The 72,089-nt window shown below is 39.8% G+C and overlaps 2 protein-coding genes across 2 annotated transcripts; both read left to right on the top strand.

Annotated features, from left to right (window-relative positions):
- Positions 1-39,191: 39,191 nt before the first annotated feature.
- Positions 39,192-63,904, top strand: TMEM185A (transmembrane protein 185A). The gene is made up of 7 exons (XM_036740339.1): positions 39,192-39,470; positions 50,341-50,517; positions 52,015-52,222; positions 58,437-58,520; positions 60,244-60,420; positions 61,205-61,328; positions 62,928-63,904. Exons 1-7 carry the CDS (start codon positions 39,433-39,435, stop codon positions 63,170-63,172), a joined length of 1,053 nt encoding a protein of 350 aa, XP_036596234.1. The 5' UTR covers positions 39,192-39,432; the 3' UTR covers positions 63,173-63,904.
- Positions 63,905-68,244: 4,340 nt separating this feature from the next.
- Positions 68,245-70,465, top strand: LOC118832591 (heat shock transcription factor, Y-linked-like). Its single transcript, XM_036739881.1, is given in 3 exon segments — positions 68,245-68,778; positions 69,555-69,890; positions 69,893-70,465. Coding segments are annotated over 3 exon segments (1,443 nt in total).
- The last annotated feature ends 1,624 nt before the right edge of the window (positions 70,466-72,089 follow it).

Raw genomic sequence — 72,089 nt, 5'->3', positions numbered from 1 at the left:
TTTGTTACAAAGGTTTAATGAATGGATATAGTGAGTACTAGTGAGGAACGCGATGCCATGGTCTCAGAAATTCTTGTTTGGGAAAAGTAGGGGTCCTGACATCTGATGGCACAGCATACTTTTAAAATAACTTATTAATGACTTAAAAATATATACATATATATAGCAACTGTTTCCCTATATCCCTTATCCTGTCTTTCTTTAGACAATTAAGCAAAACCAGACAATGTAGTTGTCTGACCTCTGGATTCAATACTAGTCAATGCAGTTATTCTGAATTCAATTCTATCATAGATTTTAAGAATATAGAATGATGAGGCTTTGGGGGAAATCTGGTGGTGAATTCTAAAATGCATATGCTTAGGGGTTAGTAAGCCACTTACAACTATCCAAGATCTGCCAAGTGTAGCTTGTGTTCCTTTTTGAAATAAGTAAAATCTTTTAAAATTTTCTCAGTTTAAAAGAAATTTAAGATACCCTTCCTGAACTGAAACAAGAGAATGTGAATCTGATTTAATTGAGTAATCAAAACAGACCAATTCCAAAGATTAGTTTTTCAAGCAGATGCTATTCAGGGAATATCTGACATAAATACACTCAGCATGTGAGAGATAAGGACCAGGCAGGATAGTCGAGGACTTTAAAGGGAAAAAAGGGAGACATGTGACAACAGCATCAAGAAGTAAGTCACCTTTCTTTGAAAGGCAATGCCTGAATGGCAAGGTGACAAGGTTGCTTTACAGAAGTAGAAGTTCAGAAGAGGCCCAGTCAAATGAAAAAACGCTTCCAGTCCCCAAAGGAAAAACACTGAATAGATGATAAGCCCTAATAAAAGTTACCTAGGAGATCAAAGGTAGAAATGAATAATTCAAATATTGAATATATGAAATGTAAAATATTCATTAACCAATTAATAGTTAAACTTTTCTTTAAAAGGAAAGCTAGTAATGACAATACATACTACATGGTGTGAATGTGAATCATCAAAGAGTCGACCACCTTCAGGGGTTACAGGGAGTCTCTTTAAAGAAAATGATGTGTTTTATATTGCTAAATCCTTTTCAAAAATGGATGGAAGAGAACCTGTAGGATCTCTAAAGAATGGTCCATTTAAAAATCTGGAAATAAAGCAGGTACCCATCAATTGGCGAATGGATTTGAAACCATCAAAAATGAGCAATTCAGAGAAACACAGGAAGACAAAAGTCTGAACTGACACACAATGAAGTAAGCAGGAACAGGAGAACAGTGTAAACAATTACAATAATGCAAATGAAAAGAACACTAATATGAAATTTCAGATTGAGAGATTATAAAACACCAATCCTGGCCTAGAGAAAAGATAATGTAAGCATCTAAAGCATGGTGGAGAGATGAAGAAGAAAAGTCAGAGGAGTATAGGAATGGGTTATTGTGGTGGGGAGGTGGAATCCCAGGTCTCTCATTTTCTATCTTTGTGATCTTGAGCAGGTCACAAAAACTCTCCGGGCCTTGGTTTCTTCTTTTGTAAAATGAGGGGCTTGTACCAGATGACCTCTACAGGCCTGGCCAGCTCTAAACTGGCAATGCTGTGATCCTTCCACAGGTAACCTGCATAGTCTGAGTTACTTACAGTCATACACTAGGTGAGGTCCACAGCAGAGGTGGCCTCTCATCTTTCCTCAGCATTTGGCTCCTCCTAGTAGGTGGCCAATGCTCCATCACCATCACATCTGGATGTTCGCCACAGCTCCCAGATGATAATGCTAGCCTGCCATTTTAGCTGTTCGTTTGGTTATGTTGACATTGTAGGTTACTTTCAAGCACACCTATATATGCACAACACAGAATTTCTTTCTGCATTAAAAATCCAATATGCCTTCCCACTCTGATGACTTTCCTTTATGCTATGGTTCCCAGTACCCTCTCATCTCAGCAAACTTCACCCAGGAGCCAAGAATATAACTCAACCCTTCTGAATCCAAGAAGGTCTCTAGAACGACCAGAAGATTAGGATACAATTGTTGTTCAGTCGTTTCTGACTCTTTGTGACCCACTTTGGGGTATTCTTGGCAAAGATACCAGAGTGATTTGCCATTTCCTTCTTGAGCTCATTTTACAGATAAGTAAACTGAGGCAAACAGGGTTAAGTCACACAGCTAAGAAGTGTCTGAGACCAGATTTGAACTCAGGGAGATGAGTCTTCCTGACTCCAGGCCTGGAGTCACTATACCACTATACCACTTAGCTGCCCTAGAATACAGTGGCTTTAGTCGAATGTCTTCCTTCCCCTAAGAACTTTGTGCTTAGTCTTCCACCAAAGGAAACCTACTTCCCACAGGTCTCAACTGTAGACCACCTAATTTTTTTCACCTCATTGGTCCCTTCTCCCACATTTTTGCCACCACTTATCTGCAGCACCCCAAATCTGTTCTGACTTTTCTGTGTCGCTGGCTAGCACAGCAGATCACAATCATTCTCTAGGTAGAATTGGCTCTGGGAATTGTTAAAGCTAAAAAGAGCACCACCTTGTGGCCAACATGTGGATGGCCTCTCCTAACTTGGCCAGGCTGGTCCTAGCGTAACAGCATGTAGTCCATCGCACCACAGATCAAACACTAACGTTTCTCTAGCTTGCAGGAACTGGTAAGAGTTTTCCCTCTGCTGACTCAGCCTTTCCCGAACCAGGGGGCACCTATAACCCATGGACCTGGAACCACAAATTCAGATAGAGCTGGTAGGGACCTTAGAAGTCACCAAGGCCACTGTCTGACGAAGTAGGAAACTGAGGTATACAGAAAGGTTCACAAGCAGGCAAAATCAAGGGCAGAGGAATAAGCGAATATATATTAGGGCTTTCCCCATCTATCCTATATTTGCTACGGAGAAATAATGCTGTCCATCTTCATGGGACACCCCAGAATGGGGCAAAATGCCTCTCACAATTTTTCCATGTGCACTGGAAGGAATTTCTCACTCTTTGCAGGGGAAAAAAGATCCTAATTTATAAGGAGCCCTGTAAGAAAAATAGTTCCAAAGGATTTTTCATGTAAACAGTCCAATTTTCTTATTGACTGAGAATATGAAATCAAAACATCTAGAAAATGGAAAATATGGAGCAGTCACTAGTCCATTTTCTCACTAAGTAGAGAAACCCTTCCTGCAGCATTTAGGTCTGAGAGGCACTCTCTCTGTGTTTGAGTATCTCACCTGTCTCATTGGGGCCCCACTGCATTGTTTAGACAGCTTTATAGCTGTTAGATATGTTGGACTGAAATCTTCTCATTGGGCCTACGTCTGCCCCATGGAGTGTTGATGAGACTGTCCTATTTTCTCTACCAGCGATCTGTTAAACACAACATTTGAGAGAGGGAGTGTCCTCCTGTCAGAAATTATATGGGATGAGCATGAGAGAACATACAGACTTCGGGGGAAAGAGAATCTATTAAAGACAAAGGAAGAAGGGTGAATAGTTAATAAATTCTATACCCACACATAGCCTGCTACAAGATGTGCCTTTCATAAGGAGATCCGAACACCAAGAACATGCTAAAGGACAGGACTCTTTGTAGTGAGCGACCAATTTGGGCAACAGCCTAACAAGTCAGAAGCCTACTAGGCTTTCCTCATTTAGGTATTTCTAAATGTACTAGAAATAAATAATGCCTAGATAACATGGTACCAAAGGAATGTGCTGAATTTGAAATATGATATCCTTTTTTTATTCTAGATTTCTCATTTATTACCTATTTGAACCATCTTAAGTCTCTCAATCTATTTGTGCTTTAATTTCTTCTTTTTTAAAAAAACTGCAGCATGCTTAAATTATTGTAGAAATGGTGGGTGGTGTTTAGAAAAGGTTGGCTTGGATAGTGAAATGATTCAAATAATTCTAAAGAAGCAGCAGATGAAAAAAATATGGATATATTTACCTTGATAAAGTGTAGGCTCAGACAAGCATTAGAAGTTTCTTCATATCTTTGGTATTTCCTAGGACTAGTAGTAGTGTGGAAGTTTCAAAGAGACAAATTTAGTCTTTATGCCAGAAAAAAACTTCCTAATATTGTAGTTATTTAGATTGACCTGGTTGAGTACAGAAATACATTTCACTTAACAAGGAAATAAGAGGGAAAGGAGAGATGGGAAAGGGGGGAATATTAAAGGGAGGGTAGTAGGATTAAGGGAGAAACTAGTTCTAAATAAAAAAAATCTAATGATGTACAAAAATATTTATAGCTTTTTTTGAAGCAAAAAAGGATGGGAAACTGAGCGGATATACATCAAATGAGGAATAGCTTAACAAGTTAGAGTACTTAGATGTGATAGAATACTATTGTGCTTTAAGAAATTATGAAAGGGATGGTTTTAGATGTGTATTTACCTGGACTTGTGTGGTGCTCACTTGACTTCATCACTGTCTCCAGGAACTCATCTTCCTGCAAGATCAAATCAACTCTGAAACTCAAACCTCCTTAGCATCTCCTGCCCCATGAGCCTGGGCCTCTCCCTCTCACTGAAGGTGGAGAGAAAAGGAAAAAGGAACCTATAAAAGAATGGGAGTGGAGCCAAAGAGAGGGAGCAAAAAAAGGGGAAAAGGAGTCTCTGGTTTCATTGATGGGAAGGGGTACCACTGATGAATGTTCCTATAAGAGAAGATAGATTCTATAAAGGAGAGGGGGACCTTACGATGGGTTTTGTCTGCAGGGATTTGGTATATAGAGATACCACATACCTTGAACTCAGGAGAAAGAATCAGAGCTCCTAGAGGTAAACAACATGCAGAAGAGTGGAAAGGAATGGACCCAGGGAGGAAATATCAAGTCAAAGGGGGGAAAAATAGCCAAAGGGAGAGCAAAGGTCAATAAAGAACTGCACAATCAGGAAAATGGCAAAATATCCAATATGGGTAATATATTCTATAACCTGCACGAATTGGTGTTTTTAAGAGTAAAACACAACAGAAAAAAGTGGGGGGGGGGAGGGAAGGTAGATCCACAATGTAGTAACAAACTGTTTAGAGAAGGCAACCCTTAATAGGTACATCAAAAGTTTTAATTGCATAAAGAACAATGAGAATAAAGGAGGACCAAAAAAGTATTAGGATTATTAATCCAAGAACAAAGTCTAGAATAGATAGAAAAGGAAAAGAAATAATAAAGAGAATAAGGAAAAGGAATTCTTGTTCAAAAAAGGTACAGAAAATCAAATTTAAAAACTAACATTCTTTTACAACATGACTATTATGGACATATTTTGCATGACTACACATGTATAACCTATATCAAACTGCTTACTCAATGAGGGGTGATGGGGAGGGAGGGGGAGAATTTGGAACTCAAAGTTTTAAAAACAAATGTTAAAAATTATTTTTACATGTAACTGAGGAAAAATGTTTAAAAATTTTTTAAAAAAAACTAAAAAACTAACAAAACAAAGTGAAGGGGAGAAAAGGAAGGGGGATTCAACTACTTAAATGAAAAGAAAAAAGAGGAAAAGAATTAAATAACTACATAAAACAAGCAAGAAAAAAGAGCTAATAAGGAAAAATCCACAATCAAGGAAAGAGGCAACAAATTTCAGAGAGGGGAATAGCGTCAGCAGGAACAGTTGCTTTAAAATAGATTAAACTATAATAACTGGAGAAACATAGTACTGTGTTTGCTGAGAAAGAAGAAAAAATTCTAACTGGGGAAAACAATATTAGAGATAAGTGGAAGAAAATACAAAATCCAACTCAACTTTAAATGTCAATGTATTAAGCAATCCAATAAAATGAAAAAGAGTAATAAATTGGATAAGAAAATAAAACCCCTTAATCTGTTTCTTACAAGAAACAGATTTAAAGAATAAATATATACACATAATAAAAACGAGGGGCTAGAAAAAAAATTTACTATGCAGCAGATGAATCTAAAACAGCAGGAGTTGCAATCTTCCTATCAGGAAAAGCCAAAACAAATTTTTTACAACACAGAAAGGGATAAAACAATAAACTAGATTAGGCTGAAAGGAATCATTGCCAATATCCATAATAAATTTATGTTCTCCAAATGCCTTGGCATCTAAAACTACAAAGGAAAAATTAAATGCTTTAAAAGAAGACACAGTAATACAATAATGGGAGGAGATTCCAATATCCCTTTCCCAATTTTAGATAAGTCTAATAGAAAAATAAGGTAACATAGAGAAGTGAACAAATTTTTGGAGAAACTTGAGCTAAAATATTTATGATGTCTTCTAAATGGGACTGCTAAAGAATATACTTATTTCTCAGCACTACATGGAGTTTTTAAAGAAACTGACCAAGCATAGAGGTATTGCAAAAAAGTATTTTTTAAAAATGTAAAAAATGGTAAATATATCCTTTACAGACTATAATAAAAATATTAAGTAGTTCATTGTTCACAAACAAAAGACAAAGACCCAAATGTAGACTTAACAAAGAAATAAATGAGTAGATAAAAGAACAAATGATGGGAAAATAATTAATAAATTGTGTGAAAGAAAATGATAATGATATAACAACATACCAAAATTTCTGGGATGCAGCTAAAGCAGTCCTTGCGGGAAAATCATGCCCTCTAAATATATATTAACAAAATAGAAAAAGAGAGAATTAATAATCTGAATATACATTTAAAAAAATTAAAAAGCCAACAAATAAACAAATCTAAAATAAGCCTAAAAGAGAAGATATTTAAAAGTAGAGGAGAAATAGATAAAATAAAAACCAAAGAAATTATAGAAATGGTAAATAAAATTAAAAACTGGTTCTACAAGGGTTAAAGATGGGACAAGACTGTGGCAACTTACACTGTTAATAATTTGAGTCTGAGCTTAGGTTGTGGCTCAAGGAAAAGGAAGACACTGAAGACAGAATAGTATCTTACAATGATATAACACTGTAAGGTTTGTGAGATGCTTCACATCTCATTTGATCCTCATAACAATCCTGTGAGCTAGGTACCATAATTATCACCCTCATTTTATGGATGAAGAAATTGAGGCTTAAAGAGATTTGCCCACAGTTACCCAGATATTAAGTATCAGAGGTGGGAGTCCACCCCAGCCCTCCACTCTATACCACATTATCTCTAAATCCATGGCACTTACCTGTCAACTGATCAGATGTGGGGTACAAGGAAAGGGGAAGCATCAAATATAACCCCATGTTTGCAAGCCTGGGCTCAGGAGCCAGGTAACTAAAGTATTGAGCAAAGGAACATCTTATTCTTGTGTTGGGATACAGGGGACAGGAATTTCTAAGACCCTCTAGCTGTTCCCAATTGCAAACTATCCCCAAGCCTTTGTGCAAGAGGGCCTGTTCAGGGGACATTCTAAGACTAATTCTGATGCAGAAAATCACAGAGGCATGTCCTCACCCTGTCCTTGGTTGGAAATCCTTCCCAAGTTCATGTTTCAGGATAGTTCTCCAGGCAGCTGGCATGCCAAGTCCCTCACTCCCACTGGTGTGCTGTTACAAAAAGACTTTTCTGACACAGTTTAAAATAGACACATACACTCACTCTCTCACAAATGGCTTTATATTTTGAAACATTCAATAGTTACTTACTTTAGATTTTAAAATTCTTGAGGGTGAGAAACTTGCCTGTAGGATTCCTCATCTTCTTTCCCTCTAGAAAACAATAGGATGAGAGGTGTCTCACATTAAATCTGGTTGTGGTCTCCTAACAATCTAAGCCAACTTTAATTGTCCAGAGAGGTCAAGTAAGAATATAAAGATTTCATTCTGTTTGACCTGACACTTTAGAAGTAATTTTCTAGATACTGCAGTATCACTTGAGAACCATATAAAAATACTAGAAAATACTCCATGTTTAAACAATCAGAGAAAATAGTCTCACTAAAGTGGGATGTATGCTTCCATATTGAATTCAGTTACTAAAAAAGCAGAAAAGAGAATGCAATTATCACAGCGTATGTGAAATACATAATTAAGTAGAGAGAAAAGGAAATGATTTGTTCTAAGAGCTATGCAGATTGTAATCTTTGCTTCTTGTTTTGATTCAGACCTGTGATTTCACCAGTCCACTAAGAAAGATCAGAAACTGTCTCTAATTTTTGGTCTTCAAGTTAAATGACTTGCCTGTGATCAAAGCCAGTATGTGCCAGGAGGAGCTTGGACCCAGGTCTTTTAGAATCCAAGTCGAATCCATATTGGACTACAAATGCAGCAGTATTTGGCCTAATAATCTCAGAGTTTTTCCTCTTCCTTTTATACTTAACATGAAGTTTGAGGGACAGATTGAGGCACTGATGGTTCTAGAGTCCAAAGGAAAACATGTTTTGGTGGCTTCAGCAGACCTATGATAGGGAACATGTCTCAACGAAAGAAGCTTCAACATATCTCAAGTACTTTTGTTGGTAGCCTGAGATATGGGAGGAATTGGTTGGTCTACAAGATTGAAGTCTGGGCCATTGAGGAAGTACATCTCTTCTTTTAGTAGAGGTAAAGACTATGAAGGTGGAATGTGGCACCTGTCACATGTCAGACACAGTCACATGTCAGCATAACTGCTTAAAAGATTAACTGCTTCTCTCTGTAACAAAGGAGGACTCACTGTGGCTGAGAAGGGCTATATTTGGAATTGACTGAAGTAAAAATGAAAAGCATCCATAAAACTTCTTTTTAAAAACAATTAAAAACTTTAAAAAGTACAGCCACCAAAAACGTAAAGAGTTTGAGGGATTGGTTAGTCCAAAGATGGGTTGCGACTACAACCTTCTTTTATATATTAGTAATATCATTATATTCCTTCCATTATAATTAGTAATAGTAATTATACCTAAAGTTTATATATCTATTAAAGGTCTGCAAAGTACATTATACGGAACATCTCATTTGATCCCAATATCAACCCTTAGAGGCAGCTATTATTACTCCCATTATTCAGAAGAGGTCACTGAGGCTTAGAAATGCTAAGTGACTGGCCCACAATCTCACAGTCACTAAGTGTCAGATTCATATAATGGGATCCAAGATTTAGAGAGTAAAAGGATCTCCAAAGTCATAGTCCAACTCCACCATTTTTTAGATAATGAATGGAGTACTAGAGAGATTAAGGGACTTGCCTAAAGGTCACATGGGTCATAAATGGCAGCTCCAGCATTCAAATGCAGGTCCTCAGACTCCAAATTAAGCACTCTTCCCACTATGCCCCTCTGCCTCTCCTATTTCTAAATCCTATAACCCCTGTTACTGATCAGTTGCTGAAGGTCTAATTGGAAGATAGGAAGGCAGATTTCTGCTAAGAAGCAAGAATCCAAATAAGGAAAATGCCTACAAGTAGATGTTTATTCATCCTATTCTCTCAGCCTAAGATTCCCCTCCCAACCTCTCTTCCACCAATCAAATTTCTACTCATCCTTCAAGCTACAGCTTAACTGCCACGTCTGTGCTGCATTCCCTTAACACACAGTCTTTGTTGGTCTTGGTCTCCACTCTAGCACTCTGCATGACACACACAAGTGAGCCGCCCTGCCCAAGAGAATGGATATGTAAATACACCTTCCTCCAATCCTTAGGTGTTGAGAAATTCTACAAATATTGTCACTGTGGGGATCAGTTTTACTATTTAACTGGGGTTTTGGAGGGGGAGAGAAGGTGGTTGATTAGAAGGGAAAGCTCAATGGATGGGATGAGTGAGGTACATGAAAAAATTACTATGATAAAAAAACAGAAAGCATTAGTAAAAACCTGAGAAAATGTTACAGATCTATATATAAGTTGCACTCCTAAAATTAGAACTCTCTCTGATGGTAGCCCGCCCCCCAGCTGACTATGACAGTAGTGAAACAAATAGTAACTTCCTAATCACTTTACTTACCCCAGGCTCTTCATTCTTGTGGCACATTCTCACCACCACTAGCTTGACAGATGCCTTTCTCCCAATAATGACCCCATCTTACTGTACCAACTCCATGGCCTGTCTCACATTCCTGCCCTCAGCTTGGGCTGAGATCCAGACTCTATGGTTCAAGATGCTTTCACTGATCAAAGAGATCCTAACTACTAACCCATTCTGGTGATGGAGATACTTCAAACTTCAGAAGGCTTTTCCTGGCTAAGAAGGAAAACTGAAATACATAGACATTGTCATCCCTTCCATTCCTACGACAGGAGAAAGGATTTCTTATTTAGCATAACTTTACATTTTGATCTAGCCTCACAAACTTGTTTCTTCCCTACAAACACAAATTAGATAGCTGCACAAGAAATCATTATGGAGCATTTAGGTATCGGAATTTACTGCTCAGGAGAGGGGAAGAGTATCTGTATGGATAGATTGTACATTGTACTGCGCAAAGTACCTGTGTGACCGAGGGGGAAGTCTGTCTTTTTCAGTGGGCCTCAGTTTCCTACTCTATAAATCCATGATGGCGTTTAACTGGACAACCTTTAAGATCCCTCAAACTTGCCTTCTTCTACCTCCCTTCTACCTACCTCGAGGACACTCCATAGCCTAGAACCAATACTACCCTAGCACTGCACAAGAAGTAATGTAACAGAATGGATTAGGGTTCTGAACTTGGAATTAGGAAACCTCAATTTGGATACCATCTCAAAACATTTATGAGCTGAATTGACTTTAAGGCAAAACACTTTATCTGAGTCTCAGTTTCCTCATCTATGAAATAAAGATGGTAATATTTACACTACCAACCTCACAGGATTGTTGGAAAGGGAGCACACTAGAAATCTGAATTGTAATTTCTGGGTTCCTCAATAAGTTTCAAGCTGAAAAATGGACCACGGCTAAATTAGTTTAGGAAATAACGTAACAGAAGATCTCTAAATTGAATTATTTAATTCTGGGGACAGACTGGGGAAACTGAGGCAAATAAAACTGAGCAAAATGAAACTAGCTACTGTATAACAAGCTGAGCTAGCTAATTTACTGGCTGAAACCACTCAGAAAGAAAACATTCTGAGATAGCAACTACAGAGATTAGATTTTAAATGGGGTTGCAATTGGAGTAGGAGTAAAGCACACAGGGGTAAACATACAGGTGCCATCCTATGTATTATGCATGGATTTAAAGTCTCCAGATTACTTTTGGTGACATGTGGCCCAGCACTGAAAGACTTGGATTTTGGAAAAACAAAGCAACCCTTTTATTGGTCTCCATGATAAGGTGGGGAGAAGGGATCCTACATCAAAGAGGTTTAGACATTGAGCCAAGAACAGCCAATTCCACAGATTTTAAAAGGAATGATTCTGCCCTCTAGCACTCTTTCTTTCTGTGTATCAAGTATGTAGGCCTCTGCGAGCCTCTCTACCACCCCCCCCCATCCTGACTTCCTGTAGGAGTAGGGATTTCTTTCCTCCCACCTTGGCAGCCATGAAGGCTGTTTGCACATGGAAGCAAATTAGGTATTCTGCCTAGAAAAGTCCGAGTCTGAATTCTAGCTGCTGCTTCTGCTTGTCTTTGTTTCTTTGTCTAAGCACAGGACTTTTGGGGATTGGCTGCCTCAGAGTTGGAGAGTTCCTGGAATATTCAGTAGGTGATCAGCAGCAGGGATTTTTCATGCAACTATACCCTTCTCAGATAAGATGACCATCGCCAGGAGAATAAGTTCAAGCCATACCCTGGATTGCCAGAAGATATTATTGAGAAAGTACAGAGTAGAGATTAAGGGGAAATGGCTGTTCAGCAGTCACACGAAGTGTTTCATGTGGTAAATATCTGAATTATCAACCTCCTAGAAGAGTAAATTGTAGTTATGGATTACTGTTTCATGTTATAGGTCTTTGTCAATACATGCTTATTGGCCACCTTCTGTGTTTTAAAGCATTTCCTTTTGTGGAGAAATCCAAGTTGTTTTACATCTGATCTACACTGCATGATGAGCACCTTTCTAAACCCTTTTGAGGAAACCTTAGGAGCCAAATCCAAACTTTTAAGTGATTCTCCCCATGGCTCCAGAATGGGAACCCTTAGTGGGAGAGGGTACCCATTCTGGGTCCAGTCATTTCTGTTGTTATATATGAAAAGGAAGAAAGGAGAAAATCAGAAAAGTTGATGAGAGCTGACATTTATATAGTATATGTAAGCATTTTACTTCATACCTAAAATAATCTTATGAGGTATATCTGAATCATCCTAATTTTACAGTTGGTGAAATGAAACAGCAGAAAGGCAAGCGTCACACAGGAAGCTACTGATTTACACACACCCTAATTTGAGCCTCATAACAACCCTATGAGGCAGGTGCCAGTACAATCATCCCATTATATAAATGAGTAAACGAAGGCTCAGAGATCTTACCTGTGTTCACATTTGTTAGCAAGCATATGAGATGGGATTCAAACCCAAGTTTTCTCCAATTCTGAATCCAGCATGCCTGCCAGCCACACAGGTCACTCATGTTTAAAGAGGTGCTACTAACCAATCTAATCAGAGAAGGAGTAGGATGAAATGAGAGCTGTGATGGAGGTACAATGTCAGGAGAATTTTGGGAGCAAGTATCTTGAAACTGGGCCCGTTCCCTATACCTTGCTTCCTGTAGATAGCTCACCCTGGGCCTGGGGTCCTGGCAAAGCCAGATGAAGATTCCTTCTTCCTTCTCAAAAGACTTCAGCTCCAGGCAGTAGATGAGAGCAAAAATATGTGTGGTGGGAGGGTCAGTGTCCAACCATATCCTTCTTCTTATAATGGAGTCTATCATAGAGAGACCATGGGGAAACACCTTCTACCAACACAGATAACTAACTCTTCTTCTGTAGCTAAAGAGGCTTATAGAGCTGTTTGGGGCACTGAGTGGCTCCAGTGACTTGTCCAAGGTCACATGGCCAGGATATGGTCAGAGGCAGGACTTGAACTCAAGGTCTTTTGATTTCAAGGCCAGTTCAAACATCACTGATGCTCCAATTTTATTTGCTTAGTATATGAAACCTTTCTGAAGCCTTAAGATGTGTATAAAGGGAAAAACAAAAGCTATGCTTCAACCTATTATCCCTGTGTATTGTCAAGAAAACCCTCTCATGGTCAAGAGTTTGGCTAGTGCAGTTTACCAAATGAAGAAAGGGACTATGAATTGGGCTACTCTTATGTTCCTAGATTTACCATGTCCGGTATAGACAGTGCAAACAATATTGAGAGGCAATATGGCAAAGTTAACAGAGAGCAGGGCTTGGAGTCTGTAAGAATTGGATTCAAATACTGATTTTGACCTTTGCCAGCTGGGTGGCTATGGGAAAGTTAATTAATCTACAAGCATTTATTATCTAGTATAGGCTAAGGACTGTGTTAGGTCCTGGAGATACAAAGAATGAAATAATCCCTATTCTCAAGGGGTTTACAATAAGGAGGGAGACATATAAATATATATTAAGTATAAGTATAATTAAGTACTTAAAATAAAAAGCAATCAAGTTTAACCTCTCCTAGACTCAGTTTCCTCACAGGTTAAATGAGGATAAAATGCCTTGGTATCTACCTCCTAAAGTCATTATGAAACTAAGTAAGATTTTCTCTCTCGACATACACACAGACACACACACACACAGTGTGTGTGTGTGTGTGAGTGTGTGTGTGTGTGTGTGTGTGTGTGTGTGGTGTTGCAAATCTGTAAGCTTTACATGCATGCCAGTCCTTTTTTACAGTGAGTGTGAATCAGGCTCCTGTGATCAATCAAGCTACAAGCATTTATTACGCACAAAATATATACTACACACTGAACTAGGAACAAGGAATACAAAGACAAAAATAAAACAGTCCTTATCTTCAAGAAGCTTACATTCTATCAGGGGACACTGTGTACATTAGATCTGCTTAAAATGGATTGTACATGTATTCTAATCAATTCCTGGTATGGTTGAGGGAAACAGGGATGAGAAGGGTTAAGAACCATCACCTTTCTTCCAAGTAGATAAGGAAGACTTCCTGAAAGGAATAGGATTTCAAAACTAATCCACATAAAGGAGAAGGCTTGGCAAACTGGGGGAAGGACACTCCAAGTACATGGTGGTACTTTAGAGGAATAATTGGGATGCCTAGATGATATGATGAAATGTGCCTTCAAATAATATACAATACTTTATGCAGTCTACTGAGGAAGATGTTTATATCTCCTCCAAGAAAGTTTACTTCCTGAGGCCCTCTGCTGAATTTCTGTCTTTGTGACCACACACTGCCACATCATGTCCTTTATACACACCCTGGAATTTTCATCTGTTCTTCCATGAGTGAAAAAATTAAATAGCCTTGGAAAAAGGCAGTTTGGTTGATATAGCAGAAAGAGAACTGTATTCAGAGTCAGAGGAGCCAAGTTCAACTCCAGGATCTATATGGACTTTCCAGATCTCTCTGGGTTTCTTCAGTTTCTTCCTTCAAACAAGAGTGAATTGGACTGTGTGGTCTCTAAGTTCCTTCCTAATGCTAGGACGTTGGCAAGAAGCAGGCAGCATGGAATAGAGGATAGAACACTGGCTCTAGAGTCAGAGAAGCCGAGTTAAATCCTAGCCCTGCCATATAGTACATGTGACCTTGGTCAAGTCTGTTTCTTCTATAAAATGAGGGACATAGTTTAACCATCAAGTTTCCTTCCAGCTTGAAATTCTATGAAACTTACTCCTTTGTTCAAGGTATTTCCTATTGTTTTTCCACATCAGTGATGCCTTCCTCAGGCTTAAGAAGTGTTTCTTCCTGATAATGTGAACCAAATAACCAAGACTGCGAAGAAACATCTACAAAATGCCTCTAAGATTTAGTAGGTAAGTACCAAGGAATTGCCTGATGTATACAGAGGGAAAATGACTTGGCTGTCATCACCCACCTTTTGAATATGGAAGGTGGGAACTGAACCCAGGTCTTCTGGATTTCTAGCCTACCCAGCCAGGCTGACTCACACAGAAATAGTTACCATTATAGATCATAGATTTAGAGCTGTATAAGAACATAAAGAGTTCATTCATCTAGTCCAGCCCCTTCATGTTGCAGAGCAAAAAAATGAGGCCCAAAGAAGTGAAAGTTACTTGTCTAAGGTCGCACAGGTAGTAAAGAGCAGAGGTCTAATTCAAAGCTGGTCTTATGATGACAAACCCAGTTCTCTTTCCAGCATCATGCTCCCTCTCCAATGGTAGGCACTCAATATATGCCAGCTGACATAACTTGAAAACACCAGCAGATCTTACCGTTGGCTGATTTCCATATCTGAAGATATACCGGAGGCCCAACAGGAGGCAGAGGTAAGGAGGTTTACCAAAGGAAGAACATGACACCAGTTATTACTTTTATGAACAGCATTTAAGGATTGTAGAGATCATCTATGGTTTATTGAACACAATAATGAAACTAAGGTCTCCTGTCTCCCAGTCCAGTCCTTCTGCCAGTCATCACAGTGTTTGTCTTGAAGTAGCTCTTATTTATCAATGATTGGCTAGCTCTGATCAGAGCACAACAAAACTCTCTCCACGTTACAAACCTAATCAGACTGCTCTTAAGTCACAGAGGAAGGAAGAGAGAAGAGGGTTCAGGGTAGAAGTTTGGGGAACACCCCCACATGAATGGCATGATATGGATGATGAGCCAGCAAAGAACCCTCAGGAGGAACAGTCAGTCAGGGAGGAGAAACAAAGAGAGTTACGTCATGAAAATCCAGAGGAGAGAGTATTCAGAAGGAGAGGGTGGTCAGCAGATAGGCTGAGAAGGAGGAGGGCTGAGAAAAAACCCATCAAATTGCTATTTAAGAGATGAATGGTAACGTTGGAGAGAGCCTTTTCAGTTGAGCAATGAGGTTGGCAGCCAGACTGAAAAAGGATGAGGAGTGAGTGGGAAGACAGGAAGAGGAAGTAGTAAATGTAGATAATTTTTTTCAAGGACTTTGGCTCAGAAAGGAGATGATAGCTTGAGGGGATGGTATGGTCAAGTGGGGTAATTTTAAGGATGGGGGAGGCTTGGGCATGTTTGAAGGCAGTAAGGAAAGAACCAAGTGAGAAGTAGAGGTTGAAGATTCAAGAGAGATGGACCTTAATTTCTTCAGTAGAGGCAAGATTCTTAGCTGAGGGGGAGTAGGAGCTTGAGGAGGGAAGAGAAGGTTTGGAACAACTTCTGTGGGGATTGAGATAGAGAATCAAGTAGCTAAAAATAAAAGGACTGGCTTATTGAGCAGAGTGAGAGTCCAGTTGAGGTTGTATGACATGCACTTGTCATGTACAAGTCAGCACAGTTCTAAGACTTCCTCCAGTTCCATTCAGTAGCTCCACATCTGGCATGGTCTCGAGGAACCTCATTATCCTGGCCACCCTCTTCTGAACCGTCTCCACTTTGTCAATGCTTCTAATAATATTGTGACCAAGAGTAATGCATCCAATCTTAAATATTTTACATTAAAATGGAAAAGTGAAACTAAAAAGAAAATGTAGATGCAAGTTTTGTTACAGGCCTCAATAAGGGATCCAGGGGTTTAGTAAATTGTGTGTTTTTTAAACTGTGCATTTGTCAACATACTAAGTTATCCTGGGTAGGCATAACTCATATTCCTATAGTACTTAGCGTTTGCAAAGCACTTTTCTTCATGATTCTGTGAGGTAGATTGTATGGCTCTTCGGCCCATTTCAAAGAATCACAGACTCGGAAGGGACTCAGAGACCATTTAGTCCAACAATACATGTACGACTTTAAAGAGAAGGAAAAAGAAACAGCACTAATGCTAAGAATTATTCATTAGTATTTTAAAGAAACACCAACAGATATTAAACTCATTTACTAAGGGTAAGAAAAAAAGTAATTCAATTAAAATTAAAACCAACCAGGATAGTTTCCAAATTTAGAAATTTGTTTAAAGTAATACAATTTTGGACCTCAAAGGTAATTTAGGACAAACTACACATAGAAAATATATGGCCTTTACAAAGGTTCTTGGCACATGGGATCCAGCTACCACTTACAAGCCTCCAATGGTAAGAAACTCCGTTTTGCTTTTGGAAAGCTTTAATTTTAGAATATTCTTTTTTTCCTTATTGAGCTGAAATCTGCCTCAATGAAACCTCTACCCAGTGGCCCTATTTCTGGCTGTAAAAGATTAGTAATCCAAGTAAAAGATTAGTAATTAGTAACTAGTTTGGAAGACCTGAATCCATAACCACTACACCATCTATCCTTAGCTATGCCCAGGGGAAAAACAATTCATGTCCCTCACATCACAAATTTCTACTTATCCCTTGCCTACCACTAAGAAGCCTTGAACAAGGCTTTGACAAAAAAGACATGAAGGCACTGCCAGTACTTTTTGCATGCAGACTTCCTTCAGGGCAAACTCAAATGGAAAAGGGGACCATTAACCCAAACATAAGGATACCTGAGGGTCACACATTGACTTAAAAAACCATGTATTATGTATGTTTTACTATATTTTCTATTTATTTTGTTAAATATTTCTAATTACATTTTTACCTGGCTCAGACCACATTCAATAGTGTTGTGGGCCACATGTGGCTTGTGGGCCATGCGTTCAAAGCTTCCACTTCAGGATATGAGATTGTATCTCCCATAATGAGAGGTATAGTTAATGTTGGAGCAATGTCCTGCATGGTTTATATCAGTGGGGCTCGTAGTATGGGTGGCTGAGGCTCTGGGCTAGTTGTACAGAAGAGGGATATCATTTTGGCAACAGGACCACTGTATGACATAGTAGAAAGTAAACCAAGTTTGGGAGTTTGAATTCCAGCTCTGTTACTATCTCTGATCTTAGGCAAGTTATGTAACCTCTAAGGACTGGTTTACTCATTTGGAAAATGACAAGAACTAAATGACTTCTGAAGTCCCCTCGCAGGTCTATGAATCTCTGACTGCTGGTCACCAGCATCTCTTGGTTGTGTATGTCAGAGAGCTATCATGGAATATCTGTGGCACACAACACAAAAAAGATCAGGAAACATTTGAAGAAAAGGAATGGATCATTGGATTGTTGATTTCCACCTAAGTCTGTGCTGTGTCTCTGTTAATAAAAATCTCTGACCCTCATGTCTTATATAAGTTACTTTTATCACCTTCTAATTAAAAACTCAAGCACTTTTTAGGTGGTTCATCCAGCTAACGTATGGACTAAACAGAACAAAGAGTTTCCAAATCCTTTCCCATCACAACTCTCCCTCCTAAATCAAAAGATGTTGTGAATGCCTTAAAGATGAAAACTGAAGAAAAGCTTCACACTCTGGGAAAAAATGTTAAAGCAGCTACTTATGGCATAAAATCAATGGAAAAGGCATGGCCTTTGCCTCTAACATACTTAGTGATCACAGCCTTTCAAATATTCTGCTAGCTGGAGATGGGAAAGTCAGCAAAAGAGACTGAGAGAAGGCTCCATTGATCTCTTTTAGCGGTTTTTTTTTAAAAGACCAACTGAACTATCAGCATTTTTAATTAAGTTAGGAATAAGAAAGAGAGCACCAAGGATGGCATGGCTACCCTAAATGACATTAATTTTTTTAGAAACTGGCATCTAGAGATGGCAAATGGAAATAGAGAGGGAGGCAGCCCCCAAGAGCCCATTTTCTCACCCATGATTTCCTTGGGCAAAAAAATAAAAGCCCAGAAATCTTGAAAGGACAATAAAATCACTTTGAAAACTTTCTTACTAACCTCTTGTAGCCCGGATGCAAGTTGCGGAAAGCTTCTCTATGCCATGTGCTCAATCTCTATAGTGTCTCTGCAACAGGTGTTTAAAAAAACACAAAAAAAGATTTTGCCTTTGATTGATTCCTAAGGTGTTAGTGTTATCAGGCCATGAAGTTATCAAACAGATGTGGAGAAGATATCCACAAATAGACTAGGTGAGGCCAGCCCACAAACTTTGAAGATAAAAGGAGAGGATGTCAGAGCACAAGAGCAGTCCAAAGACGCAGAGAATAAGAGAGAAAAGAGTTGTCCAGGACAAAAAGGAGAAGAGCAGGCAAGTGAGTCAGAGACTCGCAGCCAATGGGAGAGCAATCAAAATCAAAAGCCTACTAAGTTAATCCAATTCTACATCTCAGAAGTATAGAAACACAGTCATACTTCTTAAATCTAAGGTTCTGGGGTTTCTTGATAATATACAAAGTAGTATGCACCAAAAAGATACAAGCTCCACTGGCCACCCAATTTCCTGGCTGTCTATTCTGGTCCTTGAGAAGCAAAGCAGCATATTAGGTGGTATGTTCCAAGAAAACTAGCCTGTGCAGAACTACAGCCTAGGTCTAAGTGTCCAACTGTCAGAGGCAGCACTATTTTATACTCAGGGTGATAAAAGGGAGCTGGAGCCTTTTTCAAATGTACCAAGCTAGGGTAAAAAACAAAGTCCAAGCACCTTTTCAATATATCGGTCATGAGTAAACTAGATAAGAAGGCACACAGGGGTTGGTAGAATTTCTTTCAACACCGCAGGCGTTGCAGGCATGAATCTATCGATCATTCTAGCTGTCCCCCTCCTCCCTACAGCGCAAGATGCTCCATCTGGCCAGGCTGCATTATTTTACCCTTTGATTCCTGCTATACATAGGTGAAGCCACTAAAGCACCTCTCAAATATACTGCATTACTACTTAATGTACGTACCTACCCACCCCCATAAATAAAAAACATAAAATCAAACTAGCATAGGAGCTCCTAATGAAATCCAAAACACAGACATAGAACAATATGCTTGAGGCATTGTCTTTGATGTATCTAGGGAAGATGCCCACCAGATTTAAGACTTCCAAGCTAGGATGTGGGCGAATCATCAATGTCCTATCTCCTTGGTCACAATCCTTAGTTTCTGCCGTTGGCTTGAAGAACTGTCCTACATTCTCTGTACGCAAGTGGTGATATCATCTAGGGAGAAAGGATATATACAAGACCAGCTTCATCAGAAAAGGCCCAACTGGGGAACGGGGCAACCAGAATATTCGCCATCTTGGAGCGGGTGGGAGGACAGAAATGGGGAGAAAGTTTGTGATTCAAACTCTTGTGAAAATCAATGCTGAAAACTAAATATATTAAATAAATTAAATAAATTTTTAAAAAATAAAGAAAATATAAAATAAAATTTGGGTGGGCCTAGAGAATTTAAAATAATGCCCTATGTATAGAAATTTGCTCTCCATATACAGGTCATGTTTGTAAAATAAATGGGCTGGGGGCGGAGCCAAGATGGCGGCTGGTAAGCACGGACTAGAGTGAGCTCCGTACCCGAGTCCCTCCAAAAACCTATAAAAATGGCTCTGAACCAATTCTAGAACGGCAGAACCCACAGAACAGCAGAGGGAAGCAGGGCTCCAGCCCAGGACAGCCTGGATGGTCTCTGGGTGAGGTCTATTCCACACGGAGCTGGGAGCTGGGAACGGAGTGGAGCAGAGCCCAGCCTGAGCGGCGTGGACGATCCAGACCAGAAGCCGGGCGGAGGGGGCCCTAGCGCCCTGATTCAGTGAGCTTCGGCAGTTACGAGACTTCTCAACCCACAAACACCAAAGACTGCGGAGAAGGTTAGTGGGAGAAGCTGCGGGAGTGGAAGGAGTTCGCGGTTCGGCCTCCAGCCCCGGGGGCAGCGGAGGTGGGGCAGCTATAGCTGTTGTTACTTCCGGCTCCAGGCCCACCTGGTGGGAGGAATTAAGTGGCGGATCAGAGCAGGAGTGCAACAGCCTGCTGAAGATCTAAGCCCGGTCTGGACTGGGGGTCCTTGGGGAAGGAGGAGTGCGGCTCTGACAGAGCTGGCACCTCCCCCCCAAACGTAGAACATAGAACTCGTAAGTCTACAAGCAGTCATACCCCACTGAAAAACTCAAGGGTCAAGTTAGTTGGTTGGGAATATGGCCAGGCAGCGAAAACGCGCCCAGATTCAGTCTCAGACTTTGGATTCTTTCTTTGGTGACAAAGAAGACCAAAACATACAGCCTAAAGAAGACAACAAAGTCATAGAGCCTACAACCAAAGCCTCCAAGAAAAACATGAACTGGCCCCAGGCCATAGAAGAACTCAAAAAGGAGTTGGAAAAGCAAGTTAGAGAAGTAGAGGAAAAATTGGGAAGAGAAATGAGAAGGATGCGAGAAAACCATGAAAAACAAGTCAATGGCTTGCTAAAGGAGACCCAAAAAAATACTGAAAAATACACTGAAGAAAACAACACCTTAAAAAATAGACTAACTCAAATGGCAAAAGAGCTCCAAAAAGCCAATGAGGAGAAGAATGCCTTGAAAGGCAGAATTAGCCAAATGGAAAAGGAGGTCCAAAAGACCACTGAAGAAAATACTACTTTAAAAATTAGATTGGAGCAAGTGGAAACTAGTGACTTTATGAGAAATCAGGATATTATAAAACAGAACCAAAGGAATGAAAAAATGGAAGACAATGTGAAATATCTCCTTGGAAAAACCACTGACCTGGAAAATAGATCCAGGAGAGAGAATTTAAAAATTATTGGACTACCTGAAAGCCATGATCAAAAAAAGAGCCTAGATACCATCTTTCAGGAAATTATCAAGGAGAACTGCCCTGATATTCTAGAGCCACAGGGCAAAATAGAAATTGAAAGAATCCATCGATCGCCTCCTCAAATAGATCCCAAAAAGAAATCTCCTAGGAATATTGTTGCCAAATTCCAGAGCTCCCAGATCAAGGAGAAAATACTGCAAGCAGCCAGAAAGAAACAATTTGAGTATTGTGGAAACCCAATCAGAATAACCCAAGATCTGGCAGCTTCTACATTAAGAGATCGAAGGGCTTGGAATGCGATATTCCGGAGGTCAATGGAGCTAGGATTAAAACCTAGAATCACCTACCCAGCAAAACTGAGTATCATGTTCCAAGGCAAAATATGGAGTTTCAATAAAATAGAGGACTTTCAAGCTTTCTCAGTGAAAAGACCAGAACTGAATAGAAAATTTGACTTTCAAACACAAGAATCAAGAGAAGCATGAAAAGGTAATCAAGAAACGGAAATTGCAAGGGACTTACTAAAGTTGAACTGTTTTGTTTGCATTCCTACATGGAAAGATGATGAGTATGATTCATGAGACCTCAGTATTAGGGTAGTTGAAGGGAATATGCATGTATATACATATATATATATATATGTATATATATATGTATATGTTTATGTATATATATAAGTGAATGTGTATGTATGTATATATCTATGTGTATATGTATGTATGTGTATGTATGTGTATATATATATATGTGTTTATGTATATGTATATATATATATATGTAAAAGAGAGAGAGCAGACACAGGGTGAGTTGAGGATGAAGGGAAGATAGCTAAAAGAAATAAAATGAAATTAAGGGATGAGAGAGTAACATACTGAGAGAGGGAGATAGGGAGAGATAGAATGGGGTGGATTATCTCGCATAAAGGTGGCAAGAGGAAGCAGTTCTATGGGAGGAGGGGAGAGGGCAGGTGAGGGGGGAATGAGTGAACCTTGCTCTCATCAGATTTGGCCTGAGGGGGAATACCATACATACTCAGTTGGGTATCTTACTCCACAGGAAAGAAGAGGGAGGAAGATTAAAAAAAAAAATAAAAGGCGGGGGATGATGGAGTGGAGGGCAGATGGGGGTGGAGGTAATCAAAACAAACACTTTGGAAAGGGGACAGGGTCAAGGGAGAAAATTCAATAAAGCGGGATGGGTTGGGAAGGAGCAAAATGTAGTTAGCCTTTCACAACATGAGTATTGTGGAAGGGTTATACATAATAATATATGTGTGGCCTAGGTTGAATTGCTCAACTTCTTAGGGAGGGTGGGTGGGAAGGGAAGAGGGAAGGGAATTTGGAACTCAAAGTTTTAAAATCAGATGTTCAAAAACAAAAAAAGTTTTTGTATGCAACTAAAAAATAAGATACACAGGCAATGGGGCGTAGAAATTTATCTTGCCCTACAAGAAAGGAAGGGAAAAGGGGATGAGAGGGGAGGGGGGTGATAGAGGGGAGGGCTGACTGGGGAACAGGGCAACCAGAATATAAGCCATCTTGAAGTGGGGGGGGGAGGGTAGAAATGGGGAGAAAATTTGTAATTCAAACTGTTGTGAAAATCAATGCTGAAAACTAAATATGTTAAATAAATAAATTGCATTTAAAAAAAAAAATAAATGGGCTAATGAAATAAAAAAAAGAAAAGGCCCAACTTCTGTCCAGTTATCCATTCTTTTTCTCTCTAGGTGGTAAACACAAATAAAAATATTTACCCCTCATTGCCCACCCTCCACATTGGGGCAGTCCAACCCATGAGATACATGAGGCAAAGCAACCTAAATATAAAAGGCAACAGCATTTCTAAAAACTGGATGAAAATGGAACTACCTTTCAAAATTATAAGTAGGAGAAGAATGTTTAACCAAAGGGATAGATGCAATTACAAAAGATCACTGGATCACTGATCTAAAGCAAGGCTGTCCAACCTTAGGTTTTTATTGAAACAACAGACAATGTATTTTGATTTGCCATTTTAGTGAGAGCTCTATGGTAGCTCAGCTTTGTTTAATAAAGCATTTATGTAAATCTCTATGCCTGTAGGCGGCAGCATAAATTGAACTGCACTACGGGCCACATGCATTTTGGACAGCCCTGATCTACAGCCAACAAGGACATCAAAAGCCATTTAGTTGAATCCCCTCATTTTATAGGTGAGAAAGAGGTTAAGTGACTTACCCAAGATCACATAGAAGAGGGATGAGGGATCCAGTAAGTGCTCTTTACACTGCATTAGACAATTCTACTACATGAAACTGAAATAATTTTGCATCAACAAAATGCAACAAGGACAAGAAGGGAAACTGTTGACTGGGGAAAAAATTGTTTTGAGTTAAATATATTTTTGATGCAAGTATGATATCCAAAATATATAGGAAATTGACAGACATACAGAATAGAGACTCATTCTCTAATAGATAAGTAGTCAAAGGAAATGAACAAATAAGTTCTCAAAAGACTTCTCAAACTATCAACCACCATATTAAACATTGTTCAAAATCACTAGAAAGAAAAACGGAAATGAAAACCACTCAGGTTTCACCTCACACACAGCAAACTCACAAAGACAGAATTATTCAGTATTAGAGATGCTGTGGAAGATAGAAGAGCTGTGAATTAGTCCAAACATTCTGGAGAAAGATTAGGAATTCTACAACAACAACAAAAAAGAATGAGATAAAAAGGAAAAAGGGATTTAAATGCCATATACTCTTTGACCTAGAGAATCTATTGCTGCATATATAATACCCCAAGGAAGTAAAAAAAGAAAAGTCTTATATATACAAAAATATTAACAGCAGCACTTTTGTGATAGCAAAGAACTAGAAATAAAAAAGGAACCCAACTGGGGAATGGATCAATAAATTATAGTACACAAATCAAATGGAATACTATTGCACCATAAAAAAGGTGATTATGAAGAATTCAAATAAACATGGGAAGACTTCTCTGTGAACTGATACAAACTAAATAGAACCAAGAAACCAGGAGAACGACATAAACGATTACAACACATGAAAAGAATAAAACAAAACTGACTTTTCTGTAATTATACTGAACAAGCTTAACACCAAATGGTAAGAAAATGTATCCTCTTCCTTTTGATAGTTATGTGGGGTACTATGGGTGAAAATTTGTATATGCTGTCATAGAAAATGTGTTGATTTTGCTTAAAAAATTGTTTAATCTTCTTACAAGGGAAGCCTCACTGGGTAGGGAAGCGAGGATGTATACAGAAACCAGTGCAATGGCAAAAGCAAAAGGCATCACTAAAATTTTAGAAAAAATCTAATTTTTGAGAGATACATGAGGCTAGCCAGTTGTAAATTTAAGTATCTCTTCTGTAGGGAGAAACAATTGGAGTAATTACTCAAATGTCTATCACTCTACCCCAACTTCCCTGTCAGGTTATTCTTCCTTATGAGGAGGGCACGCCCAGCTCTGAATCATGAAGGAGCTATCCATCATGGATACTGAGATCCAGCTCTCACCATTTCCTTCCAAATAATGCATGGCTACGGTTGCTTATTTTGAGAGACTTCATTCAAGTGATGCATCATCCTTTCGCTCTAGTAAAATAACTCAAATCTCTCCTTCATAGTTGGGGCACTGACTTTTCACAGATGATGCTCCATCTGGGCTACAGGGTCAGGCCTGCTTAATATATAGATAGGCAAGCTGAAATGTAGGAGTGGTCCTCTATTTTGTGGCTGAGAACATCTCTTGAAGTGTAGCTAAGCCCATTTATATTGCCAGATCTGATGCTACTACTGCATCACTCCCCAGAACAAGCAGAGATTTCAAAAGGGGTATTAGCTTTTGACTTTAGGATATAGACCAAGATAACGGCTAAATCATTACTTAAATGACTGCCACCCCTTCTCTGCCTTACTACTCATCCACTCTTTTACCATGTAATCAGCTTAAAGGTCAAAGCCATGACAAGGCCAATAAGACCATGGTGACATTGTGTTCTACCTATAGGCTATGGAATTACAGACTGGCATTACAAAATTTTGCTAGACCTAGTTTCTTTTATTCTTACTTTGATACTAGTTAAGTTTGGATTCAGAATCATTAATTCATGCAATGTCCTATTATCCAAAGGGTATAATAGATACATCCATGGTCGATGAGTTGAGAGCTGCTATTTTCTAAAAAAAATTGACCGTTGGTTTTTATATCACTTTTATTTTGGAATATATCCCTTCATCTCCCATACCTAGCTAATCATCCCTTGTTCTAAAGAAGAAAAAGAAAAAAAATCATTTCAGCAAAACTAATCAACATATCTGAGACAGATAAGCAATTTTCTACTCTCAAGGTTCCCTCATCTCTTAAAAAAAAGTAGGAGGAAGGCAAGTGCCTTCTCATCTGTTTTCCAGAATCAATCTTGCTATTATAATTACACAACATCCAGTTGCATTTTTTTATTCTTTATATTTACAAAACAATCTCTGGTAATTTTTTCTTCTTTGCAAGGTTCTTCTAAGGCACTATGGGGAAGATGTGCTTTTTTCTGTCCTCTCTCTCCTTTTTAAAAGCAGTGACAGGTAGGATTCAAACTTGGATCTGGCAGTATTTGAATTTATATATACAGGGGTTCTCTAGCCAACATGCCATACATCCCTCTGCATAGGGGCTGCTACTTCCAGGAAAGGAAAACAATGAGTGTCTTCAGAAAAGTTCTCCCAAGAGCTTTAGGAAGTTACTTCCTGAATCCTTATCACTGCTCCTAAATATATACCCAGAGCCAATTCAGTAGTCAGAATGGACTCTCAAAGCCAGCATTACAGACTACAATCCATAAGTGCTCAGTAAGGAACCTATGGACCATCTCCCCTTGGTAGGTTGCCAATTCAACAACATGCCTGCCACATTAATAATTTCTAGTACCAATTTGGTTTTTCAATTTATTAAGGCTACTAAAGTGGAAGTATACTGCTTAACATATAGAACTAAGAACAAAATAGGCTCACAAGCTAATGCTTTAAGTAACCCCATGACTATTTAATTTTTCCAATTAATAAAGCACTCATGGCACTTTGATCCTCAGAGAGGATGCCACCCTCACGGTGACATGCTAGATCTTACCAATTCTATTAAAATCCTTTCCCAATCACTAACAGTACGGTTTTATAAAATTTCCTAAAACAACACTAAATATTCATTACTATATAGCATAGAAATATACAGAAAAACTGAAACAATCAAAAGAAAAATATATGTGATAGTGGCAAAAAGGGTATAGCTGATGTATGTCTTACATCCCTGCAATAACAGCTGCTCACACCGAGTTGGTATATTTGCCTTCTCCAACCTACAGAAAAGCACATTGTCAATTAATTAACCAGGAAGGGAGTATAATAGACCCTTTTTTACTGGGTGATGATATGCTCAAGCCACCAAATGTTTTCATCAAGGCACATGCATGTGCAGATTTTCCATATGATCTCAATAGTCCCAACGTTCACCAAACGCTGCTCACCTATACCTTTCAGATCCCCTTCTACACTCCCTTCTCTCCCTACCCTATGGGTATAGCTAGACAGCTTTAGCTGCCCTCAATAGCCAGTTTTAAATTATAACCTAGAGGAGAAGGAAGTAAGTATTGCAGTGAAAAATTAAAATCATAGAAATCTTCCCTTGGCTCTTAGTGGTTCCACCTTGACCTCATAGGTAGGAAATCTACTATCAACTAACCTCATTCATAACACTCAGACAACTTGCTTTTCAGCAGCCACATGGTTTATTAAAACACAGTAAAAGAGCTGTCATACAGCAAAGTTGTAAAGAAACTGCTTCCCTTGATTGTCTTCCCCCAAACCTCCTCCCAGCTTATAGATGGGGAAAGAATAAAGGAAAGAATTGTCTTTGGAACTTGCTGCAATCACCTCTGTGAACAACCAGAGAAAACAGGAGAAAAAAACACTAGGGTTTGGGATCGGTCTTGTTGGCCCGATCTCACCAGCAGCTGAAGTTCATAGGAACTACTACCATTCCAGTCCAATCCCAGATGAAAGACTCTCTCAGAACAGCAACAGCCTGTGTCCCATCCTGCTGGATCCACGCTGCTCCATGGTCACTGCAGTTAAGATCTGTCCCAACTCATCCTCCACTGTGCCCAGCTTGGGCTGTAGCTAAAATAGTCACAGCAAGCAGCAGTGAGCCACAAGCAGCCAGTGGTGGTCATCCATCCCACTGGTAGTACGGAGACAACAGCCTGAAATAGTAAACAAGGACAAAGGAAGAGGAAACAGATTTTGTGATATGTACATCTACATTTTCCTATTTTTTTATTTTGGTCTCACTTCCCAGTCAAGTTTCTAAAGGGCATCCGGAATACCTATGTCATGCTGCAGAAAATACCATGCCTGTTCATTACAAATCAGGTGCATTCCCACATAATGTAGCAAATCCAATTTGAACTGCTCAAATCTAAGATGCCAACATAAAACTAAATTACTCTATTTGCTAGAGAGGGTCCTATCAAACCCCTCAGAAAAGTACATTCTGTATTTAGTGATCCAATATGAAGATGCAATACCTTTTTTTTTCTTCCACAAAAACAGATTTTACTAAAGAGTGAGTGTCCCTGGGGCCCCACCTCAAATTAAAGGGCATAGAAAAGAAATTTCAAAGCCTTTGCACGCTATACCTACATCCTAGATCCCATATGCAGATATTAACTCAAGGAAAGCAAACAATGCTTTCTTGGGAAACACAAGGTGAGGGTGAGATAGTGAAATTGTACATGTGGTCTCTCTGGGCCAGGTAAGGAATAAACCACTTAGGGCTACTATTGTGGGAGAGACAAAGGTTGACTAGTTAAGGAAATGGGGGCAGTACTTAGGCCAACAGATTAAAAGAAGCATGTTACTAGCCTCCTCAATAGAGAAGTTCATAGGTGAGTTTGTCTCTCTGAAGGATGTGATGCATTTCCAGCCTCAGGCAGTTGATGCAGTGGACTTCCAATTCAACGTTCAAGCTGTCTTTCTGAAGTATACACGTTGATTCCAGATCTGTGCAAATAAATGTGAAATGCATTATTAGTTTCTCCCTCCCTATTCTTCCCAAGAAAAAATACCAAATAGAATAAGGCAAGGCTTCTATACTCTTCCCCCTCACCCCACCCCTATTCCAAGGAGAATAACATCCCAAGGAAATGACTGGGATAATCTGCTCCACCCCCCTCCTTTGTTAACTACTACCTTCGTAGTCTTACTAGAAGAAGGATCCACTAGGGCAGTCTCCACCCGTCCAATTACTTTCTGTATTAATAATCAACTTCCAAGGAGCCCTCAATCCTGATCTGTAGGTCTTCACAACTTCACGACTCCATGCTAGGCCTCTGGTCTATATATCAATCCCTATACTAGTAGGAGGAGGTGAGCCTCTTGCCCTCCTTGCTTTAGATAGCTAGGTGGCCGCAAATATGAATTATTAAATTATATAATTTAACAAGCTATAAAGAAAAGACACAATGGTGTATGGAAACTACAGTATATGTAACTAATTTTATAAAGATCTGTACATGCGCAGGCTCATTACAGAACAGCATTTACATATACACAGGAAGGCATGGAATCCAACTGATAACACAAAACAGAATTCAGAAGAATGAATACACCATCCATCATTCCAATAAAAGTCACTGACCATTTCTTGACCAGACAAAGGTGCCAACAGGTCTGTCCCTGCATGACTTAAACTATTTAAATCTCTTAAAACAATGTCTGAACTTTAAAGCATTTTATGCAGAACACAACAATCTACCCACCCCTTGGCACATGTGGCAAGTGAAGGTGTCAGTGGAAAGTGTCAAGCCACTGAGGTTCATTTTAGACATTACATATTTTCTTATACCTATCACCCAACTTCACAAATAAGCATAAAATTACACAAACACAAAAATGCTTAATAAAATTCAATACAAGGGACAGGAAGTATGCTGGTACTTGTAGTCAGTTTCTTTGGTGTATTAAAGGAACAACTGACACTAGAAACAAAAGCTCAGAGCTATTGCTCATTCCATTATCACTGTCCATTCTCAAATCATAATCTACAGTTTTGCTGCTGGCTAAAGCAACTGTCCCACTTCATCATGGAAAGACCATTTAGTTTCCAGTCCTTCAGTCTTTTTGTACTTTTGGTTTAAAACATAAATGGAGATCCCTCTTGAGGAAAAGGATTCAGTCCAAAGATATATAAGCCAAGTTAAGTTGTATGGTTATTTCCCCAATCAGGAGACAGTCATTACTTAGGCGCTGCACACACTTTTCTCCTGTCTGCAGCTATGGGAGCCTACCTATCCCTAATATACTACAGAGGTGTAAGATACCAGGGATACTGAGGCCCAAGTCTCATCATGATAGCGGGTACCATTTCCCTCCAGATGATGTCTGTGTGCAAATTTTCATCAACCAACAGTCCTACTTCCAACAGGAAGATGATGGTAGGCTGGGCCCTCCACCCCTGACAAGGTGACCAGAGAAAGGCTTAGTAACCAGATTCTAAACACTGAAGAGGCCCATTAAAACATGTCTAGTACCAGACTTTTGCTGGACACCAGAGAATCAGGTCTTTGGGGAGTATGTGAGCAAACTCTAGGGTAAGGCCTAGTACATCAATTCTAACTTATTGGCCATTAGAAAAACTGTTGTTCAAGCAAGGGCAAGGAAACTCAGTAACACATAAAAACAAATTTGGTACATAAAGCAACACAATGCTTCAAGGTTAGTAAGATGATTTACCATATATGAACTCAACCCCCACAAAAACTCTGAGGCACACATTATAAACAGTAGGATTTTAGCTTTACAGATGAGGAAACTAAGGCAGTGAAAGGACAAGTGATTATGTCTGTGGTCACAAAGCTATTAAGTATCAGAGGCAGGACTCAACCCCACTGATCCAGAACCCAATATTCTTGCAACACTACATCATAAATTTTCACTTCTAAATCTAGTGTTTTTCCTTCTTTTTGTTTTTCGTACTTATAAGCAAAGAAAAAACTACTCCAAGATTACATTGTCAGAGATAAGGCAGGTCCTCTCTATTCTCCCATTAAGTTCCCAAGGCTAAAATTGTTATCTCACAAACTGGAATTCCTGAAGTTGACTTTTAAAGTCTTTGTGTTCTGTTTAGAGGTTCTTTCTCAACTCAGAAAAGTCAGTTCTCAGGACCGATCACTTCGCAGTCTTAAGAGTGCAATAAACAATCCAAATCTAGAATTCACGATTCTTTCCAAAGGTACATAGGCAAGGCATCAGGACACTGGCAAACTGAGTGAAATTTCAGCCAAGATTATGAATATACAATTGTATCTAAAGAAACTGAAAACATTATGTGTGACCACATTATTTTTCCTTATAATCTCTACCATTACACATAGGGTTAATGGAAATGCATTGATGCCTACTTTCTTTATACATACTCAAGAGTTTCATGAATTGAAATCTTTTAACTTTGGTTAATAGTCATCTTGGCAAATTTGTATCCAACAAGTCTCTTTTTGAACACACATATGTAACTATACTAAGCACAGAATATGACCTTCACTGATCACACTTGAAACATGACTGCACAAAGAAAAACATGCAAATCCTTGCTCATCAAAAGAGAACAGAACAGTTCAATCAAATCACTAATTATGTGAAGAATTTAACTTTTAAGAACTTCTAAGAGTAAATCATATATACCAAGGTTAAGATAGAGAAGAAATTGGGGCAGCTAGGTGGCGCACTGAGTAGAGCACCCACCGGCCCTGGAGTCAGGAGTTCCTGAGTTCAAATCCACCCTCAGACACTTGACACATTTACTAGCTGTGTGACCTTGGGCAAGTCACTTAACCCCAATTGCCCTGCCTTCCCCCTAGCCAAAAAAAAAGAAAAGAAATATACATAAGGTTGATAAAGAGGACTTACCTTCACAAGAGGGAGAACACAAAAACACAGACTAGAAAAAGTAGAGGCTGCAACTTTTAGTGAAAGTATCTCCAAAGGTAAGATTAAACAACAAAAATACATTCCCCAGAAGCAAGAGAGGTAGAGAGAGTGAAATGGTTCAGAATGTAGGCTGGGTACAGGTATCCAAATTATTCACACAGACTAGCTGGGGTGGGGGGGACTTGCAGCCTTGAGGCCACATGTGCCCTCCAAGTCCTCAAGTGCGGCCCTTTACATGAATCCAACCTTCACAGAATAAATCCCCTTAATAAAAGCACTGGTTCTGTAAAACTTGGACTCAAAGGGCCACACTTGAGGGCCTAGAGGACGACATGTAGCCTTTCGGCCACAGGTTCCCCACCCCTTCTACTCCCAATTTAATAGTGCGTGGTGGATATATTCAGAAATCCGCTGTGGAAGATGACATCAAATTCCAAGTTATATACAACGTTTTGTGTGAGTGGGACTCCCCCCCGATCAATGCCAGTCTCTCCAATCATGTCACTGAAAATCAGTTTTAATACTCCAATAATGAAATTGCTCCAATTAGAATCTTATCAAAGCCCAACGTCCATACCACTATAACTTGCAGTTCACCAAATTATACTGAATAAAAATATGCCCATAAAAGAATTCCAATTAAGATTAAAATTTAAAGAAATACCACCTTTGCCAAATGACACCGCCTTTATTTAAAAACAGGAATCTTCAATATCTCTTGGACTCTGCATGGAAAGAAATCTAAAACCCCTCCATAAATTTCTGAATTAATCTGACATATTATCCCATGCTAGTCAGCCACAGGATGACGGGTTAGACTAAATCTCAGTCAATTTTGTAATTGGAAGGATTAGTAAATTCTCAATTGACTTTTTGTTTCTTCTTTTTTCCTCTTCTTCCAGTTTGCTGGACTTTCTCAAGTCCCTGCAGAGTCAATGAAAGGTTGACAAACTGATCTGCCTTCTTAAACTCTCTTATACCTTGCAATTTGCAAGACAGTACATTCTTCAGACCAAAGTAAGCCTATATGCTAATATATACAAATTCAGCTTTAAAACTCATTCAATTCAATCCAATGAGTGTTCATTAAGCAGATACTAAGTACAAGGTGAGAGTAGTGGATAGAGGGCTAGAGTGAGGAAAGATCTGGGTTCAAATCCTCACTCTGGGTTATACTAGCTATATAAACCTGATTAAGTCACCAAACTTCTCAGAGCCCCAGAGAATTCACTGTGGTAGAGACTAGGGAGACAAAGTGAAAACTAATACTACTCCCTGCCCTCAAAGACTCTGTAGCAGGGGTGAGGAACCTGTGGCCTGGAGTCCACATGTGGCCCTATAGGTCCTCAGGTGCCACCTTTAGATGAAATCAAGTTTTACAAGTTTTACAAAACGAATCTTCTGCGAAGTTTGGATTCAGTCAAAAGGCTGCACCTGAGGATCTAGAGGGCCACATGTGGACTCCAGGCCACAGGTTCCCCACCCCTGGACTCTTGATATATAAGGCCTACATACAGAGAAACATTTAATTCAGAAGCAAAAGTCATTCGTTTGCTCAGGGACAATGGCAGGTACCCTCGGGCACTATAAAACAGAAATGTAATTTAGCTAACTTTCCTGGATCCATTCTAGGTCTTCTAACTTCTCCTGGGTTTGATGTGTAGAAGGGCAAGTCCACTAATGCTCTAATGTAGCAGTTACCATCCTTCTCAGAGGACACCATACTCTAGAAAATATGAACATTCTAGAGAATAACTGACTGGTGAGAACTTAACTTGCTGCTCTGCCACAGAAAACCACAGCCCAGTAATCTAACAAACCAACACAAAATCTCCTTCCTCCACATTTCTTTCCTTTGAACCCTGATCTTCCCTGAAGGCTGTCTTGGTAACTATGTATCATGCCTGTGTCCAGCCCATGAAGCAATAGGAGGAATGGGTTTCTGCCTCTCCTTCCTCTGATAGCTAGGTGGATAAAAACATAATTCACTGGATTGTTCAAATTAACAGGGTACCCATAAAAAGGGCCCAATTAAGTATGGAAACTAACCATACAGAGAATATTTAATTGAATAAAAATAAACATATACACATACATGCTAATTGTATAACAGTTTGTGCATACCCTCCACAGGTGAATATAGAAACCAACTACTGCTACAAAACAAGATGCAAGAGGAAGAATGAATCTAATATTCCATAGTTATTCGAAACAAATATTTGTTGATTACTACAATTACACATAAAAACAATTTTCAACATTCATTTTAAAAACTGAGTTATAAATTCTCTGCCAGCCTCCCCATTGAGTAGGCAAGCAATTCAATATAAATGATACATGCCTACACTTTCTGATCTCATCAGATTCAGTTATCATCTCTACAAAGATGACTCCCTGATATCTAGACCCTCACCTTTCTCCTTAGCGCCAGGTTCCACACTACCAACTGATTACTGAACATGTCAGATTATGTCCCCTAAGCATCTCAAACTTATCATATACAAAAGTTCTTCTAAACGTCCTATTTCTTTCTAGGGTACCACTATCCTTTCACACACCCAGGTTTCAAAACCTCAGACATAGCCTCAACTCACTCCATGAAGCCAAGCAGTTGCCAAGGCTTACTGATTTTGCTTCTACAATATCTACCATATTCATCTCCTCCTCTCTACTCACATGCCCACAACCCTAATTCAGGCTGTCATCACTCTTCATCTGGATTAATCCAAAAGTCTCCTAAAGAGTTGCCCCATGTCAAGGCTCTCCCTGTCTAATCTATACTCTACAAAGTTGCCAGAGTAATATTCCTAAAGCATAGGGCCAACCATGTCACTCCTCTGCTCAGCAACCTCCAATGGCTTCTATTACCTCTAGTAGCACATAAAAATACAGCTGGCATTTAAAAACCTTTACCTACCTTTCCAGCATTCACGTATTCTCCCCAAACTCTTGTTCCCTTCCCAACGTTGCATTTTCTTGTGCTCTTCCCAAACGTGCAGTTTCCCGAAAAGGCAGCAGCACTTGTGAATGCTCACCCTATAATCATTCCCAATAGAGACAGAACCAGAAACATCAGATACTAGACTGTGAGCTCCATGAACCCATCTGTGATGCTGTTGGAGTAGGGAGGACAGGTCAGTGAAGTAGACGGAAAGCAAACTCTCGAAAGCAAATTATGAGCTCAAAAGTTTGGTGTGGTGGCTAGTAAATCAAAGAAAATAGTATATCTTGTTTTTTTTTTTCTCTCAATGAACAACTAACTGACCTTCAGTTCTAGAAGCCCAGGCTCTGGGCAAACACTGCCCCCCACAATTCCATTCCCTGTCACTCAACCCGTTCAAACAAGTTCCTATTGTCAATGCTCAAGGGTGTGCCAGGTATTACCTACCAACCACACACACCAGAGAAGAGTGAGAAATAGACAGTATATGCCAATGTATATAGCATGTGGAAATACCTTCATAGAAGTAATGCTTTTCAAAGCGGGGGGGGGGGGGGTGCGGGGCGGCATACTTTCCCTGCTTTTGTATTGAATCTCTTCTATCCCCACCAAACTGGGCTCTGACAATTACTCTGAGTGTTCATAATCTAAGAAAGGCATAGTAAGAAGGGGTTATTTCCCAGATGGGAACTAGCTATGCTCTTCTAAATTCAGTTTAGTTCCTGTATCCTTATTCACTCCCTCCTTTTCTGCCTCAGTTTCCTCATCAGCCATACTGGAAAGGTATATGAATGTGTGTGAGGGGGGAGTACTGCAACAATATGATTTGCTTTGTAGATGACCTTTCATACCAATAATAGTTAACATTTATAAAATACTTTCACAATGTGGCTCCAACCTAAACTAGTTCTAACCCTACATTTCCAGCCTGATTGTACATTAGACCCTTTTACATACTGCATGCTCCAGCCAAATAGCCAGCCCATTCTCCAGTCAGCTCTCAAAGTGATCTTCCTAAAGTTCAGGTCTGACCATGTCAGCACCTCTCCCCCAATTCAATAAACTTCAGTGGGCTCCCTATCACCCCTAAGACCAAATAAAAAATCCTCTGGTATTCAAAGCCCTTCACAACCTGCACCTGTCCATCTTTTTATTCTTTTTACACCTTATACTCCCTCCCCCCTCCCATGTACTGCCTCTTTTCTGTTCCTTGAACAAGACTCCATGTCCCAACTCCACGTGTATCCTCTGTTTGCCCACCCCCCCCCACCTCCCTTCTTGGAATGTTCTCCCTGTCCTCATGCTTTCCTCCTAAATTCCTTGGCTTCTTTCAAGTCCCAGCTAACAACCCACCTTCTAAGAAAGCCTTTTCCAGTCTCTCTCAATTATAATTGCCTTCTCTCCGGTGATGATTGCCAATATATTCAGTATATAGCTTGTTTGTATGTAGTTATTTGCATATTGTCCCCCCATTAGACTGTGAGTTCATGTATACTTTATCTTTCTTTGTATCTTTAACATTTAGCACAGTGCCTGGCATATAGTAGGCCTTTAATTAATGTTTATTACCTGACATGATCTTCCTCATATACAACATTCCAACTCCCTCCTTTGTAAGAGCTGTACCCGCAGGCCTATAGCTTCATTTAGGAACGAGCCTAGGCACCTTTCTTGATACACCGAACTATTAAGTATGCTCCCCACACAACCCCTAAACTACTTTATATCTATTTCATTTTGTATATGTCGTATGTCTTTCGGACCTCCAGTAGAATGAGTTCCTCTGGGACAAGGACTATTTTGTCTCTGTACCCCCAGGCCGTACTACAGTGCCTATCACAAAATAATAGCTTCAAAAATGTTGATTGAACAAACCAGACCATTTGTCTCCAGGCCCAAAGCCACATTCATAAGGTCCCTAGCCTCTAGTTCTATCTAGGAATAGGAACAGAGACTCAGGTGCCAGATCTGTTATCATGAGGATCTTGGCTAAGGGTTCAGACTCAAGGCCTTATACCAGGCCTTTGTGGCTATTCCCAGAACCAGAAGCTCAAGCATCAGATTTATCACCTCCAGGACCTTACCTCCTTGATACTACCTGGACCAGAACCTCAAATATGAGGCCTCTAATCTATAGGTACTGAACCTCAGCCATCAGGTTTCTTATCTACAGAATCAGAGCCTTAGACGCCAGTTCCTTCACCTTCAAGAACAAGACCAAGCCCAGAGGCTCAGACACCAGACCCTCACCTCGAGGTGACAACAGGCCCCTCATTTCTAGGCAGACAGCCTCAAATACTAGTTATGGCAAAGTGTCTTACACATAGTGGGTACTTAATCAGTGCTAGTTAATTTAGAATGAACTCAGATTCCTCCCCTTTCAATAGCATTAGCAAATACTGCCACTTGAATTCACACAACTCAGTTGAGAAAAACAAGGGCAGCAGTTAACTATGCCACAGAGGAGATGATCAACGGTTGTGGAGAGTGTTCAAAGTCTGGAGTCTAGTGTGGTGGTAGCTAGCTACATATAGAAAATCTGGTAGAAGTCGCTGAATCACACATAACAGACCAATGGCACCACTGACATTTTCATTCTCTGAGACGCTCATTTGATAATCCTACGGAGGTGACCACAGACCATTTGTGGTTACTCTTTGGTTTCCTTTCTATGGTTTCATCACAGCATCAGGGGGAGGAGTACGGGATAGGAGGGGGGGGAGGACACAGGAACTGGAGCAGAACTGGACAGATACCTTTATGCTCACAGAAGTAGAGTTGGGGTGTCTAATACATAAACTGTGGCGGTGCAGTTAGATCTTCTCCAAAAGATGAATAGCATTTAACTTTTTTTAAATAAAGGTGAACTTAAAAATCAATCTGAACTTTTGAAATTTAAATCATACTTGAGACACTTGAGTACTAAAGACCTCTTGAAGAATCAATAATGGTTAGGAATCATGATACTGAAAGAAGAGGGTGTGCCCTATGTACAGCGCCTACAACAATATAACTGGCCTTGGATCTTCATTGGGGCTCTCAAAATTCCTACCACTGACTAGTCAAATATTTAAAGAATAAAGAAAAACTATTTAGATTTTCTCTTCCTCACCTACTTTTGGTAAAACTATTAATGGTCTTCATGTTTCGAGAATAAATAAGATGCTTCAGGGAAAACCGCAATGAAGAATACTCAACAGATCTAATTAGATTTATCACCCCAAATGGCATTGAGGCTACCTAGCTCAAGTAAGTCACTTGCCTTTCTGGGGATCAATTCCATTATTTACCTTCCACTTAAGTGTTAAGCTACCTTGCGGAGTTAGAACTCACTTTCCCCTAACATCCCTATTGCCATGGGCTCTACCCCTCCTTCATCTTCTCATTCTGGTTTCCGCCCTAGTCTGCCATCATTCACCACACTACACAAAATGGCCGAAGGCAATGACACAGATGCCTTTGCTAGAAGTCTCGTAGTGTGGGGGAAACACACCACACCTTTGAAGGCCACCCATTCCCTATGTGGACCATAACGCTTGTTAAGAATTTTGCCTTATTTCTTTGCATCAAGTTCAATTCCCTAGGCTCTTAGATTTGCATTCTGCAATGATGCTGAAACCGCCTAAGCCTTCTTCCAAGGGGTTACCCTTGCTATCTTTTAAATACCATGAAAGACGGCATTTACCTTAACTATCTGTGAAACCCTGGGCAAGTCACTTAACCCGATTGCAGGGGGGGGAGGGTGGGCAGACGATGACACCTACATAAAGTAAAAAGCACCTACCCTTGCTTTAAGTCCTCCAGTGAGTAAACTTACCTCTCCTAGGCAGCCACTTCCACCTCGAGATAACTTTTAGCTTTTCCTTCTTTCCTTAAATCGAGCCTAAACACTGCCATTTCTAATTCTGCCCCGATATACCATGCCAACGCCAAGCCCCACCACCCACCTAGCTGAATAAAGCGTCCTCCACTGACTGTCCAACACCGCAGAAAGCCTGAAGAAAGATGACTGGGCATCAAATTTTAAAAAAATCAATCCCAGGCTGGGGGGTGGGGGAGGGAAGGGACACTCACATTCTCCTCCAACGGCAGCCCTTGCTCTGCTCTGCCCTTTCCTTCCATCAAAAAGGTCACAGGGCATCGATCGCCCAGCCTTGTGGCCCGAAGGCCTGCTCCGCCAGGGCCATTCGGCTATGTCCCCGGCAGGCCCCTTCGGAGGGCCGAGGGCTAAGAAGTTCGGGCTTCCTCCCACGGAACCCCGCAGGCGAATGCTCTCCCAGACAGGACCACAAGCCTAATTCTTCTCCCATGCGGTCGCCCTTCCAATCTGGCAGGGACTAGGAGGGAGGGACTTAAAAAAAAAAATTGGTTTGCTGGGTGAGGACGAGTGTTGGGGAACGGGGAAGGTTTTGAGAACCAAGTCATCCCAGGGGGTGTGAGGGCGGGAAAATTGCTCAGGCTAGCGAGGCATGCTGTCTAAAGGTTGGAAGCCTTCTTCCCGCTCTTTTTCCCCCACTGTCTTCCTTCAATCTGGCTGCTCTCTTCCTCCCCAACTCAACTGGCCGCTTTTTTCCTTCCTCTAGTCTTTCTCCCTGCAACCCCTCTTCCCCTTCCCTTCCTCTACTTCCTCAGCTCCTCCACTCCCGACCCAGGCCATCGCCTTCTGTCTCAGCCCAACTCGCCTCCCACGCTGAGAAAAGTCGAGCGAACTTTCCCTCTACACACTACTCACAGACTACCTCCGCCTCGGGACGCTCCGCCTGTGAGCGCATGCTCAGTGGGCTTCAACAGCCGCCCCACCCGACTCTGCTCATCCCCCCTCCCTTCGGTTAGAGGCTCAGAGCCCGAAGATTTCGTCAGGGTTCGGAGCGCATGCTCAGTCTCTTTACGGAAGCCGGTTAGGGAGGAGTTGAAGGTGGAGGGGGGGGGGGAGAGGAGGCGGCCTCTAGGGCCTCGGGAGGAGGAGAAGGGGGAGGAGGAGGAGGAGGCTAAGGCGAAAGAGGAAAGACAGGGACCCGAAGCAACGGCGGGACGGGTAACACCATGAATCCGTTGTGACGCGCGACTAGAGCGGTGTCGGGGAGGAAGGAGAGGAATAAGCAGCGGAGTTCTTCGCCATGAACCTGAGGGGCCTCTTCCAGGACTTTAACCCAAGGTGAGGCCTCGCAGCGCCCCCCGGGAAGTGAAGGGCCAGAGACACCGGGAGGGAAGAAGCAGGAGGTGGGGGGAAGCAGCGAGGACAGCTTCGGGGGACCAGGAAAGATCCTGAGGCTCGATCTGTGGGCCCCTCTGCTTTCTCTTTTCCTATTTAAAGGTCCTTTCCTGGAAACGACCCTTGTTCTCCTTCATTCTTCTCCCCTGACATTACCATCAATTCCCCTCACCCCTCCTAGGCCAAACGTTGAATGTCTGCTTTCAAGTTATTTGTCAGTTTGCACACACACACACACACACACACACTCACACACTCGCCAACCGACTGCTTCCACGCCTTCCCCCCCCCCCCCTTCCCTTCATTGTTTTCACCACTTCCTTCTCGTTCCCTTGTTCTTTCTCCCACCCCCTCTGCCCTCCAGGGCTCAGCATCAAACCTCTTTCATTTCTCTCATCCTTGTGTTACTACCCTGCTCTCTGGCCCTACTACTCTAAACCCCCTAAGGTTTTCCTTCATTTTTCAACCTTACACTTTGACCTCTCTTAATTTTTCATTTATTTGTTTATTCTGCTGAATTTCTATCTGGAACCCAGCTTACAGTTGATGGCAAGATATACTTGTACTTGCCTTACATAGCATCTTTTAATGAGAAACTTAGAATTTTACACCTTCTTACTTCACTGTACAGCTTGGTAGGTACTGCTAGAGCCTTCCCTCTGCGCTTACTTCCTTCCCATTTACACTGTTTTACATATGTATAGGGTTGTTTGAACCTTGTCTCCCTCATTAAACTGTGAGCTCTTTGAAAGCAGGCTGTAATTTTGCCCTTTTTTGTATCCCATAGCTTAGCACAATACCTGGCACATTGCATGGGCTTAATCAATGCTTGTTGACTGACTGAAGCAAGAATTAGGTTCCTTATTTTACAGATGGAAAAACAGAGGCAGGGAAATCATTATTTTCCTTATCAAATCAGTGTTGAACCAGGCTATAGTGTCTTCCTGTATACAGCAATGCCTCTTTGGAACCTACACTCCATATCCTAGGCAAAAGTCCTGACACAGGAAAAAGGTCACTGAAAGTTTTCTAATATAGAGGCATATGGCTTAGATTGTAGTGGATTGTGTGTGTTAGTGTGAATGTGAGTGTGTGTGATAGAAATAGGCTGCATTATGGTTAGCCTCATAGGTATGTTGTATGGAGAATGGAGAACTTTTTCAGTGCTTCAGAAATGAGTTTTCCACTACTACAGATACCACTAAGAGCTAATGGTTGATCCCCATTCATTCATTCATTCATTCACCAGACATGTTAAGTGCCTGCTGTTTGCAGAGCATTGTGCTAAGGGGGAGGAGAAGAGTATACAAAGTCTAAATAAAACATAGGTTCTGTCTAAGTGGATCTACCAAAATGCTATATGGGGGCAAAGGTGGTGGGCAGGGTGTACAACTGAGATGAAAATATATATTACATGCTAAGTGCATTAGAGAATTCCAAAATAATGGGGATCGGGAAGGACTTCTTGGAGAAGATGATGTTTGAGGTGGGCTTTAAAGGATGGGAGTAGAAATTTAAAATAAGAACGGTTACGGCAGGGTGGATCTCCAGACCTAGGAAATCCTTTGAGCAGAGGTGTAGATGAGGAAGAGATACAGGTTGAGTTAGGAGTTTGAAGGAGAATAGAGGGAATAACCCAGTTTCCTTGAGGATTGCATACGATGCCTGAAGAGAAGTAAAATGAAGTTGCATGACATAGGATTCTGGGGGCCCATGGATGCCAGAAAGAGGAGTTTGACCCTGATTTGGTAGGCAGTAGAAAACCACTCAGGATGTTTGAGGAGTGGCATAATGAGCTGTATGCAGACAAACATAAGACTTTTGGCAATATAAAGAATGATTTGAAGGGGGTGGAATTAGAAATGAAGTGCCAAAAACTGAGTTTTTTTAGTGTGAAGAATGAGAAAACTAATTAAAAACTGAACTTGTGGTACAGTGAAAAAACACTAGTTCTGGAGTTGAGGATCTAAATTCAAATCCTCTGTTATCTTGGGCAAATCATTTAATCTCCCTGGACCTCTGTTTCCTTCCTTATCAGTAAAATGAGGGACTTGGACTAGATAGATAAGCTCCTGGGGCCCATTGTGATCTAGAGCTATGATCATAGGAACCTGCTCTGTGGCCTGGGGCCACTCCTCTATTTGTCTTAGTGGTGGAGGGAGTTGGATCTCTCACCAGAAATGTGACAGTGATGGTACAGCACTTTCCTGCCGAAAAGTGTTCCAAATCTGTTGGATAATAATCCAGCAATTCAGAATTCAAAAGGAATCAGAAGTAATTGCTATGGCATAACTGGATTTGGAGTCAGATGACCTGGGTTCAGATCTTTGACTCTGTGTGACCTGCGATCTAGATGATCTCCAAGGTCTCTTCCAACTCCTAATCTATGACCCTTTGACTAAGGGTGTTGGCAAGGAGAACTTTGCTATTGCAGCTACGAAAACATTAGCAGGAGTTTTTTTGGTTTTGTTTTTTAAACATTTTTGGTATGTTGAGTTTCTTCTGAGATTAGTATAAGAAAATTTCATATGCCGTATTTGACAATCATCAACTTATTATTTTAATTCTACTCAAGCTACATATACTTGAAAAGTTAAACTGTCTTTTGTATTGTAGTTTAACTATATTTTGTATTCTATTTTTGTATTGGCACACTTTGAAGTCATTAAGAATGAACTGGGTTGTAGAAAGATTCCAAGAAGTGTATTTTTTTTTCTCTTCAAACTAAAGACTGTTGATTGGTAATGTTAACAAATCAATTTTACATCAGTTTAGTGGGATTAGAAGGCATAGAAAGGCTATAGTTGGCACTGTTGAAGAATTTGGTGTGTTTTGCACAATAGATTTGCCTTTGTGGCATCTTTTCCTCTTTATATGTTTTGAGGGGCCCTTCAGACATACTTGGTGCTATTCAACACCAATTCAACAACATTAGACTCTAGTTCAGGCATAGCAGTAACCTGGTACAGTGAATAAATTCTGTGCTTTGAGTTAGGAAGACCTCAGTTCAGTACCACCTTGGGCAATTTCCTTGACCTCAGACAGTTCCCCAGGAATCCTGTTCATGTCTGCCTTGATTGGAGTTTCCCACTGCCAGCTGGTGGGTATTGTGCTAGGTATAGAAAGATGAAAAACCACACACTTTCTGTGCCCTTGCCTTCAGGTGACTTCCTGTCCAATGTTGAATTGGGGAGAGAACCTGTTGTAGTGAGTGTGGGTCCCTGCCTTATAGTGCTCAGTTTTTAAAAGGTACTATACATATAATAGGAAGAATACTGGGATATCACATTGCTTGCCTTCTTGGGGAGGGGGGAAGGGAGAAACAGAGGGAAAAAAATTTAGAACTCAAAATCTCATAAAAATAGATATTGAAAATTGTCTTTATGTGTAATTGGAAAAAATAAAATACTGTTTACATAAAAAAAGAAAGACTACCCAGCTCTGGTTCTGCGAAATTTGCCATTGATAATAATTGAGTCACTCTTTGGACTTTGATTGTAAAACAACAACATTTGATTAGATCAGGGATTCTTAACCTGGATTCCATGTACTTTAAAATGTATGTGTGTGTGTGTGTGTGTATAAACTGTATTTCTGTATTGTTGGTTTCCTTTGTAAATGCAGGTATTTTATTTTATTTTATGCATTTTAAAACATTCTGAGAAGGGGTCCATAGGTTTCACCAGACTGATGGCCCAAGGCGGGGGGTGGGAAACCTGCAGCCGGCCTAGAGGCCACATGTGGCCCTCTAGGTCCTCAGGTTCTGCCTTTTGACTGAATACAAATTTCACAAGTCTAGGCCCAAGGGATCCATGACTCCAGAAAAGGTTAGGAATGTCTGGATCAATAAGGCTCCTCCCTGGCTCCAAGATACTAAGAAGCAGTGGTAGTCTCATACTCCCTACAGAATCCTACAATCTAGGAGCCTTTAGGGGAAACCCCATGTTGTAATTTTCAACTACTACTTCCATGGAGTCCTGAAGCATGGGTATCCTATGCCTACCCCCCACCCCCATCAGAAATAAATTGTCATTACATTACATGAAAGAGACCCAAAGCTGTGGCAGGTTCCTAAACTCAACAGTGGTTTCAGATCATTCTGGCCCTCTGAAGCTGAGGTAGCTTTCTTTTCCCTCATGCTATGGGAGTTGAAGTGATCTGGATGTTTTTTTCAGGTTAGGGCTGATGCTGGGTTACCAGGTAACAGCTGTGAGCCTATTTCCAGAATCGTGAAATTCTTTTCACAATTACTCTCTAGTTTCACAGCAAGTTAAGACTTGCTGAATCAGATGTGTTTGCTTCATCAACAGTCATTACCTGTATGAATGAGGCTTTCTAATGACTGGGGCACCCTAGTCATGGGATTTCTAAACCTCAATTCAGAGGAGCTGCTGGTTTACGTGTATCCAGAGCATCAGTGTGACTACTTTAATCCTTTCCTAGAATCATGAAAGCTGCAGATTCCTTACTGCTTCAGAGATACTGCAGGGAATAAAAAAAGCTGCCCAGTATCTGTGGCCTAAGAGCCATCTTTGGGACTTCTGAAGCATGTAGTAGACTCTAAGATAGAACTGCAATCATGGCATCCTTTTTTTTTGCCAATTAGAGTCTGGGGTCAGCATTGTTCCAGCATGGATTGTTAAATGAAGCTGAGGGGGAAGGAGCCTAGGTAAGAAGAGAGGAAAGGAGAGGAGAGGACTAGTCCTTTTAAAGATTCAGTATGTTACATCTTTTAAAGCCACATCAATAAAGCCATGTGAGTATAAATGAATAGCAGAGGATGATGGTTGAACTTTAATAGGTGTCATCAAAATATTTGTATTTATAATGGATGATTTTTAAATGATGTAACTAAAATTAAACGACTATAAATTTAACTATTTTTCTGTGACTGTTTGTAAAAAAACTGTCGAGAAGATTGAGTCATAAAGCATTGGATCTATTCTACCCTCCTCATTTTGTAGCTGAACCAACTGATGCCCATAGAGATGAAGTAACTTGCCCAAGGTAGTAAGTGACAGAGCTGAGATTTGAACTCCGGTTCTCACCCTTGAAATTCAGCATTCTTTTCACTGCACCTCACTGCCAAGCCTGCCCCCCAACCCCTTCCCTATCCCTAGCATTAGGAGTAGATGAGAGTGAAAGAATCTAGAGGAAACCAAGTTGGTTTCATGTTCTACATCTTAAAAGTTTTAATTATATCTTGAACCTATGTGGATAAGCAATGATTTGCTCACTCAGGAAAATTAATTTGGAGGAATTGTAATATACAGTATATTGAATAAATGGGCCTCTATCATCAACTTCTTGAGCATCAACTGCACTGGCTGAATATAGTATTTCTTTCTCCAGCTCTATAGTTCTTAGTCATTCAGTCTGTAAACATTAGCACCTACTATGTTCCAGGCACTGTACTAAATGTTGGGGATATAAAAACATACAAAAGATAGTCCTTGCCCTAAGGAGCTCACAATCTAATGAGGGAGATAACAAGTAAATAAATATGAATAAACAAGTTATAGCCAGGATAAATGGGAAATAATTAACAGCAGGAAAACACTAGAATTAATAGAGGTTGGGAAAGGCTTCCTGGAGAAGCTGAGATTTTTATTGGTAGTTGAAGAAAACCAGGGAAGGCAGTAGGTAAGATGAGGATGGAGAACAATGCTGGGACATTGAGAGGTGGAGTGCCTTAGTCATGGAACAGCCAGCAGGACTGTATCACTGGAAGCAAGAATTTATGGCAGAGAGTAAGATGTAAGAAAGACTGCAAAGGTAGGAGGGGGCTAGGTTATGAAGGACTCAGAACTCTATACAGAGGATTTTGTATTTGTTCTTGGAGGCAATAAGAGCCATTAAGGGTTTATTGAATAGGGTGACGTGATTGGATCTGTGCTTTAGGAAAATCACTTTGGTGGCTAAATAGAGGCCTGCCTCAGGGTGCTAGCAGTATTGGGAGAGAAGGGGGCATATCTGAGAGATGGAATTGACAGGCTTTGGCAACAGATTGGATGTGGGGGTAGGGGAAAGGGGAGAGATAGTGAGGAATGGAAGATGACACCCAGGTTCTGAGCCTGGAGAACTGGAAGGATGGTGTTGCCTTCTACAGTAGTAGGAAAGGTAGCAGGTGGGAAGGGCTTAGGGAGAAAGATAATGAATTCAGTTTCAGACAGGTCGAGTTTAAGATGTCTATTCAACATCCACTTCAAGATGTCTGAAAGACAGTTGGACATGCAGGATTGGAAGTCAGCAGAGAGGTGGGGGCAAAATAGGTAGATTTGAGAATCATCAGCATAGAGATGATAATTAAATCTATGGGGGTTGTGAAATTACCAAGTGAAACAATAGAGAGAAAGAGAAGAGGACCCAGGACAAAATCCTGAGGGACACCTATGGTTAGAACATGTATGTGGATGAGGATCCAGCAAAGAGACTGAGAAACAGTGGTCAGAGAGGTAGGAGGAGAACCGGGGGGGGTTGTCCTGATAACCTAGAGAGAAGAGAGTATCATGGAGGAGAGAATGATCAACAGTGTCAAAGGCTGAAGAGAGGTCGAGGAAAATAAGAACTGAGAAAAGGCCATTGGATTTGGTGAATTACGAAATCATTGGTAACTTTGCAGAAAGCAGTTTCAGTGGAATGATAAGGTTGGGAGCCAGACTATAGAAAGGTAAGCAAATGAAAGGAGAGAAAGTGGAGGTACCTATTATAGGAGGTCTTTTTTGAGGAGCTTAGCCACAGAGGGTAGAAAAGACAGTTTATCAGGGATGGAAGGATCAAGTAAGGATTTGTTGAGGATGAGGTATGTATATAGGCAGTAGAGAAAGAGCCAATAGAAAGGGAGAGATTGAAAATAAGTGATAGAGTGGGGATGACACAGGGTTATCTGGTAGAGGAGGTGGGATGGAATGGGATCACTTGAGCAGGTAGAAGTCTTAGCCTTGGTAAATAAGGCCACCCCCTAATTTTACTTTGTGAATATTACATGAAAAATATACATACCAAGAAATAAAATCATATATGCTGTCTGTCATCAGTGGGGCAGCTACATGGTGCAATAGATAGAGCTCTAGGCCTTGAGTTATGAAGATTATTCTTCAAATCTGACCTCAGACATTTACTAACTGTGAAACCCTGGGCAAGTCATTTCACCCTGTTTGCCTCAGTTTCCTCATCTGTAAAATGAGCTGGAGAAGGAAATGGCAAACTACTACAGTATCTTTGCCAAGAAAATCCCAAATGGGGTCACAGAGAGTTAGACACGACTGAAAAAAATAACTGAACAACAACAAAAATCTATCATCAAAAACCTAATATTTGAAGTATTAAGAAACTCTTGAGGTGTTATACAAATATCTGAGGGGCTGTCATGTGAAAGAGAGATCTGACTTGTACTTGGCCTCATAGATCAGGCCCAGGGTCAATGGGTGTTTCTTTTGATGAAGGTGTGTCCTTCCAGAGCCACACTGTAGTGATTGCACATTTGCCTCATTGCACTCAGATCTGTAGTTTGGCTTGGTTTGGGTATTTATGTGCAGACATTTGAGGCCAGGGTTTTTATCTTGCTGGCAATTTTATTGGATTTTGTCTTCTGAATTGCTAGGCATCTATTGTTATTCCTGCCACCTTGCAGCTACCCTTTATGGTATCTAGTTTGATGTAGATCTGGAGGCAGTTTTCTTCATCCCCCTTCCTTTTCAATTTAAAATTCTTCTAATTAGATTTGCAAGACTCTCAGCAAGTAGATTCTGACCAGCCCTAAAATCTCCCTGGCCAGGAGCCCATTACTGCTATATTTTAAGCTGTGATTCAGAAATCCAACTCCTGTTCTCAGATACCATCTTCTTAGCCAGCTGTTCATTTGGTTAAGGGATCACTCCTTCCCTATCCTATTTTTTAAATCTCTTATCTCAAACTGTCTATAAAAAGTCGAGTCTTCCCTATAACAACCTTAGTGATATTTCACTGCGGTCAACCTGATCACTTTTAGAAATTAACCCAGAAGCAAGTAACCACATTATGTCATAAGGAACTTTCGTTTAAGGAGGTGCTTTGATTGGAACCTAGACTCTGCAGGCAAAAAACCACACACAGATGAAAGTACATAAATCCAAATGACTGTTGGCCCTTAAAGAAGTCCCGTTGGGACATTGGGTATACAACTTAGTTCAATGATGCTGCCATTGCCTTTTTGAAAATCTTCTTTGGGAATAACCCCAAGCCTGGGTAGAAAACCATAGAGGAGCCAAGTAGTTTGACAGTCAGTCTTTGACTGTTAAGCCTGAGCAGAGTATTTATATTTTTCTTGAATATAAGCATACCTGTGCTCTTGAAAAGTGAGTGCAGGGCTGGCAGGGTCAAAGAGATGAAGGAAGCATTTTAGGAATACTTCAAAATTCCCTGAGTTAGGTTTCCTAGTCTGAGAGCTTGGCATTTTCGTTTGCCCTAAGTGATCACAGGTAGAGTGGCAATACAGGGACATTAGGACTTAGGAAATATTCATCAAATCAAAACCTTGAGTTAAATTCCAGAACCAAATGTTCTCCAAATGGTAATTCAGAGTATGTGCTCCTTAATCTGGGCCATTTGTTACTCAGTCTTGGGTATTTATACTCCGAGTATAAAATATGGGTAACAACATTTCCCTTTTGTTAATAATGTTTGTAATTGTATTTCCCAATATTTAATTCAGTCATACAGATAGTCTTTTAATTCTGTCAGCTCTCATGTTCTAGGCATTTTATGAACCACATTAATTTTGTTTTTATGGTATGGTTTAACACCGAGGTGTCATCCTCACTAAGAACCTGCTGAACCAGATAAAGCTATCATTGGGAAAGTTTTAACGAAGTAAATAAAAATGCAATAACACAGATAATATTAATTTTGGGTTTTCTAAATCAATATGGCTCCCACAGGGATCTGTTTCTATTTGAGTTTGACACTAATGGTTTAATATACATCCTTATTAGTATATAATACACTTTTGCATCTGGAATTAAACTAGCTGAAATTTCTATTCAGAGATTTTGTTTACTGTTCACAAGGTTCTGCTTCATGTCAAGGATAAAGATGTTCTTCTAAATGAGACAATTTGTCATTGAAACTGTATTATCAAGCTTAGGAGGTTCCTAAGAACAATCTAGTATCTAGAGATGATGTATAAATTTATTGTTGTATGTAAATTGTCAGCACCTCAACAAGGAACAAAGAGTATGAAGAAATATGAGGAAAAAATTGTAGGCAAAGATGTAGAGTGAAGCAAGTAGATACTAATGTATGCATCAACTACACCTTCTCTGCCTCTAAGAGTTTTAGAGAGTTGGCTAAAACACCGAGGAATTGGTGTCAGGACTTCCCCACGGTCATACAGCCAGGAAGTGTCAGAGAGAGATGGGAAGCCCACTCAGCTTTCTTCTGTCATCAAGGAAGTCTGAGGAAGGCAGAGTATGGCACATAGGGATATACGTTGCAGACAGTAAGTATGCTGGTTTGTCTATGTCTATCAACTGTATTAAAACAAAATGTATTAGTTTACAGAATGCAAGGGGGAAAAGAAGCATTCATTGTATTCTTTTGGGGGGGTAGAGGGGGTGAGAAGACTACTCTTCCCTGGAGGACAGGAGGGAGAATAGGCACAAGGGCTTTTATATTTTGACCCAGGCTCTGTTTGCTTCCCAAAAGGTATTACTGATTACTAGCTGTTTCTTCCTCTGCTTCTTTTTATTCTTTTCATTCTGTTCACTTGTGAAGAGGAAGAGCTAGGAAGTAGAGGCCTGAGCAGAGAGCTCCATCCAAGTTTCTGCAAAGCAGACACATTTATATAGCCCTGTAAGCTTTACAAATGGCTTTCTCCACATCAACTCAATGAGTAAGTTAATGCAGACATTAGCTTTTTACAGAGTAGGAAGCTCAAGCTTAGAAAGGTGAATAGATTTGTCCCAAGTCACACAAATAAACAGCAGGTGTCAGACCTAGAATTTGAACCTGGAACTCCTGAGTTAAGCCCAAAGATCAGTACCACTACCATTCGGTGACACTGGAGGACATAGGTTAGTTTTTTTGCAAGGTGAAATTAAACCCCTTTTAGCAATTTCATCGGCAAACGTTAGGTTTAAAAATCATAGGAAGTGCTGTAGCCTCCAACTGAATCTGATTCTGCAGGATTTTTTTATGCTTGGGGAAAATCACCATTATGATTACACATATAGGTCCAGGACTTAGTAAGACCTCCTTTTAGAATTGAAAGTATTATATGATTTTTTTTCTTTTTGTTTTTGTCATTCTTTTTGTCGTGAAAAATTTAGATTATAAGTAATTAAAGTCAGGATGACTAAATGATCCTGTAAGATTCATATGGGGGATTTATTTATATTCTAATCATATGTCCCTTCAAATACCTCATTAAAATTTTGTATAAATATTTTTGAGACATCAAGAGGGACATGTTTTAATTATCTCAGGTGAGTTGTGATTATTTTGTACGTGTTTAATGTTAGGTTATGAAAATGAATTTTGATTATTTTTTTTCTTTTGCAGAAGTTTTAAGCAGAGTTTAATTGATGCTTTTTGTTTTTACATCCTGGTCATTTCTGAATATGTCCATCATCCCCTTCCACTCCCAGTGAGTCTTTCCTTTTAACAAAGAAAAGAAAGTTAAGCAAAATCAATCTCCACAGCCCCGGGTAGAGAATATTTTTATGCTTCAAGGAACCTAAGTTTTCTCCTTCAAAATGCCAATAATGCTTTGCTAAAGGGAATTATTTTCAATTGTTCTCTCTCTCTCTCCTTTTGTTTTTTTTTTTTTGTTTAGTAAATTCCTCATTTATGCTTGCCTGCTGCTGTTTTCCGTGCTGCTGGCCCTTCGGCTAGATGGCATTATTCAGTGGAGTTACTGGGCTGTCTTTGCTCCAATATGGCTGTGGAAATTAATGGTCATTGTTGGCGCCTCAGTTGGAACTGGAGTCTGGGCACGTAACCCCCAGTATCGGTAAGATTGCTTTCTCAGGGAGAATGTGTGATTAGGTTCTGATGAGTTTAGCAGAGATAACTGCATGTCATAGATATGTGTATGATTTTTAAATTTGTAAACCCTTTTTTGTATAGGTAAATATAATGGTTATTGACAAGGTTGTGCTATAAAAGTATATCATAATTTTATGGGAGTTCTTTTTTCTTCACATAAGGTACTGAGCTGCATTTGAAAAAAAAATACTCTTTTTGATACAGAGCATGTGACTTGTAGAGGGGAAAAAATGGGATAGTCATCTGAGCATAAACCTGGAGTGTTTTTTTTTCTATTTTTCGAATCGTAGAGTAATAGAATGTTGCGGCTGAAATATATCTTAGACATCTTCTAGTTAAATCCTCCCATCTTGCAGGTGAGAAAACTGAGGCCTAGAGGGATGAAATGACTGAGCCGGAGCTAAAACCCAGGCCTCTTGCCTCTCAGTCCAGTGTTGCTCCATTACACTGAACTGCCTCTGCATTTCCTTGTTTATTTTTTGGTAAAGTGAGAGTAATTAATTTTACTTGCTATTTGACTTCTAAGGTTTTAGAAAAAATACTTTCTAAGCAGTTCTCAATTCAGGAGTGGGCAGCATTTGTAAGTTACCCAGCTATCCCTTCTCTCCACCCCTTCTCTGGGACTTGCTCAGCTTTTCTGGAGAGACTAGAGGCTTTTAAATTGTATTAGAATAGACACTCATTTGCAGAGATTCTTATTTACTGATAAACTCACTAGCATAGCGGAAAGAATGCTGGATTTAAAGTCAGAGAACTGGGTTCGAATCCCTTCTCTGCCAACAAGTGCTGCCACTTGCGTGACTCTGAGCAAGTCACTTAACCTCTTCAGGCCTCAGTTTCTCCCTCTAACACTTGTGGTAGTTGGGCTTCTAGGGTCCTTCCAGCTCTATGTTCCTAAGATATATAAAAGGGTATGAGGCTGTGGTAATAATCCTGGAAAAGAAAGATGCACTTGAATTTAAAGTTGTATGCAAAAAGACCAATGTCAGCATTTAGACTTGGTATAGTAATGCTATCTTTAATTTGCTGTGGCTATTGCCAGCACAAGTTTCACTGGACAAGGAAGCATCTGGTGGTGTTTTACTTATGAGTATTCTTACCTTCTTCATTGGGAAAGGGAGTTCTTCACTATGAAATCCCCACACCAATAAAATCACAGCCCCAGACCCCAAAAAGTAAAAATAAAATAATGAAGTTATGAGGTGGGACAGTCTAGTTTGGTTGTCTGAGCTGTCATTTGATTCCATGTGGGGTGGTTCATTTACATTTTTAAGATTCCAATTAAGAAACTAAGTTCTGTTAAGTCTTTCTTACTTTCCTTTACATGAATAAAATATTTGATACTGTTTTGCAAATAAGACTCTCAAAGTTTCTAAATTACTCTTAGAACGCTTATTTCTAACAGAAATTTGAACTGAGATATTTGGTATTTTCTTTTTTCTTTCCTCATGACCGTTTTTAGAGCAGAAGGAGAAACCTGTGTGGAGTTCAAAGCCATGCTAATTGCCGTGGGCATCCACCTGCTCCTGTTGATGTTTGAGGTTTTGGTCTGTGACAGGATTGAGAGGGGAAGCCATTTTTGGCTTCTGGTCTTCATGCCGCTGTTCTTTGTCTCCCCAGTATCTGTTGCAGCCTGTGTGTGGGGATTCCGACATGACAGGTCACTTGAGGTAAAATTTCATAAACTAAAAGTGGATGTTTTACAGTAAAACCTCTGGTTACTTATTTTTATCATGAATTTCCTTCCAGTCATTTTAATGTAGTTTTGTGTGTGTATGTGTGTGTGTGTGTGTGTGTGTAAAAATACAAGAAGATGGCAATAACAGTATCCTTTTCTTACATTTAAAAAATGTACACAAAGTAATAAAGTGATCCATCAGAAAATTATACCGATTTTTATATCTAAAGTTATTTGACCCTTTACCTCTAGCATTTTAAAATATTTTATATTCATCAAATTGACTAAGTTTCTGTTAGTCCCTTTGACCTTCCTTTTTGACTATGTAAAGAGTAAATTTCTTTTTTGTTTTGTTTTTGTTTTTTGCTGGGCAATGGGGTTAAGTGACTTGCCCAGGGTCACACAGTGTCACATATGTCTGACATCAGATTTGAAACTCAGGTCTTCCTGACTGCAGGGTTGGTGCTCTATCCACTGCACCACCTAGCTGCCCCAAGAGGAAATTCCAATAGGCACTGTTTGAAAGCAATGGAGAAAAACTTTCACATGAGAATTTAACCTGTACTGTAATAGGAAGCCCTGCTACAATCTACCTGGCCAGTGTTTATTGAAAGCCTCTAATGAGGAGAAACCCACTACCTTCTGATGACCTTCTAAGGCCATCTGTTCCACTTTTAAGATAGCTGTAATTGTTAGAAATTTTTTTTCTTACATCAAGCCAGAATTTTTCTATTTCTACTGTTTACACATTGCTCCTAGCTCTGAGGCCAAGCAAGTGTACCTCTTGTATGCAACAGTTCTTCAAGCACTTGAAAAGAGCTGTCATGTCATCGCCTACCCCCACCTGTCTCCTTTTCTCTAGGCTAAGCGTCCTCATTCTCTTCATCCAGTCCTCTGATGGCATGGGCTAAAGGCTTTTCTCTATCCTGCTTGCCATCTCTGGATGCTGTCAAGCTTCTAGCAATGTCTTTCCCTAAAATGTGGAGCTCAGAAGTGAACAGAGTACTCTAGATATGGTCTGACCAGGGCAAAGTATAGCATAAAGTTTAGCTCCATACTCCTGGCAACCATGCTTTTCAATGCCTCCGAAGATTAGGTGAGCTTTTTTGGTTGGCATATCACGTGTCAGTTCCTTTTAGACCATAAATCCTCTTCCCCTTTTTTTCAAAGCTAGAGAGAAGCCTTTTTACAACTCCCTTATTTTGTACTAGTAAGGTTGTTGGGTTATTTTTTTTAACCGAAGCATGATGCTTTACATTTGTCTCTAATAAATGCCAACTTAATAGATTTAGCCAAAATAGTGTAGCCTGCTGAGATCTTTTTGGATCCTGATGCTGTCATCCCATGTGTTAATTATCCCATCTAACTTTGTATTAGATGGCATACCTTTTGAATTTATAGATAAGCCTTTATCCAAGTCATTGATAAAAATGATAAATAGCACAGGGCCAAGCACAGATCCCTAGGCCAAGTTGACAGTGAACCATTTAATGACTATTCTTGCCATGTGGCTATTCACCAAGTTCTAGAGCCACCAATTATACTATCTTCTAGCCCACGTTTCCTCAGCTTGTCCATGAGAAAAGCATGAGTCTTTGTCAAACACTTTGCTTATATCTAAGTAAACTGTAACTACAGCATTCCCTGATCATCTACTAGTCCAGTAATGCTTTCAAAGGAGCAAATTATATTATTCCAGAATGACCTGTTCTTGTTGAAGCCCTTTTGGCTCTTTGTGATTGCTGTTTCCTTTTTGAGATGTTGCCTAACCATCCTTTTGAATAATATGTTTTAGAATTTTGCCAAAAATTGAGGTTAAACTCATTGGCCTATAATTTGCAGACCTCAAAATGAAATTCTTGTTGTTGTTTTTGAGAAAGTAAATGTACATACAAATGCTAACAGTGTTGCACATTGGACAGTTATTTCCAACTGCAGAGTTAGAGAAAAACGTTTTCAGAGCCACAGTCTTAGAAGCCCTACTAGAAGGAAAAATATGGCAAAACCTGCCTGTCTCTTAGCTTCTGTGTTTGCCTCCTTTGTGCTGGTCATTGCAGTATTTGGAATATTAGGATAGAGCTTTGAAAAAGGAAATGTCACCGTATTAGGAGAGTGTGGCTTGCTAGCCAGACGTGGAGGTGAGACTAGGTGCTTGTTACAGTTCCTTTGTCGCCACTTTGTCATGTTTCGTTTTCTGATAGTTGATTGTAGCAGCAACTGTTCTGTCATTGACAGGAGTTCTCACTAGACTAGAGAAGCACATGCTAAGGCCTCTTTTACTTAGGACGGCAGCATTCATTTCTTTCATGATACAGCCTAGACCAGGGATGGGGAACGTGGCCACATGTGGCCTCCAGGCAGGTTCCCTACCCCTGGCCTGGATTAATCACCTCCCCCCAAAAATAAGCAAATCAACTACGTATGAACCCTTTTTCCTGATGTATAAGCCTAACAAGATACAGGAGACTAAACACCATACCGTTAGCAGTGCAGCATTTATACTTCCATTTCTCTGTACAGGTAAAGTCTTTTTTTGAGTTGAGTCCTAGAAGATTAAGAGGCAGAAGCCTTCAGTTAAACTTGCTGAATTCTAACTAGAATATCTCACAACTATCCTGATTTGGTCCATTACCAGTTCATGTTAGCCATCCTCCTCATAATAGCAGGGCTGCCCTTTTCATTCCTACATAATTGATTCTCTATCTCACTCCCAACAGGAGTTATTCCAGAGTTATTGTCCTCCCTCCTCAAGCACCTCACGCCTACTCCTCACCACTTTCTTTCTCAGCTGAGGACCTTGCTTCTTAATTTACTGAGAAAATTAAAACCACTCCACACCAGCTCCCTCTTCTTCCATTCTCTTCATCTCCAACTCTCTCTTTTCCTCCAGTCCCTAACAAAGGCCAACCTTCCCAAGGCCTACCCACTTCTATATGGGCACTTGATCTCATCCCCTCCCATCTTCTCCTACAGATTGTATCCTCACTCATCCCGCTCTCTCCAGTCTTCAACCTCTACTTGTCACTTGGTTCTTTCCTTACTGCATTCAAACATGCCCAAGCCTCCCCCATCCTTAAAATTACCCTACTTGACCATACCATCCCCTCAAGCTGTCATCTCCTTTCTGAGCCAAAGTCCTTGAAAAAAATTATCTACATTTACTACTTCCACTTCCTGTCTTCCCACTCACTCCTCATCCTTTTTCAGTCTGGCTGCCAACCTCATCGTTCAACTGAAATGGTTCTCTCCAAAGTTACCATTCATCTCTTGAATAGCAATTTGATGGTTTTTCTTCTCAGCCCTCCTCCTTCTCAGCCTATCTGCTGACCACTCTCTCCTTCTGAATACTCTCTCCTCTGGATTTTCATGACGTGACTTTCTCTGTTTCTCCTCCCTGTCTGACTGTTCCTCCTGAGGGTTCTTTGCTGGCTCATCATCCATATCATGCCATTCATGTGGGGGTGTTCCCCAAACTTCTACCCTGGACCCTCTTTTCTCTTCCTTTTATCCTCTCTCAGTAACCTCATCACTGTCATGGGTTTAACTATCACATCAACAGCTCTCAGACCTGTATATCTAGCCATTGTCTCTCCTGACCTTCAGTCCTACCTTGCCAATTACTTTATGGGGAATTCCAAATTGGATGTCCCGGGGTTATCTTAAATTCAACACATCTAAAACTGAACTCATCATCTTTGCCCCTAAGCCCTCCCCATCTTCCTAAGGGAAGGGACCACAATCCTTCCAGTGTCCAGGTTCCTAAACTTACTGTTGTCCTGGACTCCTCACTCCCGTACATGTCCAGTCAACTTTCAGAATCTTTCTTAGCATCTCTCAGAGGCAGCCACTTCTCTCCATTCACAGAGACTTAATTCAGTGCCTTATCACCCCTCATCTGGTCCCCTGCATTGGTCTCCTTATTTGTCTCCTTGCCTCAACTCGCCCTCCACTGCAGTGCTTCCTATGCACTGCTGCCAAAGTCATTTTCCTGAGCATAAAACAGATCTGACTGTATGATTCTCCCCTACTCAGTCAACTCCGCTGGCTTCCTGCTGCCTCATTTGACATTATACTTCCCCCTCCCTCCAGCTAAACTGGTCATCTTTCAGATTCCCATACATGATATACTTTTTCCCATCACTATGCCTTCGCACTGAACATCCCTCATGCCTAGAATGCATTGCCTTCTTGTACCTCATAGTGTTTCTCTCCCTTTATGACAAAACTGGGGCATCATCCGCATGGAGCCTTTCCTGATCTCATGCCCTCCCTCTAAAACTGGTTGTTTTTAACTACTTAATATATATTTGTATGAATTCACTTTGTATTTATGCTTTCTACGCTTACATATGTATTTGCTATGTCCCTCTTTAAAATTTAAGTTCATTGCAAATAGGGATTTTTTTCATTTTTTTGTAACACAGAGCCTGGCACATAGTAGGCACTTAATAAATGCTTGTTGATTGGTTGAGAATGGATAAGCTAGAAAAAAGAAAAACATGGAAGACAGTTGAGATACTAAGTATCTGTTTTTGACTGACTATTTTGTCTTTATAATAATTTAGCTTAGAATCTATATTGTCTGTTAGGAAGATTGGCTAAATTTATCTTTTAAAAAAAAAGTGCTCTCAAAAATACTGCCAAGTATTCGTATGAGAATGTGCAATTTCATAATGCCACTTACATTGATTGTAATTTTCTTTTAAGCTCATAGATGGTTTATGCTTTTGGTTGTTTGGGGGTTAGTGATAAGGAGTGGTCTGGACCTGAGATTTCATGGTGATGGAGAAGTGGGAAAGGAGTGAATCTTGATGTGAAAATTCCTTCCACCCATGCAGATTGATTGGCAGCTGTTCTGTTACTTTAACTTAGAGGTCAAGACCCACAATTTAAGATGCTCTGAAGTGGTCAGGAGTAGTAAAAAGTTTAAGAAGCCCTGGCCTACAGCACTAAGGGGTGACATAGCATGAGTCAGAGATACGACTTGGACCTAGGGCTTCCTAGCTTGAAGGCTAGCCCTCTAGCCATGATACCATCCTGCCTCTCTTTCATTATGTTAACCTTTTCAAAATGCAATCTGTACTTGAAGCTCCTCTGTTCTTGATTGCCAGATGGCTGACTTAAAAAGCCTGAATAAACAAATCTTTCACTAGACCTGTAATCCTCATCAGTTTGGGTACTCCCTCTGTTGTGGAGAGCACAGCCCGTCCATGCCTTCTCCTCTTTTTCATTTCTTGTGTATGTCACCCTTTAAATTGAAGATTTACACATTGAAGATGTGCACACTGTGCCGAAAGCCTTTCTCCAGATCTGTCAACATTAGACATGGAGCTCTTGAGTCACACATATTTTACATATTATACTTTGTTATGTGAAATATCTACCTCCTTCTCCAATTCTGCATGTTCTTGAAGGTAACTGCCATACCCCTTTTATTGTTTCTTCTTCAGGAAAAATATAATTAGAGCAAAATTTGAAAAATGTACTGTAGTGAGCACCACCCCCACCCCCACCCCCTTTATCCTGGGACCTACATGCAGACTCATGCTCATACATGTGCATCTTTGTCCTATAGCCCTATCACATGTGCAGTCTTGAAGCCAGGTTTTATTCATCATAGTATTGTGTCCAAGGAGACCTAGAAGAGAAGATTAATAGTCATCATGACTTGATTTTCCAGACAGAGTGTCTTCGTAGCCTAGGTCCTGGGATCGCCTCCTGCCTATTTTTTCTCAGAGAACACTGGTCTCTGCCACCTATCTACTGAAGTTGTATTCTCTCAACTTACTCCCTTCCTTCAACTAAATGAAATGACATGGCATATTCATGCAGTCTACAGCCCCCAGCCCAGGGAATGAAGGGCTGAAGAATAGATTCCAAGCAGTGGAGGGAATTTGCAGGATAGAATTGTGTGTCAGATGGAGTTATTGCAGCACACCACCGCTGTGCTGCCTGTCTTGCTTTCAACCTGGGCAGTGAGGAGAATGCCAGTGTCTGAATGAGTGAGTGAGTGAGTGTCAATTAGCCCCATCTCGTTGCTGTCTATCCTTGCTCTCCATTAACACTGATAATCAGGATTTAACTGTTGGGCTGAATTTATGAACCCCTTTAGGTAATATGTCATTACAGTTTGTAGTATGCTAACTTAGAAATGGCAGTATTTTCCAGCTTTGTTGTCAAATAACATTTTTCTTCTCCGTTCTTAGTTAGAGATCCTGTGCTCCGTCAATATTCTTCAGTTTATATTCATTGCCTTAAGACTGGATAAGATCATCCATTGGCCCTGGCTAGTATGTACCTTGTCTCTTTTTTGTAACTGCTTTTTAAACTCTTGCCTCAATTAATGGGTATAAAGTTTACTTATGATTCCTTATTCACTTAGTCAAAAGGAAGGAAGCAAGTAAGGAAAAATGAGTCACAACTATCATGAGTAAAGGTGAGTTTCCCAGGCTTCATTTAAGTTCTTTGGTTTTGATTCCCTCATTGGAAGCCACTATTGAGCACCGGTTTATATCTGGTGCTCACTTCTAGGTGCTCTTTGCATAAAAGCAGCATTAAGGTTAGAGGTCTGTTGGGTCATGACTGATGCAGAAACCATGACAACATAGAATTTCTAGTCTTAGACACCAACAAGAAAAAGTGATTAAAGATTCAGAATTAATTGTGTGAAGGGTCATGTTTCCAATTTATTCATTTTTCTGTGATCATAGATTTATTAGAGCTGGAAGAGACCTTAGAAATATTCTAATCCAACCTTTTCATTTTACAAATGAAGAAAGTGAGGCCCAGAGAAGGAAAGGGACTTTCCTGAGGTTACACTGGTAGTAAGAGGCAGAGCCCTAAAATACAATTCAGTTATAAGTGGATGGGTAGATTTTCAAATCCTAATCATATGAAACAGTACTATACAACATTCTCAAATATAATTAGGCAGAGAAAGCACTGGCCAGTCCTGGTCATTTTATCTTCCTTCTACTCTGTGTATATCTTATATATGTTGTCTCACCCATTAATATGTAAACTCCTTGAGGGTAGGGACCATGTTTTTGTCTTTCCATGTATCCCCATTGCTTAGCCCAGTGCTTAGTAAAAATTATGTCGATTGATTGATTGCTACCTGTGTGATCTTGGGCAAATCACTTAAGCTTCCTGGGTCTCAGTTTCCTCAGCTGTAAAATGAGTAGAGGCAGAGTAAACAAGATGGCTTCTGAAGTTCCTTCCAGTTCTATATCTGTGATCCTAAGAAAGATCAAGTAATAGGGGGAAATATTAATCATACCTATTAAAAATCCACACAAGAAAGGAATCAATAAAGGCATCTATAAACAAAATACCTGGAGAAGGCAGTGCTAAAACTATGCAACAAAATTAACTCTCAAGAGTGGAAGACTAGTCATTGAGGGCAAATGCTAATCTCATGCTGGACCCCTGCTGTGATGCTCTTCATGCTATAGGCTGGGTTAAGCATTTGTTAACAAGGGACTTTTAATATAGTCTAAAGACAGACTCACTTCATCCTGAATTCATCATAAGGGGTAATACGTCCATTCCAGTGTCTTCTCAGACAGTTTGTTTAATGCGGAAGGATTTTTTAACCATCTTTTGTGCTATGGACACAATAATATTTTTTGATGCATAAAGTAAAATATGCCTACGATTACAAAAGAACCAGAATATTTTTAAAAGTTCCCAGACCCCAGGTTGAGAACCCATGCAACAGTAGGAGATTCTGAAGAAGAATTTCACACACAAAGGCTGAAGAACACGAGGCCTATAGGAGTATAGATCAGGATGAAGTCTAGTTATTTCTACTTAGGGGATCATGTACCTATCTGACAAGGTTTTAATAATGATGTGTGTGAGAACAGTATGAACAAAGAAAACATGATGTAAGTGCACATTATCATTTTTTAAACTCTGCTAATGATAACCTGAACCTTATAGTGAGCTTTTACCAAGGCCTACCACAAAATCCTTAATCAATAAAGAGGTCTTTTCTTCTTTTTTCTCCAGGTTGTTTGTGTTCCTCTGTGGATTTTGATGTCCTTCTTGTGCCTGGTCGTGCTATATTACATAGTTTGGTCTGTCTTGTTCTTACGCTCTATGGATGTGATTGCAGAACAAAGGAGAACTCACATAACAATGGCCATCAGCTGGATGACAATCGTTGTTCCACTGCTTACATTTGAGGTAATCATTCCTCACAGCAGCTATGTGCTAGTGTTTATTGGGGATCTGTTGTGATCCAGAAAGTCAGATGTTCTGTTTTCTGATGTCAGCCTATAAAAATGGGAAAGCATTGTTCTTTTTTCTTGCCTTAATGGCAAAGGCATCATGCCCTTACAAGAACAAGAGGGATATGTTTCTGTGGAAAATGCTAGCATTTAAAATTTAAAATTTGGTAACTTCCATTGAAGTCTTTCTCTCATGCCAAACCGTGGTATGGAGGGTTAACACTGCCATCTTAAAGCCTAAGTTAGTGGAGTATAAGCTCTGGCAACTTCTACTGATCTGGAAAGGCTTTAAGTACTGGCCCAACTCCAGATTGTAAGTCTGTTATCTGAGGATCAACCTGAGTTCAGAAAGCCTTATCACCAAATGGTTGGCCAACCAGTGATAAATGGTTTTAGGCCATAGCAACTCATGGCAACATACTAAGTTACGGAGACTTTGGATTCGCATCAGTGGATTAACTGAACATGTGCATTGATGAAGTCACCAATTGTTGAAATACAAAAATAACTCTGACAAACAGTATTTTTAGCTTTGTGTAGGCGGCCGAGAGGTGGGTAGATAGAAAAATCCAATAGGTGGGTTTTTCTTAAAGGTAGACAGGGTTCTGATTGTCCCCTTCCCCACCACCCACTGTTAATAGTGCTAGAGTTGACATTGCTTAACAGATCTCTTGCTTCTGACTTCATCTGCCTTTTTTTAATATTTCTGAACAGATTATGTTGAAAACTTTTTCTTTTAGATTCTGCTAGTTCATAAACTGGATGGCCATAATGCATTCTCATGTGTGCCTATATTTGTTCCACTTTGGCTTTCATTAATAACTCTAATGGCAACAACATTTGGACAGAAAGGAGGCAATCACTGTAAGTCAATATCTTGGAAATATCTTGGGTTTTAAATTTCAGTTGGCTGTTTTATATGACAGCTTTAACTGTGCCATTTAAAAAGGTGAGTGGCAACATGACATAGTGGAGAGAAAGTCAGCCTTCAAGCCAAGAAGACCTGGGTTCAAGTCCCACCTTTAATACATACTGGCTGAGTAACATAGAGTAGGGCCAGAGTTGTCAAACATGTCACCCACAACACTCCCAAGTGCAGCAGCAGAACCAGATCAAAATGTCATTAGGAAATACTGAATGAAATAAGTAAAAATACAATAAAACACCCGCAGGAATCCTTACATAGGGATTAGTGGCCCCCACTTAATTTGAGTTTGATACCACTGATCTAGGTAACTCCATTAATATTAGAAGTTGTATAGAAAATGCCAGTCTACATTAGTAGAGGAAATAGCCTCACTTGGAAGTTTCCTCTACCAATGCAATCACAAAACTTGTCTCTATCTTTAAAAGGGCTATAACCTTGTGAGGAAAAAAATGGAATTTCAACTATCCAAGGACAAGGCAAGTTCTTATTGGTGGTTAGGAAGTAGCAGGATTTTCTGTGAAGTCAAGAAACTTAAAAAAAAAGACTTACCTTCCATTTTTGTATGCCGTTCTGGAAATTGCGCATGGCTGAGATCTATAGGGTAATGTGTACAGTCCCATATCCCAGGAAGCACCATTGTCTGAGTCAGCCACAGGTATTCTACTAGAAGCCACCTAGGAACCCAAGGTTAAGCTGACAAGGAATCACTATTCCTCAGTTTCCAGAACCTCCTAAGAGTAACTCTGGATCTTTTTTTATAGGTTTAAAGTTGTTTATTTAGAGCAGAGGTTCTTACTCTGGCACCCATGAACTGGTTTATTTTATCCTAAATGTTTTGATAATTATATTTCAATATAATTGGTTTACTTTGCAATTCTACATGTTTTATTTTATGCATTTAAAAACATGATTCTAAGAAGAGGTCTGTAGGCTTCATCAGACTTCCTGAGGGGTCTCACAACACCGAAAAGGCTGAGCCCCTGATAGATAGGAAGAGTTTTTACTTTCTGTCTCGGATATTTAAATGCCTTGTATGGTCAGGTGTGAAATAAGACAGAAATGCTTGGGAATTTGACACATGAGGAAACCCTCAAAGTAGCAAGTGGCATGCTCTCCATCTCAGCTACTTTGCGAGGTGTTTCTATTTAATTTGGGGGGGACTATACTCTGGGGGTGGCTTTATTTGAGGGTGGTACCTATTGTATCACAACGAAGTCAAAAGAAAAGGTTTTTTTAAAAATTCATTTGGGAGAAACCCTTTGATTCATTTGAAACAAATAATGCATCTTATCCTCACTTTGGAGGAATAAAGAGTAAGTAGGAGGACTTGTAGAAAGAAGACATTTCTACAGTCTTGAGACAAAATGAATCCTTTATTTATCCTTGTGGTTATATTTCTAATTTTCCATTAGAAAATCCAAAAAATGCCTAAACACCTTTTTAGTAGACTGCATCTCTATAAACTTATTTAAAAAGTGAATTTTACTTGACATAAAACCTAATTTTTTTTTAAAGAATTGAACTCTTCTTTTCAGGGTGGTTCGGAATTCGTAAAGACTTCTGTCAGTTTCTGCTTGAAATTTTCCCTTTTCTAAGAGAATACGGAAATATTTCATATGATCTACATCATGAAGACAATGAGGAAACTGAAGAAACACCAGTCCCAGAACCTCCAAAAATTGCTCCTATGTTTCGAAAGAAGACTAGAGTAGTTATTACACAGAGTCCTGGAAAATATGTCCTGCCACCTCCAAAATTAAATATAGATATGCCGGATTAAGTTGGAATTCAGGAATTGGATGGACAGTATATGGCATAAAAGATACACAAGACAAATATCTTCTACGTTACTTTGCCTACATTCTAAACTGGAACTGGAAATAAGAGTCAAATCTTTTCATCTCATGCTTTGAATAAATATCACAGCCACTAGTGAACCATCAGTATGTAATATGTAGATATTGACAGTTATTTTAATATATGTCTGTGTGTGAAAAAGCTTTCAAGATTGATACTTAAAAAGTTTCTATCAGCAAGTTAAATTGATTTCGTAAGATTGACCAATGGGGTACTTGCCTAGCTGTTTTTTAAATGCTACCATGCCTTTCAAAAGTAGTACTAGTCTCAATGGTGAAGCATAATCTACAACCAGCGTAAATATTTCTCTATTCCACTACTTGTTTCAAAGCATCATATGCATTATTTTTAGTGTTGCTCCTGTTAAGATTTTCTTTGGGCATGCTCATAACCATCTTTAATGGTCTAACTGGTGAACCTTTCTAATGGAGTGACTCCATGCCTGTATAGTATTTATATGAACGTTTTAGCAATGTGTAATATATTCTGTTAAAATTCTAGTTCTGTACAGTATAATTATATTATGTTAAAGTATTTTTAAAAGCCTATATATGAAAATATATGTTCTATTATGGAGAAGTCCTTTCAAGTCTTTTAAAAACATTAATGTGTGTCTGTTGGGTATGGGAACTTATTAAAGTAGTTGATATGACCACAGAGACTGAAAATTGCATTGATTTGAAATTCCGATTTTTGTATATTTAGGTCTATACTAATCAATCAGTGAAGATAATTTCACAGCTTGATATATCACATTATCAGTAACCAGATTTAGGTACCAATTCCAATTGGAAATGGGCAGTTTTAGCTTTCATTTGCATATGGCATTCCTGTCTTGTTGATGCAATACATCTGTACAGCTCTGTTATTTACCACTTTCAGTCACCACAACTGCAGCAGGTCTGATCTTAGAACACTGAAAATTAGAAAGAAATAATTGGTATGTCCATTTCCAAAAGGCTTGAAATCACAGTTTACCAATACTAGAAAGCATTCATTATCATTGGGATACCGAGAGTTGACTAAGGTGGGAGTTGGGAGGAGGAAACATATATCATAATTCAGTTTATTTTAAGGTCCAAAATGACTTAGTGGCCATAAGTAATGCTACACCAGTTCAGATACTTTTACAAATGAATTGAAAAGTCATTTATTAGTATTAACCCAGTGCCGAAAAGGTAAGAAGTCAGATTCCTCCAGCATAACAACCTTTTGACTACAAATGAAAAGAACTATTTGACACTTTTCCTCAGGATAGCTCTGAAGGTGTTTGATTTGACAATATAGGCAACTTTTTTAATTGTCTGAATTCTGTTTAATGTAAATAACTAAAATCTTTGCACTGGCCTAGGGACAGATATGTTCTGTTGGGGGGGGGGAGGGCGGGAACATAGGTTTTCCAGTTTTATGTGTAAAAACTTGAGCTAAAATTCACTATTTTTTCCCTCTACATAGCTGTTCAATAAACTGGTTCCTCATTTTTCATGTGCATATTGTGTAACTTGTTTTGTGTGATGGTCATAAAAAACATTAGTTTTCCCCTCCTGATGTGATGTTGCCATAGTAAACCTGTTCAGTACAGGAGGATGGGGAGGAGCCACTGGAGTGGCTGACCTCCTCTAAGTCAACATCTTCCCTAAGTGTAGTAAGACTTCAGTTGGACTCAAACAATTAGATGTCCCTTGCTGTATACAATCCCCTGGACCTGTTTCAGTCCATCTCAGAAGCTGGAGGGCAGTCAGCAAAGTGGCCACGCCTCCCTCATCCTGCATCATATGTTGGTGGAGAACCTGATGTTCTAAGTCATACAAAGCAGCCCTTTCACTGTATGTGGTTCACTCAGCTGTTGACCTCAGTCCGTCTGGAGATCCCATCCCACTTTGGGAGAGCCCTAATTGTTAGAAAGTTTTTCCTTACCTAACAGCTGACCTTAAGGTTTATAAAGCACATGTTATTTGACTTACTGCATCCTCAATGCTGTGAGCTCGCTGCTATCATTCTCATTTTACACATGAGCACACTGAGGCTTAGAAAAGTTAATGACTTACAGTCACTCAGCTGGTAGTGTCTGAGGCAAAATCTAATCCCAGATGTGTCTGACTTTGAGGCCAGCATGCCATGCTGTCTAATCACTCCACCACTATCTTATCTAAGGAGCCTAAATGTGCCTCTTCAAAACTTCCAGATATTGTTCTTAATTTTTCCCTCTGGAGTTAGAACAAGTGTAATTTTGAAAAAACAAAGCTTATGTCAACAACTGACTCAACAGATCACAGTGAAGTTGCTGCGCCTGAAAAATGAGGAATTAATAAACTAGTGCAAGCCCCAGAAGGTCCATGTCCACTGTGAGATTCTGGAGTCAATAAAACTTGGTGCATTTTTACCTGGTGTCAGAATTTGTGCACCTGCTATATCAACACTTTTGATTTCTGGACATCATCGAACACTTCTTATACCCTTCAATAAACTTTCAATAATATATGGAGAGAAGTACAGAACTATCTTAAAACACCCATAGTGATTTGCTAACTCAGTTTGTAACTGTTGGATTTTTGGAAAACCAGCTCAACTGCTCTGGTTGCCCAGAAGTGAGTCACTCTCTTTAAGATACCTCACACAACAAAGCAAGTCACAGCAAATAAAATAACTATACTTTGTCTCATTCTAGCTATTCTAAACACTACAGGAAGAAATTCTTTAAGGGAGGGTTCTCTTAGAAACAGTGTGGTATGTTTAGAGAGCTGCCCTTGAAATCAGTAAAACTTCCATATCAGTACTGCCTCTGAAACACTATGACCCCATCCAAATAACTTAAAACTCCCTGAGTCTCAGACAAGTAAGTTACAAGACAGAAGTGTATTACAGTCCATCTGGAGGAGGAACCGTTAAGCCCTTGACGTGATTGTGGTAAGTTAGAATTTACTGGTTTTCACAATTGAACAGGAGAACTATACATCCCCACTAAGTTAACTGGAGCAATTAAATAAATTTTCTCTAGCAAGTCAAGAAAAAAGTCACACCTTTTTAGGCTCTTAAGTGAAAGACTTGAGCATGGCATGGGGGAGAAAAAGTCATGGAAGACCTGAGTTCAAATTTGACTGAGATGCTTCCTAGTTGTGTGACCTTGGGCAAGTTACCACCTCCCTGGACCTCAGTTTCCTCTGCTATAAAACGAGAGGGTTGGATTTGGTGGCTAACGCCCCTTCCGGCTCTAAATCTGGTTTTTAGTGTAGTCATATTTCAGTCAAAAGGAAATCTCTAGGATTTAGCTGTTCTGTTTCTTTTGTTTGGGCAGGTGAGGGGGTTGGAGTGCCATTACTTTTTAAAGAACATTTTGTTTTCCACCCGGAATCAGTAGCAAGATGTTCCTAGTGTAATAATTTTTATAATTGTAGTTTATGCTGATTATTGTTGTTTGTTCTTCTGGTACTACCCCACGTAAAAACAATTAGGATGTTCAAATCCTGGGGTGTGAACCGAGATATGTTACCCTTTGCCGGGTTTAGAGGAAGAAATAAGGATTTCTGTTGAAGGTTGATAGGAAAAATTCGCTGACACCATTCCCCATGGGAATGTGGGCAGTCTACTTTCCCATACATTTGGAATGAACATGGGAACCTAATATCCTATTTTGTTACTCCTTGTGTGACTTTTTCTTTTGAAAATGAATTGATCCATTTTGTTTAGAGCCAGTGGACCGACCCTGTGTGATTTTCAGCAAGCCAAGAAATTGAACGAAGCAAATGACAATGCAAAGTGTGCTGAATTTGGCTTTAGGGGACCTAGTCCAAATCCTAGGTCTTCTACTTATTTTTGCGACCTTAGGCAAGTCACTCTCTGTCTCTGGGTCTCAAATTTCTTCATGTATAAAGGGAGAGAGTTGGGCTGGGTGGCATCTAAGCTCCCTTCCAGCTGTACATCTATGGTCCCATGACTTTTGCCTGACCTTTACTGCATGTGGCTGTTAGTGGGCCAATTTGAAAAGCGTATTGGATATGTGATTTATTTTTCCTTTTTAAAGAAGTGTGTGCCAAAAAAATTGTGCCCTGTATAAGAACTTGGGTCATTTTGTAGAGCATTTTTGGACATGAAATTCCTTTTGTTGAGTAATATAAAGACTACTAGCTTTAGGAAATAAAATGCTTGGAATATATAGCTCAGTGAGAAGGCAACGGGTAAAGTAAGCTTCCCTTCTGTGCTAGTCCAGTTGACACAGAGCCAACTCTAGAGATGAGAGCTCAGTAACTATATTAACTATCCATTATAACTCTGTCCATTAGAACTCTATCCGTTAATTATATGAAATTATGCTTATGTAAAAACTTCCGTTTTTCACAGCACCGATGAGAACATTCCGAATGGAATTTTCAGTGCTGACAGGTGGCTGTGAGGAGTCCTCATCTCAGTAACTTATTTAGCCTAATCATTATTGTGCTGCTTGTGAGGAAACCAAAATTATCCTGTGATGTCACATGAAATCCCTTCTGTTGAGCAATGTAAAGACTACTAGCTTTAGGGAACAAGATGCTTTGTATATCTATAGCTCAGTGAGAAGGCAAAAGGTCAGTTAGCTTCCCTCCTGTGCTAGCCCTGTTGACATGCAGCCAACTCTAGAGATAAGAGCTCAGTAACAATGTTACTATCCATTAGAACTCTAGCCATTAATTATATGAAATTATGCTTATGTAAAAACTTCTGTTTTTCACAGCACTGATGAGACCATTCTGAATGGAACTTTCAGTGCTGACAGGTGGCTGTGAGGAGTCCTCATCTCAGTAACTTATTTAGCCTAATCATTATTGTGCTGCTTGCTAGGAAACCAAAATCATCCTGTGATGTCACAGTCATGAAACTGGAGCCACCATTATGATGTCCTAGCTTACTTTAAGTTTGTTGGACACTGTATTTTAACCTGCTTACTTGCTTAAAAGCACTAAGACTGAGCAGATATAATGGTTACAGCTGAGAAAAGCATAGAAGACTGAAAGATTAGAAATGGATTCTGTTAAATCAGAGCCACAAGAAAATTCTCCTCGAGGTGGACCCGTTGACACAGAGAACAGCAGCAGTTCTACTTTTTCTTCTCCACCTCTGGGGGAAGGTGGGATACCAACTATGGATGCTGACCTGCGGCCTCTGGTTGAAGAAAATGCTTTTCAGGCTTTGACTGGAGAGCCTTTGGCAAAAAGAACATGTTTTACATTTTACGATGAAAGCTTGATAATGGAAGAAAATGAATTTTCCTCCCTCACCTTTCCTAGAAAGCTTTGGAAAATAGTTGAAAGTGATCGATTTAAGTCAATTTGGTGGAATGAAGGTGGAACTTGCATAGTAATCAATGAGGAGCAATTTAAAGAAGAGATTTTAGAAAAGAAAAATTCTATTAGGGTATTTGAAACTGATTGTATGAAGAGTTTCGTCCGCCAGCTTAATCTCTATGGCTTCAGTAAGCTTCCTCAAGACTTGGAAAGATCTCCTTCCCTTGACGATTTTGTAGTGGAAGAAAAAGAGACTTTACCATCAAGCAAGGTAACTTTAATAATAACATATGATTTTACAAAACTAAATTTAACTGACTTCAAAAAAGACCTTAGTCTTATCTGCTATGTTTCAAATACAAAAAAGTTTACTTTTATCAGTTTATAGTTTTACATGTGATATAGGTATGAAAATTCTGATTTAAATTGAATAATGATATTAAAGATGAGTTTCTTTGTTGTGACTAAACTCTATCCCTCTTGAACTTGTTTGGATTTTGATAATGCCTTTCTAAAAAGTATTTTAAAATTAGCCTACTCGCATTGGTAGAGTACCTAAGCTAGGGGGTTAATATTAGAGCAAGTATTTCAGTGTAATAAAATGGTACTTTCAATTATGTGAAATGTAGAGTAATATCACATTGAAATAGTATGTAATTAAGAAGTATCAGTACTTTTTGGTAGCTGACTGACTAATTAGCAGAGTTTTGAAATTTTTTCAAGTGTCTCCCAATCACGAATTAATGAATCTTATGTATTTTTTTTTAAAATTTTACCATGCCTTTACAAACACTTTTTAAAGGAAATTTCCACTTAGCATTTTGAGGCTAAATCTGCTAAATTACTAATCATTTTAGTGAGATGATTCTCTAGTGTGTGAAATGAAGGGGTTGGCCAAAGGTGATTTCTAAAGGTTAGAACTCTAAGGCTTAGCCAGCTTCAAAAATCTATGATTCTAAAGGAATAGAGTAAGATAGATTTTTTTTTCTAGAACCTTCTGCCTGATCCTCTCTGATTTTAAGTACATTTTTTTCTTTTGGTTTTTAGTTACAGTTGTACTATAATCCCGATTTTAAAAGAGGCTACCCTCACCTAGTCTCAAGATTGAAGAGAAGAGTGGGTGTGAAAAATACAGCTAACTATCTTTTCATGCCAAGTCAAAACATGATCAAGAATTTCTTAAGAGGGGATCACCATAAGAAGTCTTCTCCGACTGGCATGACTGCTAAGAAACGTTCTGCTTCTTCTTCTTTTGCTTCTTCTTCTTCTTCTTCTTCTTCTTCTTCTTCTTCTGCTTCTTCTGCTTCTTCTGCTTCTTCTGCTTCTTCTTCTTTTGCTGCTGCTTCTTCTTCTTCTTCTTCTTCTTCTTCTTCTTCTTCTTCTTTTCTGCTGCTGCTGCTTCTTCTTCTTCTTCTTCTTCTTCTTCTTCTTCTTCTTCTTCTTCTTCTTCTTCTTCTTCTTCAACTTCAAGAGAGAAGGGGCCAAAAAGTGTGAAAAGTAGCCACGTCAATGAGCAGCCATCTGCCAGCGGCCCAGCTTCTAGAGGCAACTTCTCTGCTCCCCAACTCTTGGTAGGAGGAGCTCCTCATGCTAGACTGAACCAGTTCACTCCTTTCCACCTGGCTCATCTGGTAGGTCTTCCTCAACTGAATATGCATGGTACAGATGAATTTGCAGCTGCTGCATCTCTCTATCATGCTATCCAGAATGCTTCATTTCACTCTGCGATGTACCCAGCAATGTACTCCGAGTTGACAGCCATACAGGCCCATCTGGCCAGCCTTCTGCCATTTTGGGGCCCATGGTACTCAATACCTATGATGGCTGCTGCCTCTGCCCTCTCAATGCCCATGTCTTCCGAAGAGGAACAATCCTCTCAGTACCAACATTGTCCCAATTGCAGCTGCAGCTCTTCAAACAACGTTCAGTCTTCCAAAGGGGATCCAAGGTATAACTAATGTCCAGGCTACCACTGCTGAAGCTAACCCTACCCCTTTTTTCATTTTTTTAAAGAGGCAAGGCATTAAAAACCAAAGATGATTCAGGTTATTTTATCTGAATAAAATTAATTGCTTCACTCCTGTTTTTTTTCTCTTTCTTTCTGGTTACCTCCAGTATATTGTGTTGGGGGGGAGGGGGTAAAGAATTAGCATTAAGGACATCATCCATGCCTATTACAGTGCCAACTATATATTTGGGGCCCTTTGACCTCTTGAGTTTAGTTATTAGAGATCAGGTAGCTTTGAAAGTGACTGATGTGAATAAAAAGCAAGCATTGGTGTGTAAGCCATGGCTTAGGGAGAACACACTGACACACTTCCCCTAGTCATTTAGATTTTTACCTCATAGGCAGTATTCTGCCTTATTGTAATAATATTCTAATTTTATAGATCAGAAGATTACAAGCCCTTGAGATTTGTTTCAGTCCTGTCATTCTTTGAGGGTTTTCTGTTCTACAGAGAATTTGAGACAACCTTGTACTTGTTCAGTTGTTTCTGGGTTTAGGATAGTTTTGTTAGTTCCAAGATTCAACTCTGTCAAGTGAACCATTTTATTTATTTATGCTGACCTTTTCTTCTAATAGAGTCACATGGGATATTTGACTTGTATGTGCTGTAATAGATGAAATCTGTTTAGAGAGGGTGATTCATGTCAAACGGCATTATGAATCAGTTTACCAATTCATGGCAGGTGTTTTTGGATAGAGTTAAAAGTCCTCCCACATCATACTGAGAAAAAAGAAGTGTTTAAAAAAACCCAAAAATGAACCCAAATCCAGAAAGACACACTGGCCTTGTTTTATTTTTTAAAAGCCCCCCTGTTAGAAGAGGGCCTGAAGACAAATATATTTGAAGAAGCAAAGAAGTGTAAAATCCAAATTCAAGCCACGACCTGTAGTTTAGCTCTGTGTCCTATTTTCCATCTATAAAATGAGGATAATAAGTTTTTCTAGCATTCATGACTTCTTGAGCTCATCATCCTGAATAATAAGGATTCTTAAAAGAACAAAGTAATATTTTATATCGTGCTTCCAGATGTCCTGTGATCTTTAGTTGAATCAATGAAGGCACAATAAACAATTTTATTAATACACTGCTTAAGCACTTTTCTGATTAGAACTTTTTGGAATATCAGTGTACCTTGCTTAAAGCAAACCAGTATATAAAACTCTGAATTTGCAAGATATAAATTGGCGTGATTATTTGTTTGGAAAGATTTTAAAGGGACTATGGAAGAGGATTATAAGAATTATGACTTAAATGATCATGGAAAAGAAGAAGGCCACTAGAATGTGGAAAGTTTCTCCCTCCCTGGGTTTTCAGTTCTGGCAACAAGTTGAATGAGTGACAAGGATCAGGAAAGGTAATGCTCTAGCTGTGAGCTCACTGCCTGCAATTGAAAGGAAAAATCACTTCTGCTCTGTTGGTTATTCTCTTTGGGAAGTCTTGAACCCTTTCTGTCCCCATAGAGTGAATTCCAGTTGGGAGCAAAAGTACATATACAGATGAATGTTAGGTGGGGATAGGATGAGTGCAAGTATCAGTGGACATTATTTGAGAACTTTGACAACATTATTAATAA

Source organism: Trichosurus vulpecula, chromosome X, assembly GCF_011100635.1.
Source record: "Trichosurus vulpecula isolate mTriVul1 chromosome X, mTriVul1.pri, whole genome shotgun sequence".
NCBI classification, from domain to species: domain Eukaryota; kingdom Metazoa; phylum Chordata; class Mammalia; order Diprotodontia; family Phalangeridae; genus Trichosurus; species Trichosurus vulpecula.
This window is presented reverse-complemented; position numbering and strand designations above follow the sequence as displayed.

What these genes read in the sequence shown, in the direction of transcription:
- TMEM185A (XM_036740339.1), top strand. Translation starts at nt 39,433, where the DNA reads ATGAACCTGAGGGGCCTCTTCCAGGACTTTAACCCAAG. An exon ending in GACATGACAGGTCACTTGAG is followed by an intron (nt 52,223 to 58,436) that starts GTAAAATTTCAT and finishes CTCCGTTCTTAG; the next exon opens with TTAGAGATCCTGTGCTCCGT. An exon ending in ACAGAAAGGAGGCAATCACT is followed by an intron (nt 61,329 to 62,927) that starts GTAAGTCAATAT and finishes TCTTCTTTTCAG; the next exon opens with GGTGGTTCGGAATTCGTAAA.